The sequence below is a fragment of the Gasterosteus aculeatus genome, chromosome 9, assembly GCF_964276395.1.
Source record: "Gasterosteus aculeatus chromosome 9, fGasAcu3.hap1.1, whole genome shotgun sequence".
NCBI classification, from domain to species: domain Eukaryota; kingdom Metazoa; phylum Chordata; class Actinopteri; order Perciformes; family Gasterosteidae; genus Gasterosteus; species Gasterosteus aculeatus.
Window position 1 is genome coordinate 4,741,972 of NC_135696.1, and position 62,323 is coordinate 4,804,294.

Here is a 62,323-nt window from a genome sequence, read left to right on the forward strand (position 1 = left end):
AACATCCCATTGAAACAAACCACAAACAATCCTTTAACAGTGATAGTTGTTTTAACTTTCTATTAGAAAAACATGAAACACATACAGCAATACAAAGTCCATGAAAACACACTGAATGAAGGAAAGAGAATCACTAAGAAGTTACCTTTGAATTGATCTCAAGCTGATGTTTATCACCTCGTCTGCTTCTCACAGGAGAATCCAAACACACCACAGAGTGAGTCACAGTCAGACTGACGAGGCAGAGAGCTCAGTTGAAACATGCAACAGCTAAAGGGGGGTTGGTCTTAAACTCTCTCTCTCTCTACCCCACACACTTACTTACTCAGGGGGGGATGGAGCTGTGGCACCTTGTCACATTTCAAAAGTTCATGTCAGTGATACATAGTTTGGTGCAGATGGGGGATGGAAAGACTTGTTTTCCTGATTGCACCACTGAGACTTCAGTCTTTTGTGTACAATGATAACATGATAACAGGAAAAGAAAAGTTGTTCACTTTTGTACCCGGGACCCCTCCTTAAATGCTGGCTATAATATACAGTGTGTTAACAACAAGGAGACTGCAGTTGTAGATTCATCACCGTGTGAAAAGGAAACATTTGCACGGCTGCAGAAATGTGTACCAAAAAACTGCACCATAGATCCAATCTTAAGTTACGAGGAAGTGCCGTGGATTTGCTTTTGTTTGTTCATACTAACTGAACACCACCTTCCAAATAAGTGCAAGAAGCAATTGGAAGAACAAGTTTTGAAAAGATGCGTCTCAGTAACAATTCATCGGGCCAACTGAAATGTAGCTTTTGTTTTTTTTCTCGGGTGCGTGTTTTCGATTCATCGCTCTCACGGTTATCTGTTCTGCCACCCCCTACTTATCCCGCCAGGGAAGTGAAGCAAATCCGATTCACATGGTTTATTTAGCAATGATGGTGCATCCTAATTCCCACAGACTGTCAGTGTGTTTTCGGCGTGCTTCAACACGCTTCAGCGGCTCACCTGCTAAACTTGAGAAACACACAAACGCTCAGCAGGCCGTGGCTTTGCGTTCCCTGTAACACCTAATTACTTTCCTAATTTGCAGTGCGTTTACTTTTGTAACTCTTAATCCGACCGACACACTACAGCCGCTGATTATTCCAGCCGGTTTGGTGTGTGATTACCTGGTTTATATGACTACCTTTGTGTACTGTACTTCCGATGTGGGAACAACCCACAAGCTCAGTTCTTTCTTTCATTCTTTTAAAACCTCTTATATTATTATTATTCACTCAGACTCCCTCTTTATGTTCTTCACTCAAATTTCATTTCAGAGTCTAACACGGTGAAGTGCCTCCTTTTGGGACCCGTTAACATCGGTCAAGGGCAACACTTGGATTGGATTGGACTGGATTTTCACATTTTTAAATTAAAATTCAATGTAAGGATAAACTGGTTTGGAAAAGTGATGTTACCTCAAACAGCTTTTAAAAAATGTGATGAGTCCGAGCCTGCTGGCTGAAATAAAAGCATGAACCAATACGTTGTGTGTAGGAGGGGAAGCCTATCAGGAGATCATTAAAGAGTAATATCCTGTCGGGCTGGAAGCAGAAGCCTCACATCAAAGCCCTTAGAGAGAAACAGGCTCTAACAGACGGGCAGGAACAGGAAGGAAAAGCTGTCCTCTTTCATGTCTTCTTCTTGATCTTTCGTGTGTTACTCAGTCGCTTTCCCTGTTTATGTTTTGTCTCTCTCTCATCACACTTTACCAGATTGTCTTTTTCATTCCTCACTGAAATGTTCCACGTTTCTGACTGGTTTCATGCTCAGCTTTCTGTGCAGCAACACTGGAAACACGCTCCACCTGGGTTTCCCCCTCTGGTATTCTTGATGTTTGTTTTTGACCACACACGCCGCAGTGATGGTGGACCGCTTTCAGCTGAGCCAGCTCCTCTTTGGGGGTGGATGCAATGTTGACCTTGATGGACCAGTCAGATGACCAACGGGACCCGTTTGTGGACAACAGAGACGGGGGGGGGGTGGGGGACGGGGGGGTGCTTTTGGTCAACTAACGCCGCCCGGCGGATTTGACCCTACCGGTGGATGTTATGATGACGTTTCTAAGCTGGTGGCGCTGGCGGCTATAAGTGTTTGCTGTAGTGTTAATATTTTTACGGCCTTCGTGGTTTTCCCCCTGCGTGGAGGGACCTGGTTTCTCCAGAGCGTATGAGTCTGAAACTCGGGACCACCTACAGTTTGAGAGTTGGAAACATAACTCATGTGGCATCATTTTTTTATTTACGTTTTGAAGCAAAATTTGGCCTGCCTGAACTGCACCTCATCCCAGCACAACAAAGCATTAAAATACCTCAGACGTCAGCTTCAACTTTTGCCTGTAAGACTTTTAGGGGGGATTGAGAAATCAAGATACTAGTCTGGCATGTTGGGCTTAAAAACAAACAAACCAAAATGCGCTTTGCCTGCCAAGTCCTCTCTGGTCCTCTTCCTCCTTCCCTAAACACTTCAGGCCGAGGTCTCTCGCAGGCTATCGCACTGACGTCCCCCCTGCTATCTATCACCACTCAGTCCTCGGTCCTAACCACATACTCGGGAGTAGCCAGACCAGCTCTGTGACGATAAGAAAAACATTCCTGACTGCTTGCAATTGCATTTCGTTTTCCCCCCCTTTCTATCCAACACATGCACACAGCCGCAGAAGACAGTCCGTCTCCTTTTCCTCTTCATACTCCGTTCCCTACATTTCCACATATCCACAATGAAGCGTGATCGCTCGAAGTGCATGGCCTAACACCGTCTGGATTATCGAGGCGACGTGCTGCATTTTGTGTGGACTCAAGGAAGATACGGATATGTGCTCTTTGGATGTGTTTGCAGGTTACAGTGGCTTCAGAAGGAGGGATGAGTTTAGGAGTGAGTTCAGAGGAAAAGTTTAGGGAGAGGAGGGGGGGTTGTGGAAAAGGGGGTACAGGCGTTCTGGTCTTCTTCTGACGACAGCTGGGCAGTCAGTGGCGAGTCGCAGAGAAGGAGCAATGACTCCTCACAATTGAACTCCTTTCTTGCAGGAAATGCCCCCCTATTGCTCCAATTACATTGATAACAGCCGATAACACCTCAGACAAGCCCTCTAAAAAATTTCACCGTAAATTAACGGTATTTTACAGGCAGCAAGGATGCCAGGAATTTACTGTTATTTTACGGTATGATACCGTAAATGGTTTTTACACTATGTTACTGTAAAATGATTACTGTGTGTTAACGTAAACTTATTTCGAAACCAATTTTACTGTGAATTAACTGCAATTTACTGGCAGTCAACGCTAGTAACTTACTGTTTTATTTACAGTGCCCTACCGTAATATACGGTATGTTGTCGTATATTAGATTACAGTTTGTTACCATACGATTACTGTTTTTGTGTTATAAATACCAGAATGTTACCATTTATTTATAACCGTATACTTTTGCATTTAATTCCCCACAAATTAAAGAAAGACAACCAAACTCATTTCGGTCATAGTGGTTGGAGTTTATTAGATGCCTTTAAGACAAAAATGTTCAGCATTTGTAACCAAGAACAAAACATAAAATATGCCGCATGTATACAATAATAAAAAGATGAATCATAAAATTATTAGGAACAAGGTAAACTAACTGCAACAATACGCTATGGAACACTTTCAATTGACCGCAGCAAACGGCTGGCGTCCTTAATCCAGTGCCTCTGTAAAACAAACCAAAATAAAATATTTAGAAACACTGTCATTGGTTAAAGATTAAAAATACAAAGATGAGGAAGACAACAATATGTTAGGAAAGAGAATGAAAGAGAATTTCAATCATGCTAGGCAAATAACACTTGCCAACGTTACTTGGAGAGACGAGGCAATGAGAAACTCTTCCGATGTTGAACTGCACTGACAGGTGTTCTGGATGAACTGAGATTTTGCGTCTAATGTCACGTTCAGGAGCAGTTGGTCACGATTAACACTCAAATCACTTTTAGGCAATGAACACTTATAATAATACAAATATTTATAATCTTTACATTCTGGCTAGTGAAATGTTAGCGAAGGCGGCGCATGGGATAGGGAGGGTGTGCTGTGCAGCATAAGGTCGGTGGGTCGAATCCTGGCTGCTCCCTGTGCCAAGTCAAAGTCTCCCTGAGCAAGACACCTAACCCCCAAATACTCCACATAAATTATGTCAAACCATGCGCGTTTTGGATAAAAGTGACAACCGCATGTATAGTAATGTCCTGTAAGTCAAAGTCATCATTGTATCTCCTGAAATACTATCTCATTATGATGACTTACAGGACCTGTTTTTCAGTGGCTGACATGGGCTTCCATACAATAACCTACAACAGATGTAGATGGTTTGTGATTCACTGCACTTGTATGTGTATTTCCACCACTTCATAAAATGTAACATGCAGTTGAATTACGGTAGGCTATTATTGTAAATTGACAGGTTTAACTGTTTATTCATGCCATTGGCCGTTAATTTACAAGCAAGGGATAGAAATGTAACTGTATGTTACAGTTATTGTGACATACTGTAAGATACTGTTAGAAATGCACCGTAAATTTACAGCAATTTGTTACAGTGAGGGGACACCAATGATTCTGCACTTACGTGTGTCCGTTTTCATGCAATGGTTTCCATCCTCCACTGAAGGGGTGATCCGGTCATCAAGAACTACATTGGCTCCCTCTGCCTCAGTGCAAAAAGCGCTTTGGTGGGCCAGTGTGTCTGCAGTCTGGATGTATTCACTCCAGCACTGGCAGGCGGAAAGCTTAAATGAGATCCAGATTGTTTTTGATTTAGATGCGTGATACCGACACCCCTCTCAGCTCCGCTGGGCTGTAACCTACCCAGTCGACCCTCAGGATGATGTGTAGATTGCAGAATGAACACACAGCTCCCGTTGAGGTACCTGGGGCGTTTCTGTATGCGTCTGTCAATTAGAGACTTTGCATATCTATCAGTATTTACACACGCTGCATTCACGAAGGATAATAACCAACCTTCACATAACTGATCCACGTGGGCCAAATGCTTATCTTCATCAATGCATGCTACCTTCCGCCTGAATACTCACGATGGGATGAACCCAAAAATGACTTTTTCTTTTTACCCACAATAAATGGGAATTTTTTTGGTGTTACATTTTTCCTGTTATGTTTTAAACTCAAAAGCTACAAGAATGTTCATCTCTCATGAATGTTCTTTCCTCACAGTACAGCACATCCACAAAACTGCTTATTCATCTAAATTGAGTTAAAAAACAATCATTTTTAAATGTGTGCACATTTGTTGGCCCCCTAAAGGGAACCAAAACATAAGCTGATGCAGGTTTACTTTGATAAACATGAATAAATAAATCTTAATCTTAAACAGTTAATATATTATATGCTAGAATATCCTCTTCTGCAAAGACTCTCATGCAAATTTTTCCAAAGACCCACAAATTCTACCCTCACCGACCTCTCTAGAGACATGATGGTAATCGGAGGAGATGGGTGGACAAAGACATTACAACCGCACGGCAGCCATACGAATCCCTGCGGGAATCTCACTCAGAGATTCTGTTGCATGAACGATTCCTGCTCTGTTTCTTTGTGGCCTCTTGAAATTCCATCTCGCTTTCTGGTCTTGAAGGGTAGAAGGAAAAGCAGGAGAGGCACAAAACAGTAAGAATGTAAATTAATGCCAGATCTTCAAGTTTTGGCCCCTTTCCGGGTCCCGGGATAATTTGTAAAAACATACAGCCAAGACGCTGATATGGTGAGAGTGAAGAGAAGGGCACGAGACAAGCTTGGGCCTTTGTTCTTTTCTCCCTTCTCATTCTTTTCTTTTTTATCATTCCCTCTCATTTTCTACTCACTTTCTTTCAGAACTTTAACTTTAACCGTGCCGGGTTTCCATTTGAAGGTGTTTTATGAAGAGAAAGGCACAATGGGCAAAGTACCAGCTCAGTAAACCAGACGGTAAGGTTAGCGTGACTGGAAGTGATTTGAAGTCTGGTTTCCCCTCTTCTCTTTTATTCTTAAAGAGCACACAACTCAAGAAATCGCTGACCTCAGCTGAACAATTAGCCTCTCAAATCTCACTTCAAACCAACCAAACCATCACTGGTGGCGTCAATGGGCCAAACAATGTGGGCCGGTCTGCTCAAAAGAGCCATGTTTTGATTTGGGACAGAATAGCCAATGTTAAGACACGCTAAGTGAATCTTCTCCTGGCTCTTGCTCCAGTAGTGCACGGGCACTAGCAAGAAGCTAAACGTGCGTTCCAGATCCAAGCGGTGAAGTTAACTGTTATCCGTGAATCGGTTGGGCCGCTCTTCCATTCAAGCTGGTTTATCGGAGCAGGAGCACATATTCAAAACCTGTAAAATCTCTCACATCTCAGACGGTTGCCGTGCCAACCGATGTTTGAGATGAAATGTTCAGATAAAAAGTGATGGTAAGATTCTGATTTTGAATCACTGCACAGTACTTTTTCCACAAAGGCCGGCATTCTATTGTGTGTAAATCTTCACGTATAGTCTGTGACAGCCTACTTTGTTATGAACAACACCCGGGATCTCTCTGCAAGCCCATTAGTGGAAGTCAGCGCTGTGATGTCATTCAAGCTCTGCAACCAATTATGTGCGGTTCAGAAAAATTACAATGCAGAAACTTAATGTCTTCCTCGGTTTTTGTAACTCCACATCCATGTGTCAGTCATTCGTCTCTTTAAGTCTCCTCCACCGCCACCACCTCCCTTTCCCCTTTGCCAAAAACCACATTTCCAAGCTGCTTGTTCCATTGCAAGCAATTAGATATCAGGTCACAAGCCCGCCACCAACTGGGTCATGTTTCAGTGTGCAAGTTAAGTTTTAGCAAATGGATATCAGGAGTGCATCAGCAGATCGTGCACAGACACAACCCAGCTGGCCTCTTCAGCTGACTTGGTAAAAGGTGAAAGGTACGCAAAGGGAATTTCAATGTAGTTTGAAAGCTGTTCTAAATGTGGACAGCAGGGTTTCCCGGTTTGAACTTGAGTGATTGCAGGAGCAGAATAATCACGTCGGCCTTTACACAGGCATGTGCAAACCCCCTGGGCAACGGGGGAAATTCTTCCAAAGCCATGTTTGATTTCTCATTTTTTAGACAACCCTTCTGTTTGCCCCCATGGTTTAGGAGAGACAGAAATGGCTCCAACTTACAGCCAGAGGGGACAGAAGAAATATCCATCAAATATCAAACTTCTGTTGAAAATACGTTGGATTCTCTTTTTTTTTACTCGTTTCCCAAACCCTGATTGAACAGTTTTCATTGCACCTCACAACGGCTTAAGAGATCAAGTCATTATGACCAGACACATTCAAACTGTACACAGTTGTTCGTTTGTCTGCAATGCGCAGCCAGTTGTCAAGTGAACTCAAGAGCAGAAGGTTTTTAAATCAAGCAGCAGTCCTGGGACTCACTTGTTCAAACAAAATATCCTCACTGTTCTAAATGACTTGCCAGCCCCGACACTTCCTTGGCAGGTCCATCGTCGGCTTTGCTAAAAACGATATAAGCCAGGATGATTTACAGCCTAACTCGTATACAATGATGCAGAAATATTTCCCATTTTCGTACAAACATTTGAACAAAAGTAAATACAGGTCCTCTGTGTGTACAATTGTCGAACTCAATGTAAAACAGGTTTTATCTCATTTTCAAACTGGTTGGGAGCATATTTGAGAGAATTGTTGGGAATGTTGGTTGGCATCCCTCACTTGTCAGGGTTGGGTAGGAAGGCAGGACTCAAACGCAGAGTTTTAACGAAAAACGACTTTAATAGTCAAAAGGGCAATAAAGACAAGTCCAACGGGCAAAAACACACGCAGGAACCGGGGGGAAAAAAGGCAGACAGGACCATCCAGACCATAGACAATGACGCGACAAGTGACACACGGCTTAAATACACTAGGGAGGTGCAGGTGATTGGACACAGGTGGAAACTATCAGACGATCACAGGGGATGACAGGACAAGGCAGGAAGTGAAGTTACCCGGGGACTCAAGGGCCGAATCCCAGACGGCCCTAGACTAGCAGAGAGCAGACATGGGGCGGGAGGGAGGGAATCCGGAGACGTTGGTCGGACCCCCCGGGAAACTCTGGCGGGCGGCCCGGCGTGCGGCCAGACGACCGGGGACACAAAACACCTCCGGAGTAGTAGGCGGCGGCGGCTCGGGGACACGGAACACCTCCGGAGTAGTCGGCGGCGGCTCTGGGACACGGAACACCTCCAAAGTAGTCGTCGGCGGGTCGGGGACACGGAACACCTCCGGAGTAGTCGGTGGCGGCTCGGGGACATGTTTTCCCAGGGACTATTAGGACTTGTTGTTTACGGAAGCGTAATTATACGAGCGACTGGGCATCGTACTGGTCCACAACGGGTCCCCATGGACTCGCTAATGGCCCCTCTATAACTATCTGTATTTGGTAAAAGAGCAGCTAGCGTCTTTGCTAGCTGCTATGAAGCGTTTTACTGTCTGTGGACATTGTGCTGTAACGTTAGCATGGAGAGGACCGCTAGAGGCAGAGGTATTCTAACATGTGTTGCATAGGCGAGAAAAGGAGGATGGATTTCACAAGCTTCCTGATGTGCCTCTGACATTCCCACTGGGACTTGTCATCTGGGACCTTTCCTGCCCCTCCTTTTCTCTCTCCCACCTCCACTCTTAAAAGGTGGGATGCCAGAAGCAATTTAGTGATTTAGTGAGGAATGCAGACAGAATTTTTAAATAAAGTCCCTTTGAAGGACAGAGGAAGAGACAGATGGACAGAGCTTGAAAAAGACAGCCACAATTGATACTCAAACATTATTTATCTCCTACCTCACACATTAACTGTGACAAACATGGCAGAGAGGTAAGAGTAACTCTCAGTGAAAAGTCAGGAATATGCCGGAGCCTGCAGAGAAATAGCACGCTTGTTTGGACTAGAGCCTGATAGATCCCACATGACCCCCAAGCTGTCATGTAGGGTTTTTTATTCTTCTATAACATAAACCTTCCTTCCTCTCTGATTGGCTTTTCTTATAGCTTCAACTCCCCGTATAGAGCTCAAGGGCGAAATGCATGCTATTGCACATCTGTGTTTATGCTTGGACAGAAAAAAATACGATCCCTCTGCATTACTGAGAAACGCAGAAACAAGAACACAAAGGTGATTTATCTGTTGTGCATCAGCACCTTTTGACGTGTGTGTGTTTCATTACCTCACCTCAGTGATTTTGCTGTTCTCCCATAAATCAACTGAGTCTGATGTGTATTTACATGTTCAGCAGCCAAGTTTAGGTGTGTGGATGTGAGTGGGAATGGTTGTTTGTCTCAGTGTAGCCCTGCGACTCGCTGGCGATCAATCCAGAGTGCACCCCGTCTCTGGCCCAAAGTAAGCTGGGATATGCTCTAGCCCCCCCGCAACCCTATGTTATAAGCGGTTTGAAGATGGGTGGGTGGGTGGAACCTTTGCTTATTCTCAGATTATTTCTGTTTAGGCCTTTTTAAGGAGCCAGGTACTGTATATAGAGGTGATGCAGAAATCTCATTTAATTTGTTATACTACAACTTATGTCTCTTTTTTATGAGTGCAATATTTTGAGCCTATTAGAGAGATTGTTAGAAAGAGTGCAATTACTGTCAGCAGGTGTGTGGCCCCGGCTGTAACTGCAGCTATGTACATATTTTTGCATTTAAGCCAGATCTGACGCCACAGGGTACAAACTTATTTGTTTCAAGCGTACTTTCTTGTCTTTCTCTACAACCTATAAAATCCAAAAATTTAAAATACAAATTGTTTTGCCTTCTTTTGACAATATCTTTTGTAGATTTATATGGGCAAAGTTGCCATCAGAAGTGATAGCAACTTGTTCATGTGTCTTCAGAATATATGCATGCAGTCAGTAGGAAGGAGTGCAATGAAAGGAAAAGGACAGTGATAGTCACTAGCAATCAATTTAAATGAGAAAAGGGTAAAAAATAAATATTTAATCATTTGTTCTTTTCCATGATTAGTATTTCTCCGTTTGTGCTGATTGGTAATATTTGGATGTGTCCGGAGGAAACAGATTACAGATGGTGAGTAGATCTCCCCCTAGGCTATTGCCCAGGACAGCTGACAACTTGATGTCCATTTATGGACAAATGTTTTCATGCATTTCAGAACAAAACGAGCTACCTGCAGTGCAGTCGCCAAACGCTATCATCCTATTGGTCTCTCTTGGTTCCAATGGCGTAATAAGAAGAGAATAATTGGTGGGATTACACATTAAAAACACATTCATTTACAGGCAAGTGGTTCTCACAATCCACTATTGGCCAAGGTACACTGTCACGCCAGCAAGACACGGAAGAGTGATAAGTGACCAAAGCCAATTACATCTCCAGGTCATGTTTTTGTTTTCCCCCTTAGGGACTTCTTAGTTTATTTTGCTTCTGGTTTGAGGATTTCCAAATTGCAGATATGCTTTTATGATGGTTCTTGACTCGTTTAGAAAGATAATACACTTCATTAGGATTGACCGTAAAAGTTTCTGCAGGAAATGGGAGGGTTACAGGGTTTTTGGTGATACCTTTGGCCCAGATCACAGGATGTGTATTTGCATATGTTTTTCATTAACACTAGCCCAGGCCAGAGAAGTAGAGCCGTACAGAAAAACTATATTTTCTTTAAAGTTCAGCAGCAGTATCCATCACCTCTGACCTAAGGCTCTTAATGTTGATTCCTGAGAACTTGTTTTCATTCTTTGCATTCACCTCATTCCCTCGCCAGCGCCCCTACCAACCCCTGTGAAACCCCTCGTCCACGTCTCAGGTCTTTTTTTAGAGAGGTGGCCTCTCGTTTTCCTCTGTGACTCTCAGCTCGGGCTTTTGAGGGCTGGATTAACATCATTTCACGCAATTAAACGAGAATGCGTGAAGAGTTAGCACGTTGCTGCTCTCTTGCCAAAATGTGTAATTGATCTAATAGCAGCTGCTCAAGCAGGATCCCATAACAAGTCACATGTTCCATTAGGAGCTGTTCTCACAAACCAGCGGTTGAGTGACTGGCTCCAGATGTTCTCAGCGGCAGTGAAAAAGGCCTCACAGGACACAACAAGACAGATGAGTAGATGTGTTTTCTGTCACAGGAGAGGGATGAGAATCGTTCCCGGTGATTTTAAATACCAGCTCGAGGCCAATTGTGCTGAATTTAATCAGACGGCCTTCCTGGGCCGATTCCTCAAAGGCGTCCTATGGGCAGGTCAAATGATAACAGAGGAATGGATGTTATGATATTTCGGATCGGGGAAACTGGGGACACAGCGATTGAGTCACGTTTTGTGGTGGAATGTAAACAGTTGGGTTGATTAAGAGGGGGGTTCTTCTTTCAATGGGATTTTGCTGCTCAAGCGCCACTGGTAGTTGTTGGTACGGTGTGTGCTTGTTTCACAGCCACCTCCTATGGGGATTTCACCAAGTGTCAGAGTTTCCATTGCTCGGGCAGAGAAATTGGCCTCTGATTAGCAGCATACTTTACTAAATTACTGTTGGAGATTGTACTAAACCAGACAGCTGTGTTCACAAGGGAAAGTTTGTATCGTCAGCTCCTTTTCCGGCTGTTCATGTCGAATTAAGAACTCAAATGTTTCCCTCAAGACTCAGGATTTCTTTTTTACCATTGTTGAGCTTTATAGAAACAGGCTCGGTGGATCTCAGTACACGATTGATGATTGTTCATGCGTTTCTTTCATTTAGTTCGGATAAGTGGATTGTAAGGCATCCGAATATCTTTACATTGGCCCTCAAATCAGTCAGCAGCGTTTATTTTATCCATTTCATGCCAGGTATGTAGTTTGTGTGTCTGTATCTTTTAATACACTTCGTATCATGGGGTAAATAAGGGTGTGCTGGTCAGAGTTGTTGATGGGCGTCCAACATGTCCAACCTTCATGCAGGAGTTTGTTTTTGAATCCGGCCAAAGACCTGGTGGATGTTTGCCTTCCCGCTAACAGCAACTCTGATCTTCCCGTAACTAGACGTGTTTTAAGTGGTCACTGTTGTCATTACCTCTGTCAAGTAGGTCATGTTTTTTGGGCTTGGTTTGTCTGTTTGTGAGAAGAGTGGTGATAAACTGGCCCGTGTTTACATGTCGCTTGGTGTAAAGGGCCGAAAGAAGAACACATTACACTTTAGAATGGACGTTGGACGTTGTTTTTGACAAAGAGACATGAACGTCCCCTCCAGCCCCCGCCAGTAAAATGCTACCTGTATGTTTTGGGTGCACATACCCCCTAAATGCTAGAGTCTTCCACATACACAGAGATACAGCCGATATTTAAAAGAAGTACTGGGGAGCGGACGGCTCTTTAACAGAGTGCAATTTGCCGCCATCATGTGATGGAGGCCATGTGTATTTTATGAGCCCATACTCTCATCTGTACTTCATTAACGCTGGTTGTTTCGTCTTGTGGTGATGGTTCATGTGGCTCTGATCTCGGGAGCTAACTGCTCCTTAAGCAGTCATCTCAACTAGAAATGCTGCATTTTAGGCAGATCTTGGATCTGAAGAGGACGTCTGCCACATCACAGCATAAGTAGAAGGTAATTGAAAGAATTGGAGTCTTGCGAGTTTTGTCTTAACAATCCTTATGTGACCCAAATGCATTCGCTCACTCTAAAAAACGTCCAATCTGATAAAGAGCTGAATGCAGTGTGTTTTATGTAAATGATGAATGAAACAAAGCAGATCATCTTCTTTCTCATAACAGCGTCTCTCAAAGCGTCACGCCACCTTTCATCTGCTCAGACAGACATGCGGTGCTTCCTCAGGCACATATCTAGATAGCAAACATATCTGGAGAAGACAGCATGTTAGCAGCAAAAAACACCAACAGAAGGGGCTTAAGCTGCCCACAGAGACGGTATATAAACGTAGCTCCAGCAGTGTTTCAACAGCAACTGATTACAATCCTCATTACCGACTTTAACTCCCTCAAAGGGTTTCACTCCCTGAAGTTCATTTTCAAGACATTGTATGTGGGGAGTCATGACCTTTCACTGTGGCCGACATTAAATCAGGAAACGCCGCTGTGATGGTGTCACTGATAGTAGGTTTACACTAACAGCATTCTGAGTAAGCCAAAACTCTTTTGTGCCACTTTAATGATATGGAATTAATATCAAGGATAACATGCTGGTCGACAGATGAGCCTCGACACACTCTTTACGTGATGTCACATCTTTGGCTAATGAACCCTATGGGGACACATTAGAGAGAGAGAGAGAGAGAGAGAGAGAGAGAGAGAGAGAGAGAGAGAGAGAGAGAGACATTCCCTACATTCTTCCCGCTGAGTTAATTAATTCATTGTTGTGAGGCTATATGGTTGGTTAATCTCCTCACAACTATCAAGTCTTATTGTTGGCAAACAGATCTTTGCCTAAAAACATTTTTATGAATTAAATCAAATCACAGCTTCTTGTTAACAACACAGACCCCTGGGATTAAAGTTTGAGTCTAAAGGATTGCATTTGTCGAGTAATGGTAAATGGCCTGTACTTGTATAGCACACCCATTCATACACTGATGACAGGAGAACCATACACAGTGACACCTGCCATCAGTAACTACCATTCACACACTGTAGTCGCAGCTACAGGAGCAATGTTGGGTTCAGTGTCTTGCCCAAGGACACAACGACATGCGGGTTAGCCAGGCCTGGGATCGAACCGACAACCCTCTGATTGGAGGACGACCGTGCTCCCCACTCACCCACGCCCAGTCAAGTCAAAACGTTGGTGGGAAAAGTAGCAGCGAATTGGTGAAACATTTGACTTGAAAAGTTATTTTACATTCTCGTCGGCGTTCAGCAGCATCACGCAGGAATTAAGTTACAGAACTTCTAATTCCCTGTTTTTAGTTTCCCGGCTCATCCGTCTTGGAGGATTATTTGCCGGTAGCTGCACGGAGCCACGGTTTGTTGCTGGGATGATTGGCATTTGTGTGCTTGCCAGGAGATGCATTTAGCTAACTCACAGCGCTGAAACCGCAAATATGCTTCAGCTGATCACTAGATTTGTCCACAACTATGTTGTATTGTTTAACTTGGATTAACTATGACAAATATTTAGCTATATTAAAGCGTGCTGACACAGCAGAATACATTGGTTTACCCTCCTCTGCCTCAACAAACTGTCCTACAAAGGAGACATGGTTGGACAGTTATATGAGACACGAGTCAATAGCAGAATCGGGAGCTTGAACTAACCTGAACGTGAAGTTATCGTAACATTAGCAAGTAATCCAACTGTCAGCACATTACAGTAACTGGAGCCATTGAGCCGTAGCTAGTGTGACGGACTTGTGCAAGCACGACATAGTAAAGTGTAAACAACTTAATACGGGTGCTGAAAAACATTGCTAGTGAAACTTTGGAACAAAAACACTGGTCTCCCGATTGAATATCCTGTGTTTGTTTGACCCACAAAGACTCACACTTATTTCTACGTGTCCATGTCATCAAACTCCCACAGCATCTTTTCAGTATTTAATGATGGCGCAGGTGGTTTTGAATCGTTAAAGAGCATCATTTGTTGCTCTCTGTTGCCGAACAGGCTGGAAGTTCACCAAACCTGCGAGGCGAGGCGTCTCATAGATCTCTGATGTTTTAGCACCACGTCTTATTATATGCAGTAAAATGCATGTATTATTCACAGAGCGAAGTCCGTGGGATTCTGTCCCCATCTTGTCCCGCTGACAATTTGTGAATCAATAGCTCAGATATTTGTTGAACTCCCACCAACGTGGATAAACAAGCTGTGTTGTTCGGTCCTCCTCCTTGACAACCGGAGCCATTACCAGCACCGCAGAAACCCAAAGCGCCCTCTTTATTAAATGTTGCCTTCGTCCAAGGACTTAGTCACGAGCCCCTCTATTCCATCCCACCCCCTCTATTCCATCCTTTCCTCCTTTTCTTTCCCAATCTCATTCTTTGTGGGTTTTAGAGTTGGCTAAGTGCCGGCCGTCACACGGACTGAGTCACACTCCCTTCTTTCTCCTCCTTGGAGCTCCTCTTCGCCCTCCTCCCCCGTTCCTCCCTTCGCCCTCCCTTGATTTGCACGGGGGCGTTCATGCTTCAAAAAAGGGAGGAGGGGGGCTCGCTTAAAGCACAAGTGAGAAACAATTTCGGAAGACTAGTTTGAGAGAAAATATACAGGAAGCCGAGATGCGTGGACTCCAACCAGGCGGCACCTCAGAGCGAGCGCGGGCCAGAGGAGAGTGGGGTTTGTGGGTGCGGCCTGCCAGGCTTTCTAACCGCTGACAGGGTGATTTACCTCACACGGGCAGAACCCGCTGAACCCAACACACACGCAAAAACATTCACACAGACGCTCACCCGGAACAATAATACACACGCATTGATTATTTAAATCCGCCAAACTAGATTTCAGGCGACGCTGCTCTAATGGGGCAGAAAATTCCTCCCCGCTTCCTGGTGTCTGCGTGTTTGACTTCGACATGAGATGGATCAGCAGATATAGAAACCGTTAAATGACGTTGGAGGGGACACAGACACATTTTACAAACATTGGGTGAGTGAGGGAGGATAGATTGACCCGTGTGGATGTTGATGAAGGAGCCTTTGTTGATAAAAGTGATGGATGAAGTGCTGAGGCCCGCGGAGTCGTAGATGGTATCTGTTTTAAACGGGACCAAAGAAGGGTCCTGAAGGGAGAGATGGGCAGAGCCTCACACTCCATTCATCAAGGGAGGAAGAGAAGAAAGCGCAAAGCAGAAAGAGATAGCAGTGTTTGAACGCAAGCTGATTACGGCGAGTGCTGCTCCTTACGTGGGGCTTTCCACAGCTCAGCAGCATGAAACACATGGTGGAAATGGGAGTTGGGAGCAGGACAAGAGCAATATTGGCACAAGGGGAGTCATAGTCATGAGGAAGTGCAGTCTGCGTAACTCCTTATCCTCCCGCTCTGCGGTTTTCCTGTGAATCATTTCTGTTTTAGAAAAGACTCGGGAAGAGTTTACAGAAGAATTTGGACTGTATTTACTCAGGGATCTGTTGTTTAAACCGGCCGATGCTCCTCCTTGCATGAGGGGTACTGTGGTCGTCTTGCACATCTTCATGCTGTACACATTTGGACCTCTCAGGTAGAGGCAACTCAAACCAAAGGGGAACGAACTATTTATTTTCTGTCAGGAAACTTAAATCAGCAAAATGCAGACTTGTGTTTCTTCATTCTGTGCTCTACGTATTTGATTTGCAGCCTCCGTGTGCTGCTGACGTTTGACATCTGCAACACAGGAGGGAGAGTTTACGTTGGAAAAGTGCAAACAATCAGGAAACATGATGACATGCTGATCAAACGGCTCTCCCTCAAACACTCATTTCAAGATGTGCTGAGCAGTGGAATTCACAACAAATGTGAACTTGACCCATATCGACTGAATGTAACTGTGATCAAATAGGTCAAAATGAAAAATATAAACAAAGAATAACGTTTTTGATTAAATAGCAAGGCTAATTGGAAATTTTCTTTCTTTCTTCTTATTATTAATATTATTATCAAGCTGTTTTTTGAAAAATAATAAGTGAACAGTTTCTTTTTTAAGTCAATATAACTAAGGAAATATAACTGAAAGGTTTTCTAATTTACACAGCTGTGAATATTAGGTAATTATGCAATTATACAGAGTTTTGTGTCAAACCTTTATACAAGGCCAGTAGTGGAAAGTGATATGAAAGTCATGGACGTGAAAGTGATATGCATGGTCATGGACGTGGAAGATTTCTTAATGAGAATTGAATTAGACTTCTTCATCACTGTTGGCATACTAGCTTTCATAAATCGTTGCATTTGCCTGGACAAAAAATATACGTCCAGAGTGCATCATTTTGCATCATTGCCTTTAAATGAAACTCCCACTGATGACGGAGGTGAGAAAGACATATCGGGTTAGGGTTAAATGATCAGAGTGGAAAAATTAGATCGTACAAGATAAATAGAGGAATAATTGAATAAAAAAAAGCTTATCTTCACAACATATATGATAACCTTTACTGCATTAGAGGGCTTCCTAAAGCTGGTGCTAACTGCACCGAAACCCTAGTAAGGCTACGCTGGGGGAGGAAATGCTTTAAGGAAAGTGGAAAATTAATGTGTAATGGATTCTTTCCGTGTAGGGAATTTCCACACGCCGGTGGGTTGCTATTAGACTTGTCTAAATTGCATATCTTCCACTTCAGTGGAATGTGTGGCTAACCCCTCCACCTTCATCCATGCAGCCCTGACTATGAGAAACCATCTTTTGCAGCAACTTTAATTAAAAACCAGATGAATGGATTTTGGTCGGATGAGTTTGCTGCCATAGATTTGGCATACGCTGTTGGGCTAAGCTTCCAGTAAACATCATGGTATCATCTCCATTCTTTCCATTGGTTCAATATGTTCATAACATTAAAGTTACCGAGTTATCTTTTCATTTCTAAATTTGTCTTTTTTCATTGTGATATTTAGCTTTCTAGACTCTCAGCATAAGGGATCTATAAATACCTTTACATGACACGACGGACTTGAGTTAGACTGTCTATTTACGGGTGTGCGTACTCGCCATTTTATTTGTGACTGTTTGCGGTGATGTGACCAGGTGCTGCCTTATAGCCTTGTGAGCTGAGGTAATGCATCAGGATAATTAAAGGACTCCATTGATGTGTTTGTGTGTGTGTGTGTGTGTGTGTGTGTGTGTGTGTGTGCTCAGAGGCTCATTTCTCCGTCTGTCTGTGTCTGACTTCTCGCTCAGATGTGTGCAGCGTTGGTGTGAGCGATCATGTCTTGGAATGCAGATGACTGAAGTTGTATTGTTGTTGCATGTTGCAGTGACAGACACACACACACAGCAGTGTTTGGCATACCTGCTCACACTACACATTAGCTCCTGAAGCGTCTGCTTCTGTTTGTGCGCATAGAAACACAGCAGGTGAAACACAGAAATCCCCATTGAACTCCATGTAGCAGCGCGTTGCTATAACGACCATCATAGCGAACTCACTTATGTATGAATGAAACTTTGTGACAACATCAGAAACACAGTGAAGAAGTTACCTCTTCATCCACACACACACCCACACAAGTGGAAGAAACATTTGACACTTTTCAAACTGATTTTGAACGTCCACAGTACTTTTTAACGAAAAGAGGGAGACTTCTCTGCGTACACATCATAGTTTTGACAGCAAGTGTGTCTGCGTGCCTTTGTGTGTCTGTGACCATGTCATCAGGAAACACCAGAGCGATAACTCACACAGCAGTGACGGGAGCTGCGTGATGCCCAGAGCAGATACACAATCCAAACTACGAGGCCACCCAGCCAACAGCTGCCCCCTTTTACCAGGAAGAACCGCAGCAGACCGTTCAACTGCCAAGTCTTTATCGTGGCCCCCCTGTCCTGGTTTAAACATGCGTTTGTGTTGTGTGTGTGTGTGTGTGTGTGTGTGAACATGCAAGGGAGAGGATACAACATAATCCCCGGGTGGAGAATCTGAGGAGGAATCTGTTTAAAGTTTTTCATCATACTGTTTTTTTTTTAAATAATAGCCCCCTAGTGTTCATTTACTTCAAAAATGATCATTTCAAGTTGATTAAAGCTGTTCTTTGGATTATAGTTCATGCAATATACAATTCCATGACTTTCTCTTTGAAACTAAAGGAAGGTTTTGACCCACATTGGCCTTTTCTCTTATTTTCTTCACATCCTAAATCTGTCCAGTCACAACCCTCCAGACTGCTCCACAGAGCGATAAGATTATACAAATAAAAGAATGGAGGCTTTGTTTAGGTTTTCTTTATCCTGATTCACATCTCTCTTATAGGTCAGAGAGAATAATCTTCTTACACGTCTTCAGCCACAGCAGAGTTCTCAGTGCAAACACCAACATCAGAGCACAGACAAAGATTAAATCTGGAGCGCGACAGACAGAATCCTGCAGCTTGCTCAAGCTCTGTCGGCATCACATTTCATTTGAAGATTAAAACAAATTCACCGAGGAGTTTTCATCTCCGGAAGATTCTCCAGGTCGTGCAAAACAGAGTTCTGTTCACATGAAGTGCTTTTAGACCAACGTGAAACTTCCAGAATGAAATCAAGTTTAATTCTTTCATTTCATTTTCATTTGACTTTATTTTGAAGGGTTTGCATTAAAACAACTAGTCTCCTCAGTAATAAGTAAGTAAAAACTCCTTTTAGATTTAACCTTTACGGTTGATGTTTGATTATATGTGGCACTAATCACGTGTGTGCGGTGGCAAGAGACACGTTCAAGTCTGGCCTGCAGCACCAGGTCCTCAGCAGTCCCTGTGTGCTGTCCAACGATGAAGCCCCCGGTGACACACACTATGCACAAGCATGCAAAGAACAACATAGCACAAGATCTACATACAAAAGCACACCCATTTACAATATATCACTAAAAATAATGTCAGGGACGCGTGGGAATGCAGGACTCAAACGCAGAGTTTGCAGGAAACAAAAAGGACTTTAATAGTCAAAAACTCCAACAAAGTAACACGCCAACGGGAAAAAACACACGCACAAGTACCGGGGGGAAAAAGGCAGGCAGGAACGAGGAACATCCCGACTGTAGACAGGGACAAGGAACATCCAGGACAACAAACAATGACGCGACAAGTGACAGGAGACACACACAGCTTAAATACACTAGGGAGGTGCAGGTGATTGGACACAGGTGGAAACAATCAGACAATCACAAACGATGACAGGACAAGGCAGGAAGTGAAGTTACCCAGGGAGACAATAAGCAGAAAACTGCAAAATAAGACAGGAAATAAAACCACACCGTGACAAATAAACATAAAGGAACAGCTTTTTCAGAAGCTCTTTAATCAGAATAAACAGATATAATCATGAATGAAGCCATTGGTGTATTTGCATGTTTGTGTATTTGGATTCGCATTTTACATTTCGTATGTTCCTGTCCAATGAGGAGTTAACAAAACACTACGGACATACAGATTAAAGTTATGAAAGTTATGCTCGAATTAAAACAATATATGAGTCAGATGCAGAGGGGCTTTTTGTCTTGTTATACATTACATTACAGGTCATTTAGCAAATATACACATATACACTTTACACTATAAAGCCATGGCTTTTATCACATTTTGCCGGGGGAGCAATTAGGGGTTAGGTGTCTTGCTCAGGGACACTTCGACATGGGGCAGCCTGGAATCGAACCACCAACCTTGTGCTTCCCAGCACACCTTCTCTAACCCCTGCGCCACGACGACCCCATATATACTCTTATATACTGTGATATACTTTTGGGCCAATTCAATACTGAAATAGCGCTGATAAGGATGTTTTACTGACTCTTGTAGACACAATAGACAAAGAAGTTGTGCGTTGTTTTGGTCACGATAAGCCGGATGAGGGATGGGGGTTCTTTTGAGTGACGTGAGCAGAAAGGGAGAACGTGCACACTTAAGATGAGGAACAGAAGGAAAGCAGCGATACAGGCGGGGAAGACGTTTCTGAAACTCTTCTTTGGGAGAAGAGGAGAAGATAAGAATTTGCCATTATAATTAGACAACCGGAACGAGTTCACCATGATACCAAGAATGTAGTTTTGCCGCTTTCCCATCATTGTCTTAAAAACAGGAAAGCAAAGCACTTCTTTAAAAGGAAGCCAAGTAGAAAACGTTTTTTTCCCGTATTAATGCCTCCAGTGAACAGGTTTACTTCTTGTTTTGTTATCATTCCTTTCAGAGCCCGAGGTAGAAAATATAGCTTTAGTAAGAAGAGGAAGATGTTATTAAAGAAACTAAATTCAAAGTTCAAAGCATATTCAGCGCACAGTGTCTACGTGAACATGCACAAACAAGCATGAAAAAGCACGCGCAATCAGCCGGACTATGTCAACAAAGCAAGAAGGAGCTCAGATAAACAAACACACACAGGGCCACTTTCTGTTTGTGGACAATACTCCACGATCGCTTTAAATAGAGCGTAGCTCTATTCGAATGCTCAGAGCCTGGCATGGAGGAAGCTTTAAAGAATGTGGCCTGTGTTTAAAGCTCAACGAAACAATAGATAGAGAACTGAATAGAGATGCTCTCTCAGCCAAATACTGTGAGTGAGTGAGTGTGCATCAGAACTATGTGGTGTAACGTTTGTGTAGACCTCAGTCTGTGCCCCCCATTTTATTATCAAATGAAAATGACCTCTAAATGTATCTACAGACTAATCATTCATGTTAAAATATACTGTTGAAATAAAGACAATTTATAGCCGCAATGAAAGGTTGTGCTTGGATCACGTGGAGTGAAACAGAGTCCAGTTTGTCACGGACGCCTCTTAGGACCCCAGAGAGACGTCTTGGACCAAATGTTTCACAGAGACCAGGTCTGGATCACGGGCGGTCAATTACAGTTGCTGTTACAGACAAAATCAAATTACACACACACACACACACAGTTGCAGGCAGGAAGTCAATCATTTTCATTTGGTCTAAAGTGCATGTAGGCTCATAAATATGCATTCACAGAGGCAGGCGCACACAAACACACACACACACACACGCATGTACACACACACACGCACACAAGTCACAATAAAAAATTAATCTTTGCCTGCTGTCAACAAACGGAGGGAGAGGAACTAGTCGCTCTCCTCAATCATCCTGCTGCCATGACAACAGGAAAAAAGACCCCCAGTGTTCCGAGTCCCTGGAATGCAGTCGTTTCCGCAGAAACCACTAAGTGATTTACAGGTTGGTTTGTTGTAACACATTGACAAGCTTTGATAGAGACTGAGTGCAATGCAGTGTCCCTGATGATATTCTGTATTTACCACAACGTCGGCCACGCCAGCGCGTGGTATCGTTTCATCTTGTGAGTCTGTGTGTGTGTGTGTGTTACCGGGGCAAAATGGGGTGCTGGAGACGACTACTCGAACAGGAGCTAAAGAAGCAGTTTTGGTAACTTTGCCCGGTGTCTTTTTGTGGACAGTCTTTCTTTAGCATGGCGTCCTCAGTAGCACAGAACGAGGCCACGGATGAAGAATTTAAGCCGAAGAGAATTGAGAGATCAAGTTGAGCGTTGTTGGTTTAAGTCTTTTGGAAATAATTTACATTAAGAGGAGTACACAAATACGTAATCTCGCACAAGCTCCACTACATCACGTCTCCACCATTGTATAAAGTGCTGTGATATCATTCATTTCGTAGCTGGTCTGGAGCACTGAGTTTAAATCTGACATGAAAAAGGTTCATGTCAGATTAATATACATTATATAACAGTTTACAAAAAATGCACATTTAACACTCACTAATACCTACATCTTAGAAACTGAAACAAAAATATGTACATTTTTTTCTTTTTATGGGAACTAAAATCTAGAATAACACTATCCTTGCCTAAAATCCCTAAAATGTGTCCTTATCAGAGAGTAATTTTGTGTATGTACAATATGTGTGTGTGTGTGTGGGTTTAACTCCAATCCACAGCCCACAAACCTCTAAAAGTTTATAAAAAGCCTAATTGGTATGGACCTATAACTTCCGTGGTGTGTTAGTATTTGTTGACATGACACTCTGTAACCTCCCGAGTCGTTGACCTCTCCCCACAGCCTATCCCTCCCCGGGGTCAGAGGTAATCAGTCATCGGCCAACGACGTCTGTCACAGCCCAGACGGCAGTCGCTCAAACCGCAGACTGAAACCGCCACACCACAGCCAGACCTCCTGCTAAAACAAACACGCCATTGCTCGCCACTGCTCGTTTTTTTGTGCCGTGTGTGAAAAAGGTAATTAATTACAACAACAAAAAAAAAAACTGGGAGAATTGGGAGTAATAATTCAGTTGCCACATGTTAATGTGTGCCACACAACAGAGAAAGTATCCCAGACGCATAAGCATCATGCGACTGTAATGATGCAGCTCTCAGGCCGCTGTGATGACTCACTTTGATGGGAGTTTCCCTTTCGTCTGGCTTAGACACAAACATTCCCACGCAGATGAGGAGTGAAAGGAAATAGAAAGAAAGAAAAGAAAAAAAAAGAAAGAAAAAAAGATTTATTTATTTTTGTCAGAAGCTTGTGCGCGAGGAGGGAGTCTCAACGGGATTTGCCAAATGCAGCTGAAATACACATACGCAACACACACACAATAGTTTCACATTCAAATTCTTTATGAAAATGATGATGCTACGATTCAGATTGAATGGAACTCAGTTACCGTTGTTTTGAAATTATGTCGATACATCGACTTTAAGGTCAAACTCAGCGGGACGGCAGCTGTAAATTGCCAAGCAGTGTTCTAACTCAAGATGTTGTTTTAACATTTCTAGAAAACGCTCATGGTCTCATTAAGCTGTGCACCAAGGCAAAAGGAACATTGGTGCTGTAAATGCTTGCTGGCATCGTTCAAAGCAGCTTCATTGCCAACGTTGGTCCATGAAACATTTAAGCTCTTTACTCCCTAAATGGAGTAGAAGGTTCAATTTCTGTCTTTGTTGTGAGCAGTATCACGTAGAAACTAGTTTCTTTCAAACATACTTCCTGAGTGTAACTGCTCCCTGAACGGGGATTAAAAGATCGCAGGAAATGTTAAACTTTTTATTTTATCATTCTCCATCAGTAGGTAATTTTGTTTCAAAGATACCAATAGTGATTAGCACAAAAAACTAAGCAGCAGTGCATTCTTATAAGTTGAGAAAACAAATAGCAGAGTTTGTAGTAGCTACCGGCCAGCGTCATTAAGCAACCAATCGACAGACATGAGATAAGTTTTCTATATATATGTGTGCATTAATTATGATATCTTTGTGAGGACTAGTTCCACTTTTGCACTAGAAAATGTGTCAAATCAAATCTGAAACCTTTTTGAACTGCGTTTAAGGGGTTAAGACTGATCCATCCTCACAGGTACACATGCATATGTTTGTGTAAGTGTTGTTGTGTGGAATGCTGAGGAGAGACTGATGCACTACTTTTTTCCATTTTTGTGACCTGGCTCCAGAGATCCTCCAGCTGCAAATGTTAAGAAGGCTCTTAACTGAGAGAGATTACCTCGAAGTAGCTTACTGGCCGCCGTGATGAGAGCTGTTTGAATTCTCGATAAGAAAAATGCTTCCTTTTTTAGCTCCTTCTGGAAAGGAAACACTGGACCTTTCTTTACAAAAGGAAAGATAATGCCTCCCCCAACAAAAATGACACAGTTTTCCTTTTTGTAGCCCTTATTATGTAATTTCAACATGGCGCATCCACGTCTGTGAAAGTGTAGTCTGGTTGTCTAAATATCATGGTTGCGTTTTTCTAACTACTCATTCATCCTCCTTCACATCTTTCCTTGACCCCATGACATTTTCCGTACAGGTCATGGAAAAGTGGTTTGCAATACACATCAGGAGGTCATTTTTTGACCTTTTGACCCCAGTTGTGGTCTTTTTCCACTCCTGCTCCCTGTCAGTTCCCCTGCAGAGCGTTCCTGGAGGTTTTTTGTGGTCTGAAGGAGGGATGACCCTCAAACTGCCGCTCTGTATTCTGTACGGCAGCCACAAGGAAATGTTGATTTCTCAATCTTCTTAATCTTTTTTTCTTAATCTATCTCTTGCAGGTCTTTTGCCTTCTTCAGGGCCGCCGCGACCTTCCAAGTCTTCCTCTACACCTGGTCTTCAGGGGAAGCCTGGTACATTTCTAGCATCTCCTGAGCCTCCTTTTCTGAGGCCGTCCTCCATCTTGCTGAGACTGTGCGTCTTTCTGTGCTCCCGTCTGCATGACATGCAGGTCCTTGGTTATGGAGGTCTGGTGCTCCCGGCTGGGGGTTCAGCTGGTCCATTTCTCTGGTATGTTCAGCCTCAGCTTGCTCCAGCTTCGGCTTTAGGTCACTGTGGTGGCGGGCGTGGTTTGGCTCGGCTGCAGGGGGGGACTGAGAAGGGAGTGGTTCAGGGAACGGTGCCGGGAGAGGCAATTGGCCTCAGCTGATGTGTGTGTGTGTGTGTGTGTGTGTGTGTGTGTGTGTGTGTGTGTGTGAAAATATAAATAAAAACCATTTACAATGGACCCGACTGCCTCGTGCCCGTCATTCCAAGACCCCCCCAGAGGACCAACCTGTTACAGTGGCGACCAACTTGGCTGGGGGGAGGAAATGACGGCTGACGGACACCGGCAGGGGATGCCGACCCAGCCGCTTGTGGCGCTCGGCCAGATGATCGGGGAGCTGGCGGCCATCCAGAAGGAGCAGGCAGAGGCGAACCGGCAATTCCTGGGGGCGCTCCAAGCCCAGGTGGAGAGACAGGCCCGGGCGCTGGAACAGCTGGCGGCGCAGCCCGCGGTCGCGCCGCTGACGCAGGGGCCCGCTGCGTTCGCCTGGCTCACGCTGCAGCGAATGACTGGGGACGACGACGTCCAGTCCTTCTTGGAGACCTTTGAGTCTCACCTCCTCCTGACCGGGGAGGCGCAGACCGCGGCCATGGGGCATGGGACAGACTGGGGCTGAAGACCACCGCCGGCGATTCCGCGAAGCCAGGCTGGGGCCCGGGGACCGCCCGTTCGCGTTCGGCCAGCGGCTGAGAGATGCCGCCACGAGGTGGCTGCAGCCAGACGGCGCTGGAGGGGTCCAAGGGGTGTTGACGCGAGTGGTGCTGGAGCAGTTCGGGGAGGGGCTCCCGGCCAGGACAGCGGCGTGGGTCCGGTGCCACCGTCCGACGACCCTGGAGGCAGCCATCACCTTGGCGGAGGACCATCTGGCGGTGCATCCCAACGGGCAGAGTGACTGGGAGAATTCGCCAGCGTTGGCCGGACCAGGAGCTGCGCCGCGACCCAGGCCGGCTCCGCGGCTGGTGCCTTTTTCCCCTGCCCACGACCCACCGACCTCGGGGAACTCGAGCACCCTTCCCGACCCACAGAGAGGTTCTCAAGCGCCGGGGCAGGAGTGTTGGAGATGCGGGCGGCTCGGTCACTTCCGGAGAGAGTGCCCGCTGAGGGAGGTGGGACAGGTGATCCGAGTTGCCGGCGTTCCGGCACCCTCCCCCGGTCCGGGAGCAACGTACCGCGTTCCGGTAAGAATCCAGGGGGGTACACGCCAGGCGATGGTGGATTCGGGCTGCACGCAGTCTATGATTCATCAGAGCCTGGTTCGTCCGGGGGCATTGGTGGAGGCAGACCGGGTGAGAATAAGGTGTGTGCATGGGGATGTTCACGAGTATCCTGTGGTATCGGTGGAAATTAGATATGCGGGGAAAAAGCATAGAATGAAGGTTGCGGTTTGCTCCCACCTGACGCACCGCGTCATTTTAGGTACAGATTGGCCGGGGTTTGGTAAGTTAATGGGCGGGGTTACGGGGGTGCGTTCACGACCGACAGGGTTATGCGAGATGTGTGCTGTGCTCAGCGGTGACGCGGGGTCGTCCGACGCTGCAGACGGGGAGGGGGAGCCTGCGGAGCCTCCTGTAGAGACTCCGCCGGCTCCAGAGTTTCGCTCCATGGAAGATTTTCCACTCGAACAGTCTTGTGACGATACCCTACGCTCAGCCTACGACCAAGTGATATGTATTGATGGTCACCTGGTGCGCCCTGACGCAGCGCAGTCATTTCCGCACTTTTCATTGATTAGGGACAGACTGTATAGAGTGAGTCGTGACACTCAGACGGGGCAGGAAAACGCACAGTTGCTGGTGCCGAAAAGCCGCCGGGAAATTATCTTCCAGGCGGCTCACTATAACCCGATGGCTGGTCACATGGGATACGAGAAAACGCTAGACCGGATAATGACCCGATTTTATTGGCCAGGCATCCGGGGGGACGTGCGCCGCCAGTGCGCGTCCTGCCTGGAGTGTCAGTTAGTGAACGCTCCAGCCATTCCGAGGGCGCCGTTGTGTCCTCTGCCGTTGGTGGAGGTCCCGTTCGAGCAGATCGGCATGGACCTCATCGGGCCGTTTCACCGGAGCGCACGCAGATATCGCTTTGTGTTAGTTCTCGTGGATTACGCAACGCGGTATCCGGAGGCAGTGCCGTTGCGCAATATCTCTGCAAAGAGCGTCGCGCAGGCTCTGTTTCAGGTCATCTCCCGAGTTGGAATCCCTAAGGAGATTCTGACTGACCAGGGCACCTCGTTCATGTCGCGCACACTGAGAGAACTTTACGGGTTACTGAGCACTAAGTCCATTCGTACGAGCGTGTACCACCCGCAGACAGATGGGCTGGTGGAACGCATGAATAAGACTCTGAAGTCCATGATCCGTAAATTTATTAGCGACGATGAACGTAATTGGGACCACTGGCTTGACCCTCTGTTGTTTGCAGTGCGGGAGGTCCCCCAGGCCTCCACGGGATTTTCTCCCTTTGAACTTTTGTTTGGCAGGACGCCGCGGGGGGTGCTGGACCTGATTAAAGAAAACTGGGAGGAAGGTCCGAGCCCCTGCAAGAATGAGATCCAGTACGTCCTGGACCTGCGAGCAAAACTCCACATGCTGGGCCAGATGTCACGAGAGAATTTGCTGCAGGCCCAGGAGCGACAACAACGGCTGTACGACAGAGGGGCCAGGCTGCGACGATTCACACCGGGAGAAAAGGTACTTGTATTGCTTCCTACTTCCAACTCTAAAGTCCTAGCCAAGTGGCAAGGGCCCTTCGAGGTCACACGGCAGGTGGGGGACGTCGACTACGAGGTGGTGCGGTCTGACAGGGGCGGGGGTACACAGATATACCACCTGAACCTCCTGAAAGCCTGGAGGGGGGTGGAGTCCGTCTCTCTGGTCTCTGCGGTATCGGAAGGGGAGGAGCTGGGGCCGGAGGTTCCAAAAGCAGGTAATGCTATCGCGGCCTGCCCGCGCCAAGACCAAAAAAGAGGTGAGGCGGTTCTTGGGGCTGGCAGGATATTACAGGCGGTTCATCCCCGGCTTCGCGGACCTCACCAGCCCCTTGACCGACCTGACCCGGAAAGGTGCGTCAGATCCAGTCCAGTGGTCGGAGCAGTGCCAGCAGGTGTTTGAGAAGGTAAAACAGGCTCTCTGTGGGGAACCACTCCTTCATACTCCTAACTTCTCTCTCCCCTTTATTCTGCAGACCGACGCGTCGAACAGGGGCTGGGGGCCGTTTTGTCCCAGGAGGTGGGGGGGGTGGACCGCCCCGTGGTGTACATCTGTAGGAAGCTGTCCGAGAGGGAGGCCAGGTACAGCACAGTAGAGAAGGAGTGCCTGGCCATCCGGTGGGCGGTCGACTCCCTACGCTACTACCTCCTGGGACGCTCATTCACCCTCTGTTCGGACCACGCCCCGCTCCAATGGCTCCACCGCATGAAAGATGCTAACGCCCGGATCACTCGGTGGTATCTGGCTCTTCAGCCTTTTAATTTCAAGGTGGTCCATAGGCCGGGGGCGCAGATGGTCGTGGCGGACTTTCTCTCCCGCCCTCTCGAGGGCGAGGGGGGGGAGTAGGTTCGGCCGGATGGCTCCCCGGCCTAAGTCGGGCGGTGGGGGTATGTGGTGGCGGGCGTGGTTTGGCTCGGCTGCAGGGGGGGACTGAGAAGGGAGTGGTTCAGGGAACGGTGCCGGGGGAGGCAATTGGCCTCAGCTGATGTTAATCAGCAATCAGTATTCTGCTGTTAAGTAGGAGAGATCCAGCGACAGCGAGGGAGCGAGGCGAGGAGGCTGGAGCCGGTGGCGTTGTGTGTGTGTGTGGAAATATCAATAAAAACCATTTACAATGGACCCGACTGCCTCGTGCCCGTCATTCCAAGACCCCCCCAGAGGACCAACCTGTTACAGTCACATATGTCCTTCTCAGCTGCTGTCCTATATCGTCTTGGAGTTGATCAAAGAAATGACTGATGTACTTACAGTAAAGCCAGAAAGAAAAATCAATTACGCAGACGGTGAGTAACCAGACATTTGCAATCAAAGTCACATATAGCGACACACTTTCAAAACGTTTGCAACTCATATGTTTGGACTTTGTTCAAATAAATGAAATGCTTTAGACGTTTGGCCCCATAAACCTTTCCAACACCTGGAAAAAGGTTGATAAAAAATGTTATTTCTTTGTTAATACTTTCCAACTCCGAGTTTAGTTTATTAAATTTATTTACATCAGGGACCATCTCCAAAAACACATCCATCTCAAAAGAAGTGAAAGTTTTTGCAGATATTCTGTGTTGCCTAAATAGTTCATACATGAGTCATACAAAGTATATAAAAACAGGTCATCAGGAGCGTGAACATCATCCAGCCTGAGACATGGTTTAATGGATTAATTCTGTTGTTATAATTATCCAACGTTGGAAAGGTTTAATAACTAAAAACAACAATGGGAGCGCCGGTGGGATTGAAGAAGCACCCAAAGGACTGCTGGGAAAGGTTGTGTTTTTCCATGTTGTGTGTGTCCTTGGATACATAAATTGTATACATACAGTACACACGGCGTTCTCTGGGGAGATTCACACAGATCTCCATATCACTGCTGAATTGTCCACACATGTTGGCCTTTGGGTAAGTGCCCTATTTTAACTGGTGTGTTTGGTGCGTGCGTGTGTGTGTGTGAGTGTGAGTTGCTTTCAAGATGTGTGAGTGTCTATGGGAGGTTGTGTGAGTTACTGTACCGCCTCGTCTCTTCAGGGAGTGAGGGGAGTGCAATCTGCAGGAACAGCTAGGGGCCACTTTATATCCAAGTGAAGCGTTAAACAACCTCCACCCACCACACCCCTGAACACACACACACAAAAACACACACACACCTACACACACCTGCCTGATCGCAGGACTCGAGGGTCCAGTGATATACTAAGTGCTCTGAATTTCACAGACTTTGTAGACACTTAGGTAAACTGTCCCTGGACACTAATCCTGCTCAGGTGTGTGCGTGTGCGTTTGTGTGTGTGTTTGTTCTGTCTGTGTGAGAGAGAAAGAGATATGGGGGAGAGTACATACATGAAAGTGTTTCATTATGTGGATTTTAAGTATATAAAATGCAATAATCGATTTGCCAGTCAGTTGACTCACAGGACTCCCTATAAAATAGAAAACTAGACATGAGAGTGGCCCATTTACTTTTTATGGCCATGGAAAGAACCTCAGCAGCCCCATCCAGATGGGGGTGATGCATCTTAAGACTCACTTTAAGAGTGGCTTTCTGCCAAAGCTCATTATGGGACCCTGAAGAACAGATAAGGAAAGAAACAAAACTGTGTGCTATTATATTATAGTGCACTAAAGCTTATAAATCTCATCTTTGATTTCAACACAGCGCTCCTCTGTGGCAGTTTTACTTCTCTGTCAGGAACTTTTTGTTTAACAGCTTACCGTAGTTTTTTTTTAGGATAACTTGAAACCAAGTGGATGTCAAGAACAGGGAGGGAATGACAAAAGAGAGAAAACCGAGTGTGTGAGCGCTTCACCCACCGTCATAACATCACTGCTCTTTCTTCACACACCAGTGATATCAGACGTATAAATCAGCGTCCCGCTGCCAGCCTGCATGCGACTTCTTATCTAACTTTGTCTTTTATACTGCGCACACCGACATGGCAGAACACGGATTTTCTTACATGGGAAATTAGCGCGCATGGAGCTTAACAGTGACTAGGACTTTGGGGATATATAACATTTTGTATTATGTGCTGAATGGGCAGACCCGCTTCCTTTGCTTTCTGCCTTATAGCCTGGTTGGAGGTGCAAGTGGAATATAATACAGCAGCAACACATGTAGCATGCTGTGAAGTAACACAAATAAATCCACAATACCTCAATGTGAAAGCATGGGCCTATCTGTGGCCAATCAGATGTCGCCCTCATTTTCAACCAGTCACATTTGTTGAACTAGGCCGCCATCGTTGCCCAATTTGCAGTGGTGACTCGACGGGTCAGAGGTCAGCGAACAATGGCGTCTGGTAGTGACGGCGTTCCCGCTTACTGAAACATAACTAAAACATAATTAATGTACCTCCCCCTTTGTTATAAGACATGACATGTTCTTGAACCATGAATTATTAGTCTTGATAGGTTATGTTAGCGAAGATGATTCTGAAAATTGTTTGAAACTTATTTAGTTTCATCTTTAGCTCCATAAGCTTAGTTAGCTAACGTCCGCTAGTGTTGGCTACAGCTTCTGCATCTAATTTCTCTCTTAATATCTTTGTACTAAGTTACAATTATTGAAAACTGTGTGACAGAGTCTGTTGCCTCAAGCCCGAGGTAGCAGCACTTGTCTTATCCTCTCTACAAATGTATTGCATCTCTAAATTATTAATTTAACTAAATTCTAAATTATTGTATAGTGACTAAGTTAACATTAACTTATCATCCTAGGTTGTTTGTATACCTTGTTTGTAAGCAGTTAGCTAACACTTTAAAAATACATTAAAATGCCGCAAGATACATTTATGATTTATGATTTAACATATTTGACGTAGCAATAATTCAACTCAAACTAAACTCATCATACACGCCACAAAACTTTAAACTTGAAGCGGGAGAGCCTTTACTACCAGACACACAAACAAATACAGAAAAATCCACAAATATATTTGTAATTTATTCATGTGTGGAATGTATTTATTCCGTGTGCATTCATGAGTCAAACGTATTTGTAAATCCTTCTGTGTTCATTTAAATATATTTGTGAATGGCTCGGTGTGCATTTGTGAGTTTCTGTGTGCATTTGCAATTATTGAGACTGACTTGACCTCGTATAAGCGTGGCGTCTTTAGTTACGTGTGTGTGTGAGGCTGCAGCGCCCTCTGCTGTCGGACCAGGGCACCACAGCAGTCGTCTCCTTGCGAGCGCTCTCTTCTCATTGGCCACCTGCAGTCACGTGGTCTAAACAGAATCATGGCGGCCGCAGCGGCTGTCCGCTCGGGCGTGGGGCTGACTTTGAGGCTTTCGAGGGCTTTGCCGGACTGCAGCTCTTGTCCCTTTCACCGGCCGAACGGCTGCGTGAGCGGCGCGGGCAGCTTACAGAGGCGGGGCTCCTTCGAGAGCTTTCGGACCATAAATCGACACTTGCAGACAAGTAAAGGTGAGTGATGCAGTTCGCTAACACTTTTAGCCCCAATCGCAGGGCTGTTTGTTGGCAACACGTCGGAAAAAGTTCTCGTGTGGAATTAAAGTGTCTACGCTTCTGTTGATGCCAGTGGAGTTTGCCCAGCAGGTGGTCGAGGGATAATCAGCTGTCGGGTTGGAAAGTCCGCTCAACAACTCTTGTGTAACTTCATCATTCCCAGATGGTTTCAGACGCCACGAGTGAAACATCCGGTAGCGACCGGAAGTGCCGAAGTCACTTCTGTCACCAGAAACACTCTTTGTTTTATTTACAGGTCTTTGCCACAGTGAGGAGGGAGGCTCCAATGCAGAAGACCAAGACGATGTGTAGGTTAACTAGTGACATTTAGTATTAATATTAATGTTATTGTTATTAATTAATACAGTGTTCTCAACTGGCATTGATCAATGCACACGTTATATTCAAAAATATTGGAACTCCAAACGTCAAGTCAGTGGAGGCCACATTTAATCTACAGGGAAATAATAACCCCTGGGGTTAAAATTGTTGCTGAGTCATGCTGAAGTTGCAATTTTTATTATTTGTTTTTGGACTGACACTGAACCAGTAGTACTCTAAACAGAATGCACACGCTGCATTTGAGACACATTTCCCCCTGAAGTTATTATTTTGAATTTTTGACAGTAAATTTGTTGTTGCAGCCCTAAAATGCAGCAAAACTAAATATGACAAAATACTAAATACAGACATTTTGTTACAATATTTTCCCAAGACATATTTTGGTAACAAATGTTCCTGATTCCTGGTAAAGGCCTGAACTGATCCAACACAGACTGATACTCCATACTTTAATACGATTACATTGTGAATCATTTTATCGAAGCTTCTCAACACATCATGAAAACATGATTCTAAAAGAATCATTAAAAGCCACCTGAACCTTTTTTTACATTTTTGTCTTCCTATAACTGCACCACAAGCAGCCGTATAGAGAAGAAAGCTGCTTCCACATCCTCTGTGCACATGTGAGATGTACGTGCCAACATACTGGCTAAATAGGTTTTTTAACCTGCTGCTGCTTTAGGGTGAACGTGGTGTATATAGACCGGTCGGGCCAGAGGATCCCGGTTAAGGCCAAAGTGGGAGACAATGTCATGTATCTGGCTCAGAGGCATGGAATTGAACTGGAAGGTGAGCACTTGCAGTTTACGTCATCTATTAAATATTTAATTGAAGCCCAACTTAAAGATGCTCATCGCTCATTATTTGTGTGTCTCTCTCATGTAGGAGCCTGCGAGGCATCGCTGGCCTGCTCAACGTGTCACGTCTACGTGACTTCTTCCCATTTTGACAAACTGGCAGAGCCTGATGAGAGGTAGGCCCACTGCATGGGACCTTTTCCTTAAGCACAGACAAACATTCGCGAGACGGTGAGAGGGAGACCGCTGTAAATGTTGACTGATATCTCTGCGTTGTAGGGAGGACGACATGCTGGATATGGCGCCCCTGCTTCAGGAGAACTCCCGGCTAGGATGCCAGATCATTCTCACCCCGGAGCTCGAGGGCATGGAGCTCACCTTGCCCACTGTCACCAGGAACTTCTACGTGGACGGTCACGTGCCCAAACCGCACTGAGAAGAGCAGGAGTGGAGAGTGGGGGGGGGCGCACAGGCTCGGCGCCTTGCTTGGTACCGCGAAGAGATGCTCGGCTACTCCCAGGCATCATTTCCCCACTGACAACTTCCACAGTTAACCAGTCACAGGACAGGCCTGCAGAGGACATCGGGCAGAGTCGGACACTATTTGAGCCTCACTGAAGGTGAAATGAATGGTTACCACCCAAAACATGAAACTGTGGTGGTTTGCAGACCATGTATTTATTCATGTGGAGTGTTCTCAAGCCAGCGACAAGACGACATTCAAACTCAAACTGTTCTTTGTGTCCCAGAGCAAGTTTCACCTTCGTGCCGCTCAACGGAACATTCCTCGTTACAGCTCGTAGAAGCACAAGTATTACAAGACGAGGTTCTTGGTCATTTCTGAAACTCTTGATTAATTTGTTAGATAGTGTGCATATACTTGCATTTTTGCCTACTAGTTTAAGTTAGCTGGCTGATCAATATGTACCTACTCACTAAAGTTACCCCCAAGTCATTGACCTGAAACACGTTTTCTTCTGCATGATACGGAGGCCAGACACGGAAGCAACTCTTCATGATGAAGTGCATTTCAGAAACAAGCGTTGCTTGAAGTTGAGCAGGCAAGGCTAACTAAGTCAATCAGAATTTAGACTGGTGAAACTTACATTTAATTCACTATGAACACTGCAAAACATATTTAGGTGAACTGGGTTTCAGGTGGCAGAAGGAAGGAGGAGGATTTATTTTAAAGCACTTGCTCTCAGTTTGAGGCGAGCTTTGATTTGGTTCTGTGAGCTTCTACGCTCAATGTTACCTTGGAATGACTCATACCACTTCTACCCTGCACTTGTTGAGGTCTACTGTACACGCTCTTACGCAAAAATGCAAGTAAACTGTATAGATATGAGAAATATTTCAAAGTTGTGCAATAAAATGCTTTTAGAAGTCATTTTGAACCCTGGCCTCATTCCTCAAAAACCTCAAACACTACAAGGACTAAAAGGGGGAATAAAGGCATAAATAATCGAATTGCACAGTTAGCAGGCGGCTACTGTTTGTAAAATGTTCCCCAGTAAATATCTGAACAAACATTTGTGTCCGGCTGCAGCAGCTAGCACGCGAAACTGGAGGTGCGCGCGCTGAAGGCTTTTATCCCCCAGTAGGTGTAATCTAGTAAACCCCAAACACCTGCGTGACGTTAACTCCTCCTGGTCCAAAACACGACCCGGGTCACAGCAGCCAGCTCGGGCCACTTGCCTGTAAACCGGCACACTTCCATTAATCGGTCGAGGCTGGATTGGGAGATCTGAGGTGAGCGCGTCTCGGGCCGGTGGAGCCGGTGGTTAGAGGCCGTGGCAGGTCGAGCACGGTGATCGGTGAGCTTGGTGGAGGAGTGTGGACGTACACCACAATCATAGTGAATGGATCGGAACATGCAACCCGAGTTCAGTGCAGACTGCGTGCTGCCTGTAGAGTGTATACCTCGAGTCGGATCGTGGGATAGAAATGCAGCCTAATAAGTCCACACTGGCAGAACATCAGCACTGTGTTGTGAAGGCCTAAGTGAACTAACAGCCGTCTTGCCGATTTAAGACTAAGTCTAATGACTCACACTTTAAGGGATTCTCCGTATTACAGCATATCGATCTGACTCGCTTTTGCGCTCGCGACACTCAAACTCCACAAAAACCGCGAAAACCTTCGACATCATGGACGGAAAATTTTACAATTGTGTCCTCGGACGCGTTTAAGCCACACGGAAAGACCCGGTGAGTCAATTAAGTTGCAATGTGTTAAAAGATACATCTGCCTGGATTCAAGGGGCTTCATGACTTATTTATGTTATCATTTTTGAGGAAGAAAATAATAATACTTTACCGGCGTTAGCTAATTCTCAGAAGGCCACGTCAGTCTAACGGTCTAACGCAAATAGTGAGGTCCTAATTAAACATTTTAATGGGTTTTATTTCTATAGCTTCGTGTTTTCTGGGAGCAGTTTGATTGAAGAGTCGATTTTCCGTCAGAAGAGGCGCAACTACAACAAAGTGAGGTGAAAAATGTCTAAAACCATTTTGTGTAGCGATTTTTATATTTGACAAAATACATCGATTCATTATTTTGTAGTTTGCCTGGTCGGTAACTACCGACCGTAAAAGTTGTTCATTCTTGTGACGCAGACAATCCCTCAACATGAGCACAGGACCAAGGAGACAAGCTGCCCTCGTCCCAGGAAACCAGAGCCCAGCGGGACTCGACGCCTCCACCCCGGCGCTCCTCTACCTTTTCCAAGAGGTTTCCAAGCTGGCGTCCCCCATCCACAACGGTTTCCTGGACACAAACCCACCCTCCGCATGGCTGCACGATCCTCCTGGACCAGGTCCTCTTCTAGTCAAAAAAGAGGGTGATGATGCGCGCCTGTTCTCTGCCTCCAGTGGTTCCTGCCAGTGTAGTGTGTCGCCTTATAAGCAGGTGAAAGAGGAGAGTGGCGGCGGCAGCGAGGTCATAGCGTTGGCTGAGCCACATCCTAAATGCAACAGCCCTTGGAAAGTGCTGAGTATGATCAATCTGCAGTGTGAGAGGATCCTCCACCCAGGAGATGTGGAGTCAGAACAAAGTCTGGTCTTAACCACAAAATCATTCCATGCGACAGACAAAGCATCGACTCCTACAGCAGATGCAGCGGATCAGGGAGTCGGCGGCGGCTGCGTAATTCGACACGAATGCGCTGTGAGACCATCTCTTCTCAGGCAGGACGTCCCAGCCTGCGTCGGTCTCGTGGAGGATGAGGACGACTGCAGCAGAGCCCCAAGTTATCAACCGCAGTGCCGCGACGTGGGCTTCCGTGTTCAGTCGCAGACGGGCGAAAATGTTGCAACGCTCACTGTTGACAGACAATTTGAGTGGAACCAGGTGTGTAAGAGGGGGCGTGTCTCTTCTGAACAAGACATTTTGCAGGCCCCCTTCTGTGAAAACGTTTTGTTCCAAACACCCATCCGCTATGCGTTCCTTAATGCCCAGCTGACTTTTAACTCAAAGGAAGCCCTGGATCACAATGCAAACCTCGCCCTGACTGCAGAGCCTCTGTGTGAGAGCCAGCTGCTCCCCCCGGAGCCTGTCAGGCCCCCTTCGGCATCGGCATCGCTTTTATTTGGCCTCACAGAGAAGTGTCAGTCCCTCGCAAAACGAGATGGCAAAACCACATCATCTAAACCAGAAGGTACACACACTGCGGGAGAGGAAAAATGGCCTCCAGTTGCACAGCTGAAGGGCCCCAGTTACAATGGGGAAGCAAACCGCTCACCTTCTGCGCCGTCGACGACGGAGCCGAGGCCGCTACAGAAGGAGGAAGTCAAGTCTCCATCCATCAAGACTCTCAGAAAACAACCTCATCCCAGGCGCAGTGCTGATATCCAGGACCCAGACTTCCAGGGAGTGACGTTCCGGATGGACACGGAGCTGGACGACAGCAGGGGACAGTGTCGGCTCCTCATAACGTCAAAATACAGGTAGTGACAGATTCATTACACGTTTGCGTGGGCATCTAGTAAATGTGCACTTGGGTGACGGCCAACGGTACTATAGTTCACGTGCATTATCGCTGGCGTCTGCTGCAGCAAGGAGCTCCACAAGAGCGCGAGGAAACCCAGGCCCAGGACCCGGATGTCCCAGAAATCCATCAAAACGAGCAGCTCGGATGAGGAAAGTTACCTGACGCCGAGCGTTTCCAGTGAGTACCGCTCGAGTACCTGGCGGCTCTGTGGAGCTCATGTCACGCTCGTATTTCTACAGCTCCCGTAATGTAAAATGATCATCTCTTCCATACAAGATTAGTCAATTTCCTTCACTGTACAGTGTCAAAGAAAATTCCAGGTTTGGCTCAAAGGGTTTTAAAAGCTGAATACATAGAACCTTTTTATCCTCAGCTCCTCAACACCGATAATAAACTATTTTTTTATTATGCACGGAAAGCAACTTAACTTCATATTTATTATGAAATAAGTCATCCCATAATGATCGTGCTTTCAGACATATGTTAGGGTGCAGTTAGCGCATAATGCTGCCATGCTGTGTGTGTTTTTTAAATGAATGCATCAATATAACTTCACTCAATAGTTGACATAAAGCAGGTAGTATGTATTTATATGAAATGCCGCTTTGCTCCACTAGAGAGCGCCACCACCTCAAAACATGTGACTTGACAGCATCAGTCAGTCAGGGGGGGAAACCTTTTATTTGGGGAAACTATTGTGTAAATGTCCTGAAACCACAAGTATAAACTCAAGCTCCCTCAAACCGGGAAGGATTTAGACTTTGAGCTATGCAGCTATTTCTTTGTGTTGCTGTATTTAATTTCACACCATCTCTCCCTCGTCCTCCCCCATTTGAAACGACACACCCTCAACATTGGAAGTTTGCATGTGCTTTGAACTAGTTTGTATCTCCAGTATCCAGAGACCGGCGTCTCCTCTGACTCCTCCACCCAGAAACGCAGCCTCCTTCCCTTGTGTTTGCATCACTGCCCTTATTCTGATAGAAAGTAAAGCTGGTTTTTAAGTTCATACACTTGACACTGGCTATAAAACTAACATATGTTTCCTCTCGTTTTTGAAAGAGGGTAAAGCGTGTGAATCGTGCTGCACCAGGAAGACCCCCATGTGGAGGGACGCAGAGGACGGGACCCCACTCTGCAACGCCTGTGGAATCAGGTAGCTCATTCCAACCCCGAAGGCTGATGAATGCTATAAAAACATGCTTGAAACACACACGCACATCTATTCGATCACTACAGGAGCATAACGCCACGTTTCAATTTAACGGACTTTAGTACTAATGTTTTAGCAGACAAAAAGTTTTTGATTTTGTATATTGATGTTCAAGTTATTTAGTACGGAGAAATGGTATCATCCAACATGTAATAAGCTAGAACATATAAATAAATAGACTGCATTCAACGTATATAATGTATAATTGTATCCGAATATTTTTCAGTTAATTCTGTCCATCAACAATAACCGGAAACAAAAATTCAAACGATAAGAAATTATTTAATAAAATTGGCAACCAAAGAGACATGGAGAGCCCAAAATCTGAAATAGATTCCCAGCATAACACATATTGTCACTACTGGGTTTCATTTGCATGAAGTTGAACTTAAATAAGTTTCTTCTTTTGTATTGTTAGAAGTTTACTAGAGTAAATTTGAACTTCTCAATACATATCAAAGAAACCTGCAGCTCACATGAAACACGTGCAGCATCTTTAATAACAGAAAGAAACGGCGTTTGCTTCTGTGTGAAGCGGAATGAGCCTGAGTTGCACTGATCCCAGATGGACCACGTTACACGTGGTATAAATGTCAGCGATGACTAACAAAAGGGGGCCGACGCTGCTGTGTTTTTCCTGTCCCGTCTCTTCAAGGTACAAGAAGTACAGAGTGCGCTGCGTCAAATGCTGGCACATCCCCCGAAAAGAGGGCAACTCCAACTCGCGCTGCCTCAAGTGTGGAAGCCTTTTGAGGCAGACGTCAGCTCAGCGGAAACACGCCGCCTAGAGAAACGCACTCGCGGCGAAGGATTTTCCGTGCGTGTGTTCACTGCAGTGAGAATAATTTAAATAGATGTGTGTGTGTGTGTGTGTGCGCGTGTTGCATGGATTGTGATGTGCATTAAATGCTGTATAAAACATTGATGGGTTTCTGGGTTATTTGTAGGCACATGAGACGCTCTTGATGTGAAGCCCCTGTGGAAGGTGCAATGATGATGATGAAATGGGGGGATAGTTCCAGAGATCACGTCAAACCAGAGGAACAAGGAGGAATTGTTCATTAGTGGGACTTCCCACCGTCTCATAGGCCCATTTGCTCGGTGGTGGGTGGCCACACGTGAGCTGATACACTGCAGCTATTATTCCAAATCCCACAACCCCGAAGGAAATGAGCGCAAGCCAAGAGCAGAAAAAACATTAAACATTTTTCAAACCCCCCCCTCACTTAAACATCATCCTTAATGAATGATCCAACCAGTAAGCACAATACAATAAAACACAGATTTATTTTTAAAATGGCATAGACCTTAAATCCATTATGCACATGGTCTGTTTTCAGTCAGAGTAATAAAGGAGTGGAAAAATGATTTTATCCCCCCCGCTCCGGCTCCTGCTACATCAAAACACTTGATACCCTGAACAATTGTGTTTGTTTGCTTCATAATATTCTCATATTATTATGTTTGTCGAGACAAATTACCCTGCACATAGTGTGGATTTATAGCTACTGAACAATAAAAACAAAACTCACATTTGGCTATTACTATTAATGGGGGTGAATCAATACATCAGTAATATTCATTATAAGATCTGATTCAAACCTTCAGTGTCCAAAGCGCCGCGTGTCCGAGAGCATCTGCTGTTGTTTTGATGAAAGAGGAGGAGGAGAAAGTTTGACTGGGAGGCTGAGCGGGTCTGGAGATGTCCGGTGTGAGGAGGGGGGGAGAAGGGGGGGAGAAGGGGATCTGCACATCAGCGCATGTTGGGGCCGCCGTGCCACCGGACACATTTAGGACCATGACCTTGCAAGGCAAAGTCGTGCGGGAGACGGACGGAGGAGAGGAAGTGGACAAGGGAACTCTTCCAGCGACAGAGTCCAAACGAAGCGCTCCGTCATTCGGGGGAGTGCGGCAGGAGGGAGACTCTGCGGTCCGGCTCCAGGAGGCTCCGGACGGGGTGACCTTCCCGGTGAAGCCCCCGTACTCTTACATCGCTCTCATCACCATGGCAATCCTTCAGAGCCCGAGGAAGAGACTCACCCTCAGCGAGATATGCGATTTCATCAGCGAGCGCTTCGCCTATTATCGGGAGAAGTTCCCCGCGTGGCAGAACTCCATCCGGCACAACTTATCCCTGAACGACTGCTTCGTCAAAACGCCCCGGGAGCCCGGGAACCCCGGGAAGGGGAATTACTGGACCCTGGATCCCATGTCGGCAGGCATGTTCGAAAACGGGAGTTTTCTCCGTCGGCGGAAACGCTTCAAGAGACAGCACCTGTTTTGGGGCGCGCGCAAGGAGCTCAGGGCGAAGGAGCGCGGCGCGCTGCCGGCGTTTCCTCTCCTCGGAGCGCACAGGGTGAGCTACTTTCCCTCCCACGGCCACGGCTTCTTCCACGATCTGGGATTAAGGGCTAGATTCAGCCCACAGACTGGTCCCGTACCAGCACTCTCCTCGCTCCTCTCCAAGAGCTTCCCCTCGTGTCTGCGCCTGGAGCCCTGCGGCCCGGGACGCTACGCCGCTGTCCCGAGTCCGTGTCCAAGTGGCACCGAGTGGTTCCCAACGAGGCCGTTCCTCAGCTGTCCGGTCCCTCCACTGGGGCCCTAAAAGGTTCTTCTAATTTATTGATGCGATGGCCGGCAGTCGATGAATCTTCTTGCGTTCATTTTGAGAATAAACCGCAATGTGTCCAAATACAGCTTTGAACGAGGTGATGGAAACGCCTGCAGACCTCCAATATATTTTGGAATGACCGGTACTGTGCAGGTTTTAATATATGTTTAGGCCTACTATATGTAATAAAACGTGATTGAATTTGCAGATTTGGTAAGAAGGAAACATAAAGCCTGCTAATGCTATGCGTTTCTTCATTGATATTTTGATCGACTGTACAAATAATTATTTTCTACCTAAAATAACAGAATCAGATCATTTTTGGGCAACGGATTCCATTTGATGAATAGAATAACGGAGCTATTATAATAAAATGTAACCCTTTGTTGTTGTTATGTTCATCTCCCCGACAGAACTTTACGGACCTCCAAACAAATGGATTTTTTCGCTGGTTTATTAAAGGTTCACATTAAACAAAAGAAAAGATATGCACATTTAATCCCTCCCTTGATTTCTGATTTCCTCCACATCACTTGAAACAAGTGCTGCTTTAAAAAAATCCTCATCAAAAACAACAACGAGTAAACTGCTTTTGTTTGTTTGTTTTCATGTTGAAACGTGAGCGGTGAAGTGCGCTCGATTTCAGGGAAGATTCTGGTTGTTCAGCAAAAACACCTCAGCTAAAAAATACATCATTATACTGAAAATATTAATTTATAATGGACCTCTTTTTAAGATATGGGTTATATTATCAACATTTTAATAGCTTTGAGAAGAGTGAATATTTTCAGTATACTTGTTATCATTTGTGAATGAGAGAGAGACTCTGATCTGATGACTACAACATGTAAATTTACATTTTTGAAAATATTTGATCTGTGTTTGTCAGAGATCATATCAAAAGAGTGTAAGCATGTTAATAATAGTTGATAATCTGCTTCCCGGTCTCCAAACCTCCTTAACTGTAAAAAAAAAAAAAACATTCCCAGGAAAAACTTCAGATGTGTTAGATTATATTCTATTTTTTAAACAAAACATCAAGGATTTCTGCACATGAAGATGTGCATGGGGATACATTGAGTCAGTATTCCTTTTATTTTATTATAATAATGTGGAGGATTATTTTTCCAGATTATTCCTTTATTCCAGAGGACTCAGTAAATGAGTGGAGGAAATCTCCCCCTGATGATGCTGCTGGTGTGAGTGGGATGTGGCTCATCTGTAAACATCTGCCTTCCACATATACCCCTTCAGGGAGCAGTTGGCCTTCCCTGGCAATCTCACTCATATTTGGGTTTTATTCGATGCAGCTCACATGCACTCACAGTCCCGTTCCCTCCATTGGAAAGGCAGGAACGGGACTGCAGAGCCCCGTGTGTGTGTGTGTGTGTGCGCGCGTGCGTGCGTGCGTGCGTGCGTAAGGGGAATAGCATGACCACACGCTCACATTGGCATTACTCAAATGCCGATATTTGGTTTAATACAATACGTTCACGACTGTACGTTAGTAGACCAGAGGGGCTTTGAAATAGGAGGCAGACACAAGAGACTATAGTGTAAATTACAGAAGATGACTTATTTACAAAAGCTCCCTGCTACACATGCAATCAAACATATTTACAAACAACGAATTCATTCAATTTAACTTGAATAAACTGAAGGCAACGTAAGGAAACTTAATGAGGTGCACACATGTACACTGATGTTCCTCCCTCCTCCTGTGACAGTCCATGTTCTCTCCCTTTTGTAGAGCTGTCAATCAGACAGGTATAAGTCCTGCATGCATGTTTGATTGCAGAGCGCTATGTGCAAAGCACCGTTTCACATTTCCTAAATAAGACTTTTGTGGAGGCGATGGCATTAACTGAACCAAATGTATTTAAAACTTCAGAAGAGAAGAGAACAGATTACACTGGTGTGAGAGGATTCCTTCTTCATTAGCCTCAGATTACAGACTGGGAAACCTTCCAACCCGTCAGGTCCTCACAGATCAGAGTAAAGGACTTGAACTTCTAGACATGAATCCTTTTCTTCCAAAAAGTGTTTGGTCTTTCTTTTGTCTTTATTTAAGTACTTGCTTTGGTTCTTTCACTACAATGTTTCATTGGCTTATGTCATTATGTCTCTTGGATAGAGTAACTATCACAAGCAACCAACTATAAGGAGTGTGTCGATGGAGAGGTGGAGGAGAGTCCTTGGTCCTGCAGCCTGTACATATCACAAATACCCCCCTCTGTGCGCCCCCCACCCCCCTCTAAACCGCTCCACCCTGCTGCTCTGTACCGCATCCACCGCGGCCCCAAGTGCTCATAAAACCAAGCTGACAGGTGCTAGAGACCTGAGCCAGGGAAACAAGCGTTGGAGGGATCATTAATGAGCTCCTTTGGAACTTTGGAATCACACAAATCACTCTTTCAAAAAAAGACAATAACTGCTGTTGTTACACCCAAATTTAATGTTTTTTTGTTCTTGTGGGAGAAACGTGGGAGACCTGAACCGGCAGAAACAAACAGCTGCAGAGTGTTTTGTGTTTGATAAAAAAGAAACGCACTTCAACTCTCAGACACCCGCTGGCCAGATTGGGAGAATTTTGAAGGAGTGGCATGACTCGGAGTTTCTTTTCCTGATGTTGTGTTGTGTTGACAAGCCTCCGAGCATGCGGGTTCAAAAGGACCACCCTGGTTGACTCTCATAAAAGCTCTCTGCCCTTGACCCTTTCCTCTCTTTGCATGTGAGATGGTGAACTTCTGTCTTCTGGGTTGGCTGCTTTGTTATCTTTTGCGTCATGCTCGTTTTGGTGAAGTTGGGGAATAATAATCAATACATTGTATAATATATTATTTATCCATACTGTATATTCCACTCCATTCATCAACCCTCATTACATGTGCACAATATCTTGGTTAATGATGTGGTCCATGAAGAGTATTCAGACCTCCTCACTTCTTTGGGTTGTTGAAGATATAAATAAATAATAAGTGATCTTCCTCCTATCAATCTACAGTAAAGACGCCCAAAAGACAAAGCAAATTGTTGTTGCTTTGTCTTTTAAAAACATGTTTTAATCACATTGACATAATTTTATCCAGACCCTTAACTTAAGTAAGTTACAGCACATTTATACCACCAAGTTCGTGGCCCACTCCCTCCACGCCCTCCTCCCAACACTGCTCCGTTTGGCCGGGCAGCCAGCTGCAGGGAAAGTCCTTCTTTCATTGAAGAACAATGCAGCATACTTTTTAATGTCCTTCAGCAGAACAATGCCTCTCCACATTCCTGTCTCTGAGCCCTGCCAGCAGTTCTCTCAACCTCGTATTTTAGTTTTGGTTCTGAGCATCACCAGCTGTGAGTCCTTACATGGATGGAGTGCCGTTCTAGAGCGGACCCGATCGATTCAACTCACCCCAGGTGGACGCCAATCAAGGTGTGGAAACGTCTCAAAGATGTCAGGAGAAGCTGGAGGCATCTGGGCTGATGATGTATGGAATTACCACGGATAACATTTTTTGAGTGTGAAAATACAGCTGGATTCATCTGGTATTTCAAACGAATAGGCCTTGTTTGTAAAACTCAGACACGTAAATAGTGTTTTTTATCAGGGATCTATTTGACATTTACATGTGAAAAGCCTTTATTGGGCCTAGTTTCACCACTTGTGAAAGTCCTAGCTGCATAACTAGCGTGTAGGCCCTGATTGCATAATTCTCCATGCGCACCTAACCCTTACATTAGCACATCTACCATCTAGATAAGTTCAGAGTTTCAGACCACTCCGTTGTCAAATATTCCATGCCAAACTTTCCAAATTACGACCTCCAACTATTCCGGGTGCACAGCGCACAAACATTGGCAAGCGATCGCGACAGTATGAAACATCAAATATATGACACATCGTTCAACACACAGGCCACATATTCCCATATTGCTCATGCTATTTATCTTGACTCAACTAAATGTCCACACAAAGTCAATGTCAGAACATAGGAACTACAATATGGAACCAATCTGCAGAACATCCCCCAGTTATTGACAACGTGTAACAGAAATAAGTGAATGTGCAGGTCAGAGTCCTCGAGTTCAGTGCTGACCCCGAACGGCCACAAGTAGAGCAGGAAAGCAAACAATACCAGGACTTACAGTAAAAACAATAAGAATACACAAGAAAGGAGATACACATGAGCACCGGACTCATAGCCCCTCTACAAAAGATTAAAAAGTCCCAGTTGAAAGGCATGAAAGCTGAATACGTCCCGCCATGTGGTTGCCAGATTTGTTGCAGATTTCCCATCCAAGCGCAAGTTTTGCTGCTTTTTGGGCGAGGGGAGGTGAATGGGCGGGTCATTACAACATGAGCGAGCCTGTTTCATTTCAGACAGCTAGTGACGGGCGGCTCGTGTGTGTGTGTGTGTGTGTGTGCCAAAGCTCCATCCACAGTGATCATGTACATGCTTTACATCTGATGCTCAACTGTTACCGGAGCGGAGAAGAAAGAAGCCGTCTGTCAGACTGTGCGCTTTAATGAAATCCTCAGTGTTTGTTAATGTTTGCCGCAGTCATGATTTATGAGGTGGAATGAAAAGAAGATGACAGATGAAAGAAATGAATTGCTCTAGTGAGGGATCAAAGTTTCAATCAAAACATGAGTCTGCTTTTTTTTAATTCTGAGTTGTTTGCCAAACGAAACACATAATAAAACTACAAGGACTGCTCTCAAATTATATTTGACTTAGAAATAAGACATTTGAGTTGCGTTCTTCAAAGCTGATGGTTGCCCACACGGGGAGAAATTATGTCATATTTGTCCCTGAGATGGAAGTGCGGAAAAAAGCAGACTTTCGTTAGATGTCTGTTTAACAAAACTGATTTGCTTTTACTTTTTTAAACCATGAGTGGTGGCATGTTACACAAGTAATTGTGGTACACATGTTAACCCTCTTTATGGGAGTTTTTTTCCTTTTTGGGGTATCCATCCCTCGGTCATGATAATTAAATAAAATTGGGCTATAATTTTCATGTATTTTCATCAGAACAACTGACTACCTATGGGATCTGTTTCATTCTGAAAAGTCAGCTTTTAAAAAACCAACATGGAGCAGTTGAACATTTTGATTCCAAACAAAATGGGCCATTATTTTTGGTCCCAAAATCTACGATTATGCTCAAAGGCGTAATCATAATCATAATCTACGATTACGCTCAAAGGCGTTCATGCTCAATGAACTCATACATTCCTCTTTGAATCGCCAGAGGGCGTACAAAGACCATGAGGTGGGAAAACAAGCCGACAATGTCAGTAAAAAGCAATAAATCAACCTCCAAAGAGACGGTTATCAACTGTTATCCACCAGCTAACAATGTGGGACATTTAGTTGCTCAGAGGCCGTTCATTTCCTCAGGAGAGGGTGGAGACCAAAGACAGAGCTAAAAGAGAGCGAATATGGACTTAAGAATCATCAGGTGACCATTAACACAACTCCAGTTTGTTTGCAAGTTCCCCATATGAAATCCTCAGTGTTTGTTAATGTTTGCCGCAGTCACCAAGGGACAAAAAATTACGCTGAATGTTTGTCATGTAGATGAAACACATGTTGATTTTTTTATTCTTAAATTGTTTAGACATTTTCTTGCCACGCATTGTGCACTACGATAAATATGTATAGACACGTGTACACACTTTTCATACCTCTAAGCTCATATATGTGCACAATCCAAGTAATTACTCCAAATAGTTTGGAAGAAATCCAGCTGTTTTATTCTCAGCATTTATTGCTCTATAATGGGTGAGAAAGATATGTTTCACAGAAGAACAACAACTATTACAACGCCAGGGGGGATAAAAAACACAAAGCACCCAATGAACAGAGAATCAATGAAAAGACGTTTTAATAGTTCCACGGATCACCAAACGCTTGAGCGCATGTGGATTGAGGCCTCTGTTATCCGTAAGCGCTGCCTACGCTTGCTGGTTTAACCAAGTATCTCATCATGAGAATGATTTTTGGGGCCAGCTGAGCCGGTGGGGACACGAAGGCTGAGGGAGGTGTTAAAGATGCAATGCAAACAAAATGGTGCACTTTATATGGTGTTCTATGGCCGGGACTCATAAATTCAGATGTTTTCTGTCACTAGGAGGGCAGTTTTAATGTCGTGCTGTGTAACAAGCCACATCTTTGTTCTCTTAAAATTTATTAATTTGGCCTCAGCTTTCATCCAGAGTTTATAGGCCCTTGAAATCCCAGAGAAAGGGTTTGTTGCACAAGCCTCACCCACTGTTAGCTATGTTTAAATAACACCTCTGAACCACAAAGACACACACACACACACACACACACACACACACACACACACACACACACACACAAAGAAACAGTGAGTTCATCGGAACCAAAGAAAAAAATATATAGATGTTCAACCAAAGCTGAACATAAAAATAAATGTGAACATTTTGTGTGCTGACTAAATCACTAAATCTGACTGCATAAATTCAGAGCTGGAGGTAGAAAAATGTGACAGATTTATGTTTCAAAAGGACTCGTGTATGTTGTAATCAAAGGTTTAATTTGAGTCACCTCGAACCAATTTGGTAGTTTCACCATGTGGTTAAATGTGATGAAAAGTAACAATGATATTACTGTGTGTAGCACAGTGGCCTGTTCTGGAGCTTTCAATGACATTTCAAATAAAAGTTTGCCCAGAGCTCGAATTTCAATGTTTTCTTATTTGAGAAAAAGTAAAATATTAACAATGTTACGATTCGATAACAATGAACAATTCAAATTGCTCATAATCTGTTGTTTTGAGTTCGTCTTGTGGTGTTCTTTATGTAAATAGACAAACTTGAATGTATACTGACTGGTTGCCGGGTAAAGAATACATTTGTTTGATTAAGATTCAATGTTTTATTCAAACACGTGAAGTGAAATGTAAGGTGATGTACTATTGGGGATGTGTTAAAAAGGATAGTCAGCATGAAATAGAACAATTTAAATAAATCCAAAGATTAAAATAATGTAAAGAACTAAGAAGGCCAATTAGGGTGTTCAGGTTTGTAGCATGAGTTCAAGAGCTCTGCTTTTTCATGTTCAACACTGAGGTCTATTTCAGATGAGTCTGTAGTTCCTGTGCAAGTTCAACCTGCCTGTAATTCAACCCCCTTCTAAACACACACACACACACAGTAACTGGACATGTTTTGACAGGTGGTCATCATCGGTTTATACTGTATAATAGCAGCCTGCCGACGTTCCTCCGGGAACGGAAGAAGAGATGGAAAGGGAACCGATGTGTTTGTGTTACGTGTAACCAAATGACAGACAACCACAGAAAACACAGACACACACACACACACACACACACACACACACACACACACACATTTAGTGCAGAGAGCGCTTGAGGAGGACGGAGAGGGAAGCTGTGATTTCAGTCACAATGCATCCAGTTGTCAACGACCCTCGTGACTAAAAGCCTTTTCATTCCCTGCTCTGTATTTCATACAGCACATCTGGTGGACAGATGTCTATCTCTCCTCCATCTCTTATTTTCTTTCCCTCTTTACTTGGTTTCCCCTTCAGGCGGGCCTGGTGTTAATCCCTCTCTCCTCCACCTGGTGCAGACCACCCACACACTGAGCGCTGTGGCGGCAGCCCACCAGCAGAGAGCCAGTGTGTGCGTGTGTGTGTGTGTGTGTGTGTTACACATCGTCATGCCCACAATGGAACAACTGTACTTACATTTACACATGAGCAACAATAACATGTGGACCATGTTTGGAGCCAAATGTTTGCTTCTGATAGCACATAAAGCTCTCATTTTATAAATGAAACAAATATCACTGCTATCATTTGTTTTTTTTTACATTTCATAAACAGCACAAGATGAAATATATGGGCTAAGCAACGTCTCATTCTCTCTTTTCATAGATGGAAAGCACTTGCTTGTTTGTCTAAAGTGTGCTTTGTCTTGTTGATTTGTTTTAAATTGTATTTTTGCAACTATTGTACTGTAATTAAACTGTACACCTGGTGAAACATTTACACAGTGGCTTCCGCTGTTCTGTTGTTTTTTTGTAATGTAAAATATTTTTTACTTTTAATACAGATGGCATAATGACAGGGGTCATGGGGAACTATGACGATGAACACGTCCCTTTAAACCGTCGAGTTAAGCGTCTTAGACTTTTAGTCAAAGTTTAGTAATACTTTAGTCTCTGTGGCCATCTAGTGGTCAACCAAGTACACAACGTTATCTCCTCCCACGCTGTGAATAAACAAATACAGACTTATATGAGAAGTTAGTTTACTAGAAGTCTGAGCTTAACTGATGACGTTGAATGCAACTGTAATTAAGGTTATAATGTTTATACGGTTCGGTTGTTATTGAAACTGTTTTAGAGAGAAGTTGATTGACTGTAGGGTGTTGTACTCTGTACTCTTATTTCGCCTACATTCATTGACATAAATGTGGTGGACGAAATAATAAAAACCTTGTCCTTACTGGGCGAGGAAGAAAAACAGGTCTGCAGGTGGTTTAAAAATGGATTCTCTAGTCTTCCAGAGTGGAACGTGAGGAAAAATAAAAGAACAAAAATGAATCGTCTCTCGAAATGAGAGAGTAGTGTAGCATATCAAAGTAGATTTGATAATTATATATATGTATATATATATACTCATACACATGCAGCATAAAACAGAAGAGGTGGTTTCAACATTATATTATCTACAGCATGTGTAGCAGCCTCCCTCCGTTGTCAGAAAAACAGCAGCACATGAGCAACAAAGCCTCTCGGATAAGAAAGCATGCAGCGTTTTATCCAAAACAAATAATCAAGTCAGGAGCAAGTGAGCCCCAAACAGGAACTCATGTATGTGGGATTGGCGGGTAAAAGTGAGGGAGAACGTGGAAAAGTGATGGTGTGTTTCCTATTATTGTAGGATGGGGGTCGACGGCCGAGTCCCTCCGCCACGCTGCCGGCACACCGGTGGAATCCAGACAGCGGCTGTGCTGATGATGAGAAATATGAGAGAGGAAGACACAATACGCTGTTGTTCCATGTGGTGTCATCGTGACCCGAGGGCCAGACACACACACACACACACACACACACACATTGTACCCTCACACCAAACTCTAAGTCAAGTCTGAACCCTCAAACAACCCTTTGAAGAAGTGAGGACTTTCCAAAACTCTGAAGATCTGTAGCTTGTCCCCACAAAGATAGATGGACAGATACGAACGTGTGCGCACACACACACACACACACACACACACACACACACACACACACACACACACAGGCTATTGTCAGTGTTCATCTCATATGGAAATATTTGTAGTTGTGTTGCCAAAAGTGGAAGTGGATGCGAGTGGTCTGTAGTGCACTCGTGAAGTTGCACGTATTCCGGCGCAGGTGATGGCGCCGCAGGGTCAAAGGTCATGCTGAGGCTTTGAGGTCGGGTGAGTCAGACCAGCCCTCCCAGCGAGGACAAGAGAGTCCGAGAGACGGACTCTTGACAGCGTCGTCCTCTCTGCTGCCTGTCTACTCTGGTGGAGCCCACGTGGAATGTGTTATCCTAAGTAACAGTCAGAGTGCAGAGAAATGAACATGAATACAAAAGACAAAGATTTCTGCACAAAATCTGAATATAATAGGTATGATAATCATACTCCTGTCAGTTTATAGCTGTGACAGTACTGATAGTTCTTCTAAATGACCATTAGATAAGTTAACATCTCTGGGTCCATCTCAGCCTTCTCCTTCTATGCGTAAAAGAGTTAAATATTTAACTCACTATCTTCAGTACATTTAGAATATTTTCTTTACTCTCTTTCTTTACATAGTTCTAAATATGTATTTTGGTAAACACGGCAACGTGCTGTTTACACTGCAGAAGAGCGGTGCAATCAAACACCACCACAGGATTTCTATGTTGTACAATCGGAATGAAGCACCTCATGAAAACACGTTGCTTTCCTGGCCCGTGTTCAGCTGTTGACGTGGAATGTACAGTGTGGCTGCAATCAAGGAAATTATTGATAAAAGCCATTGGGCTCTGATTGGCCCACAGTTGCCTCCCGCCTAGCTAAGTGAGTCTATTCTGAGACAAAGAAGGAGCACTTTCTCCTCCTCTGTCTCACCCTCCTTCCTTTCTTTTTCCTCTCGTCCTTTAGTTTTCATCACCTTCCTGTCCTTTCCTCATCCTACGATTCACCCCCGTCCTTCAAATCAGCGGGGTCTTTGATTTCTTTTTCTCATGGAGGATGAGGAGTATTGGTACCCTCGCACCTGCGGCTGTGGCAGATACATCCTGTTTGGAGAAGGCCTTACCCCTTCCACTGTCCCCCCTCCCGCCTCCCCCTCGCTTCATTCTGCTCTGCCAAACCAGGAAGTGTGCACAGGAAACAGCTGTCCCTCGCGTCCGGCCGATCAACCCAGTCCAGGTGCATCCTGGGAACGGAGCAATGTGTGACCGTCGACATGTGGCCGTCATGGTACGATGTGTCGTTACAGAAATCAGGATCACCACCAACTTTATACAGCGACAAGATCAAATGAAAGCTCCTTGCTGAGATGTTTGTGCCTCAGCGCCACGGATCAGTGATGTGAGATCTTTTCATCTGATTGAGACGGGATACACGGGATCATTTCTTTGCTTAAAATGTTTTTCACCGGTTCTATCCTCTACTTATATCATAAACTGATTAAACAAATGTTAAAATATCTATTTGGTCAACTATGTGACGTGATAATAGGCCTGCAGTCATGCTCATGATCTCTTTCGTGTACGTGTGTGCGGTCAGATCCTGGGCTGGTTAGTGGACACGTCCTTATGCTTTGTCCCCCATCGCCCACACGTCATTTTGTGTAGTACGATGGCCGGTCACCTGCAAAATCTGGACAAATAATAGAGTTGACGTCTGTCGCAGCAGAGGAGGAGAGAGAGTGTCTGTCCCGGCCAGCGCTCACAGCATTGTTTGTCACTTTCTCCATGAAATGCGCTGCGAATATTGCCTCAAACAATTATGTTCCAGTAATCCTATCGGCCGGCACACAATGGTGTTTACACGACGTGGAGGAAATGTGGCCATGGAGCCCACTTCAGGGAGTGTGTGCTTTTGTGGGAACGTGAGTGTGTGTTCATATGCCTTTCATGATGTTCACACTGTCTTTTGTGAACGTGAGGAATCTGGTATCTGGTCTATGGGCAGCGGCTAGAGGAGGCTAATGTTGGCTCATTTTAGACGTATATTGTGTAAAGAGAATATCTTTGTCAGTGTCCTGTTTTTCATGTCTCTCATAAAGAAACAAAAGGGGTGGAACGGACGAGGTCAGTGGGGCCGTAAAGTATTGTTAGCTAGTTACCTGGCGTACAGATGGTACACCTCAACAAAACTAAATTAAACTGATGCAAAAAAAAAGAAATTACCTAATGAATGAAAGCTGCTTCTTACCGGAATCCAACAAACATGATATCTCAATAACAGGACACAATATGATAGTAACAGAATGTAATTTACTGCAGAACTATTTCATGTATCCCAGAACAACAATAACAATAACATCACAAACAATTGACACTAATGTCTGCTGTGAAAAAGGTTTATACGGAGAACCTCAACAGTTACCATCAAACAACCGTAGTGGTAACTTTGATGCCATTGGCCTGAAATCAAGATGGCAGAATGTAATCAAGATGGCAGAATAAACCCTATCAGTGTTGAGCTACGTGGGTGAGTGCAACCTTTTCACTCTATCCAGCATTAGTTGCATTATCTTGCAATAAGAGACACTGGTTTCACAAAGCAAGGTCTAAAGGTTCATTTAAAAAGTGTCTTTGCGTCAACCACTTCTGTCTGCAAATCATGCACTTTTTCTGCAATTGTTACAAAAGAGAAAGGAGAGATTAACATTGGTGGTGCAACACAATTAATAAGCTATAATAGTTTCCTAGAGTCATTTTGCACACTGAAACGCCGCAACGTTTTGTCTTTGCAGAAGGGACACAGTCACATCAGTTAGTGCTGCATATTCATTTTGGTTTCTGGACTACAACTTGACAGCTGGTTCTTCATTTAGTCTTCAATAGATCACACGCTTTTCATTTTCCACTCCTCACCCACACATGCTTACTGGCCCAGCAAGCAGATCTATGTGTACACATACACACACACACACACACACACACACAAACACACACACACACACACACACACACACACACACACGTATACCCATGCAGAGAGAGAACTTTACATTTACTTATTTTTACTGAAGTCTCTTGGGTATTCTAACAAATAGCCTGACCCTGGTTTCCAAGCACGCACACACACACAGACCCACACACACACACATACACACACAGACACACACACACACACAAACTCGGGCCAACGGCTCCCCCATCGATACTGCTTTTATTGAGCTGGGTATTTTGAGGCAGCCGTGAGGAGGGCGTGACAGCGAGGCTCTGAGATTAAAACAATCCTCTCTTGATTCCTTCCTCACTAAAGGGAGAAGCGGAAGCTGTCTGTTATCGTTTGTTTCTATTATTATTCCCTGTTTACAGTCTGGGTGTTCACACTGAGGGGTAAATGAGAGGGTCAACGATTTGTCATTTCTCTTCTGAGGGAGCGGCCCTTTCTAGCTGAAGAGGAGAAGAGGGGAAAAGGCACGAAAAGGAACTATTTTCATATACACATGTTTTGTCCATTGTGTTATTTTCTAGAAGTTTATCGTCAAATATTTGGACGTCTAGACCTTGAAAATATATTTAATATCCTTTATTAGATCTCATAGCGGCACAGATAGCCACAACGAATTATGAACAATCACTGTAAATAGTAAGTTATGTTATTAATTACCTGTTAAAGAAGCAAAAGGGTGCCGACAATACAGCGATGTGGCGGCACTGAATTACACTGCGTGTGAGAGACGCATACAAAGCACGGGCCAAAGTTAGTCCCAAATGATTCCTCTCTGTCCCTCGTGTGGCTTATGTCGCAGGCAAATTCATGCAGCATCTGCAGGCGCCGCGGTGCCACTGCAACGTTGTTCCGGCTTGCAGCGTGCGATCGACTGGAACCACAGCTGCCAGACGCAGAAGGGTGTGACGGGCCGCCAGGCTGCACCGTCTGCCCTCCGAGTGGGCCGCTGTTATTCCAGCGTATACGGCCCCCAGTGCAGTTATTGTTTATAATGATGATGATGAAAAAGTCAACAATGGTGACGTGGAAGGTGATGGCAGATTTGTCGAGCGGAGGCTCAGCGGTGCTTTCTCTCTTTCCCAGGACCTCGAAGGTCACGTAACTGTAATGCCTTTACAGTTACGTGACCTACGTGTAAGACGGAAATGAGGGAATGTACAAAGAAGTGTTGACCCCATATATATATAAATAAAATCACCAAAAATCACTGAAAAATGATCATATAATTTGTACATCTCCTTAAATCAACTAATTGATTAATAGACATGCTGAGATAACAACCACGATAAGACAACGCCCTTTAAAGAGAAGCTCTATTCAGGAGCAGTTGCTTCTCCTCCTTCGTGTTTGATCAAAAGAAGAAGGAGGGCACCAATCAATTTGAGTGAAATACACAATAGAAGCATTATGCGTTAAAATACATGTCATAAAATGGATTAGAGCAATTAATCCATATGTGAATATTTATATTAGTAGCAGACATAGATATCAGGTCATTGCCCTACGGCCTTGTCTGTGGTCATTGTCGGTGCATGAACATCCACTGCATGTGCACTTGAAGACGCATGTGTGGTCTATTTATCGTATTCTAGCTTAAATGCAAAGGTGGATATTTCCTTGGAAACATTCCAGGCTCCTTCACAGTCTGGGACTGACCAGTCTAGTGTGGTGTGTGCGCGTACATGCATGTAGGCGTGAACCAGCTGGTATGTGTGAGGGTTATGAGCAGTGTGTGTGTCTGTGTCGGTATTGGTGGTGGAGGGGGCAGCGGGGGGGGGGGGGGGGGGGGGGAGGTTCCTTATCTGCAGGCCACAGGCAGCATTTGGGGCTCTTATCAGCAGCCACCATATTCTACTAGCACATCCTCTTGTCCAGCAGGGAGCGGAAAACTCTCCTTGCAACACGGCTTCCCCCCCCGCCGAACCTCCCCCCCTCCCTCCCATCTCGCACTCTCCAGTTGCAGAGCTCTACGCTTGGCCACCAGCGAAAGCATTGTGTCTCCTTGGCGAGGAGGGTGAGAGAAGGAAGAGGTAGACAGAAGAGTAGAGAGAGAGGGGGGAGAGAGAGGGGGGGGGGGAGGTGGGTTGAAGGGGGGGTGGAGAATGTCATATGGGCAGAAGGGGAGGCAGAGAACATCACCTCTCTTTGAGTGCGTATTCCTTTTTACGGAGCAAAACATGAATAAGTGCGTTTGGACAGTCGAATCAAACTTAATCGTGAATATTTGGATATTATCTTTTCATTGATCAGTGTTTGAAGCGGCGTCAGACCGTTGGGAGGTCGGACACTGACAGGCTGAGCTAAAGAAGAAGAAGAAGAAGAAGAAGAGGAAGAAAGAGGAGGACGAGGAGGAGGGCCTTAAACACTGAGGAGATACAACGTGTGCGTCCTCGGGTCGGTTGACAGGCAGAAGAGTCACACTGGACGTCATAATGTAAGTATCCGTGTTCTTGCTGTTTGTGTGTGTTGTTTTGTGTCAGTATATGTATTCGTGTTTTTTAAACAATTCTATTATTATTTATAGCATATAATAGGGTACAGGGTATAGGGTATAGGGTACACGTGTGTAGCATATAATTACATTTTCTGTTACACAAGCCAAATAAGGTGTGTACTTACTTAATACTTAATAGTAAAAATGTTAAAATCTGGTCATTCAAATGTTGTATTTTTTCGTAAATAGAGGAAGATGGTAATGTGACATTAAAGGTCGTGTCAGATTGTTTATCTTTGGACATTCCTCTGTTGAAAGCAGAATATATATACCTTTCTGACTATTCTAGGGAGGATAAAGACATACTGTACAAATATAATCTAGCCTCATGAAATTACAAATGCTATCAAGATTATTTTAATAATTAAATTGCATGAAGGTTTCTCAAATTCTAAGATTCTATATTTAAGGATTTGATAAAAACAAATAGACAGCTCGATGTGCTGAAACAAACACAGCAACTTGGGCAAAATATCTCGGCTGTAATGTTATTAATTAAAATATGCTATAAACAAACTATGAGAGCGATGCTTTTGTTTATTGCCTACCACAGCAAAAGTAATATTCTTACTTATGTGCCGCTAATTAGGTTTTCCCTTATAATATTTTACAATGAATCTGTTGTAGAAAGGTGGTTTTCCATTAACATATTTAAATGACTACAAAATGAAATGCTACAAAATGAAACGATAAAGAACTAACTTTTGGAGCATCATTGTGAAATAGGGAACTGTCGAAAATAAAGTCATGACCACTAGAAAAAGACAAAACAGGAACACTTGCGATTGCAAAACCTGAGATCATAAGAGTGTTACGCCTGTCGCCGCGGTGACAACAAACGTCTTCCTCTGTGAAGAAGTGGAGTTTAACAGTGAATTCACTCGGTAACCAGCATGAACCAGCTTCCACGCAGGAACCCACGAACAACAACTACAAATATTCCTGACATTTTAGCACAAGCTGTAGTGGCACTTATCTGCATATGATGACCTTTTTGCACATTTCCATTTATCCTGAGCGTGCTTTTCTTTTGTTCAGCAGACCCTTTGATATCAGTCCAATCTCCGGGGGTCAGGGACGTTTTAAATGCTGAAAAGGATTTGGACTCACATCCTCTAAGTCCACACAGACGGACGGACTCACTGAGCAGAGACACTAGAGACTGCACATTCGCAACCAGGAATCTCAGGATGCTCTGTGAGAAAAATCCACTTCGAATCTGCCCGCAACAACCAGCCCGACTCCGCGCTGCACCCGCAGGCGACGTCGCAGCAGAAGTCCTGCAATAAAAGCTGCAGTGACATTTCGGAAAAAGGTGCCAAGAGTTCTGCAGGACGAGCTGCAGGCGCTGCACATGAGCACCTCACTCGCACACAAATAAGAGACACATCGACTCAGTCGCTGGGCCGCGGGCACCAACAGAGCTTCCCCAACATGATGGAGAAACTGAACCCCACCGGCCCACCTGTCTCACCCTGCGACCTGCCTCACCCCTCCTCCCCGTCGTGTGACTCCGTAGAGCAGCACAGTCCCCTCCACAACAAGACTTTGTCATTTAAGGACGCCATCAGCGGCCCACGTCCCGCAAACAAAAAGGGGCACAAGGGACACATGGACGTCTCCTCTCCTGGCACGCTTAAGCCCGTACTCATGGAGACAAGGGAGGACAAGGAGGAGGGGGAGAAGCGAGCTGGAGCAAAGAGCACCACAGCCCCTGATGCCTCTGCCAACGGGTCCCCGACTCTTTCCTCTCCGCCTCCGCTCCTCCCAGCACCAGCCAAGGCCTCCGTCGCCTCCGTCGCCTCCGTCGCCTCCTTCCCTCCGTGCTCACTATCATCTCCTCTTCCTCCGCACATTCCCGTCATCAGCCTCGGTCACAGCAAACCCCCTCTGCGCCTCCCCAATACCCCTTTGACCGCCCTCCACCCGATACCCAACCTCCGGCATGGGCCCCGCGGCGACCTTCGCGGCGGTCAGCGGCCCTATTTGCCTGTGGCCAACCTCGGAGCATCCGGGGGCTCCTCAACTCCCTCCCCAGCACACCTTCTGCACCAGCAGTACCTGTCACCGCACCCCTTCTTCACCAGGTGAGATTTAGGGATTCATCCGTGAGCAACCACTTCGCTTTACAACTTCTTCAGACCTTCGGAAGTGAAAGCATGCCTTGGCAAGACAACACTGATATTTACATGTTGTGATCAGATGTGTACAAAATCATCTTGTCCAATTACACACTTCTGGAGGTTGCATTTGACGCTGTAAGGACTATAGTGTAAATTACAAAGCATCAAACAGTATATTAAGACACACAGATGCCACATGCTCCTCCACATCCTTTTACCAGGCAATGCAAACAGGTGTGATACAGAAATCTGCTTTCCTGAGAAACTAGGGATGATGATATCGCCTCATGGGTAACAATTTCCCGTTTCATATGAAACCTCAACTGCTTGGATTTCACGACTTCCCATGGCGATTAATTGTGGCTTAGCTGCGCAGTTATGCAAAAACTGACAGCAGGATGTGTGCTGTTCTGATGGGACCTGACATTTCTCACACTAAACTTACTCATCTGGACAATCAGTAGCTGAAGGCACGTAAAATGTTAGGTTTCTATCCTTTACATCCAAGCCTCTGCCTTCTGCCTCTGGAATGAGATTCCCACCTCTATTCTCTCTCTGGTCACTTTGCAGCAGGAAGCAGTGATCGATTTCATCCCCCTGAAGTAGAATCAGCCAATAAGCAGACTTAATGAGACAAGGCTAAAACTCTGCATGCACACTCTATCAACCCCACCCACAGTTAATGGCCTCCACCATCTTCTTCTCCATCCACTCCCTAAGAAAAGGACAAGATGCTGTAGATAGTTAACATTTGAATCTGTAGATATCTATCTATATATATATATATATAAACAAACAAACAATCTATAGATATATAAATATAGATATATAAATATATATAGATATATAAATCAAGCTGAGCTATAATTAAGCTATAAAAATGCCACATTTGCCTTGTTTTTCTCTGTAGTTCTTACCTGAATCCCTCAGGAGGAAACTATGGCGTCATCAGCAGCAGCCGCATCAAGAGAAGACCCTCGTCCCACTTTGAGGTGGATATCACCGACTGTGAGTTTCTGTGTGACCAAATACAGAATAAGGCATAAATATCAATTTGTGAACGTTTGAAATGATATTGAAGCAATGATGCACGTCGTGGAGACGCTTCATATCTAATGTATTTAAAACATAAGGCTGCAGATGTTGTGTGTTTGCCTTATTGCCAAGAAGCCTCCTGAAAGAACTGACAACAAAGTGTCAGCACATCTCAATACTTTCCTACTTCCTTAATCTGCATTGCACTCACTGAAGACCGGCCATTGTACAGTTACCTCAAACGCTTTTTAGAAAGTGAAAAGTGCGTTTGTTTGGTTGAAACTGTGGATTAATACACATCTTGTGCTCAAGTGAGTACTCAAGTCCTAGTGAGTCCTAGACTACTGGAGCTCTAGTGAGTACTACAGCACCAAAGTGAGTACTAGAGATGCACATAATGAACTAAGATGTAGAACAGCTTGGCTCCTTGGTATGTTTTCAGTATGAGATATCACGCTTTGGCCACACGGGACAATAACAACGTTTATATTAACTTGCTTTACGGCCCTGCACACTTAGACTGTGATTATGTGCGTCTCACAGGCCCTCCCCAGAAAATCGCTCGCCGCGTCTTCACCAACAGCCGCGAGCGCTGGCGACAGCAAAACGTGAACGGGGCTTTCTCTGAGCTGAGGAAGCTCATTCCCACGCATCCACCCGAGAAGAAGCTCAGCAAGAACGAGATCCTCCGCCTGGCTGTCAAGTACATCAACTTCCTGGTGACGCTGCTCAATGACCAGACACAGGCCCGGAGCAGGGACCCCGAGGAGGACCAGGTCACCGCGGCTGGGTTGGACGGCAACAAACAGAACCGTGGTTTTCAGTGCAGCGCCCCTCCTCCGGCCCGCGCCGCCCCCCTGCCCTCGGCCCGTCCCTCGGCCCGTCCCTCGGCCCGTCCCGCGGCGGTGCACAGAGACAGGGACTCGACCGACTCGGTCATTGCTCTGTCCAACTCCTCGGAGACATCCAGTTGCTACGGCGATACGGACAGCGAGGAGAGCTTCGTGGCTAAAACCTCCTTGGTGACGCATGGCATCCTGGGAAAGGTCAAGGGGCGGATACGGATGGTGGCAACCACAAATGATGAGCGGTGACACCATCGTGATGTCTTGTTCAAATGTATCTGTGCTGTGCAGCAAGTTGAGGGACACAAAGGATCACATTTTTATTTCATGTTCGAATAAGGTCACAATGTTCATTCGTCGAACTTTACGATGTGGATGAGTAGTGATGAATTATGTTAAACAGGAACAGAAGAAATAGAGGTTCTTCGATTTTTCTCTGTAGACCAAAGGAAAATATTTATACGCACGATTGTTAAAACCATTTTGCCATTATGGTCCAAATGCAGCCTCATACCTGTAAATAATCTGCATTGCTCCAGTACGATTACGGGAACTACCAAGAAATACTCAGCAAAGTTTCCCGCTTTTAACGCCGTTGTTTGAGCGGCGAGGCAGATGGTACCACCCTCACGTTGTGACACACTTGTACCAGACAGAAATAAAGAAGCCTTTTAGTTTGCTGTTCCTTATTTGACATCCGCTTATTGCGCTGCACAGACTTCTCGTTGTCAGCAGAATTTCTCAACATCGTCCAAATGTTTAGGGAACGTATGTTTATCATCAAAGTGTCTAAGTCCTTTTTGTGAGATGATCTCTATAACCATCAGGCGTCAGACGTATGAATACAATGCTTATTTTACCCAACTTGTGTCACGTGTCTACATTTGAATAAATTGACACATTGTCTACATGTCACGCACTGAATATTCAAAGACAATAGAGTTCAATTCTGTGTTTAAAAACTAATGAGTGAAGTGTTTTCCTTTAGGTGAATAGAACGGTTTGTTGACACTAATCTGACATGGCAAAAAAATATTATTTAACTGTTTCGGAGCCTTGCAGGGCAGCTGGTTTAGGGTGTACTGTACATGTTTTAAACGGTGGAAGAAGCAATATTAATAATACATATTATTAAGAGTAGCACTATCACATTGTTGAGTCCTGCATTCAAAACATTAGTGAAGTAAAGGGGTCACTGTCAGGTACAGACAAGTACTATAGGTAAAAGTGCTCATTGTGCAAAACCCTCCATTTCACAAAATACTGTAGAGTATTGCAATATTACAAAATGGATTGCATCTGATGTGATGCTGATCTGATTATGTGACGAATTATCAGTTATATAAATATACAACTGCCTTCCACAGATTAGTTTCTCAAGAATCATGAATAAACCAGAAACACAATAAATAACACAAATGACACATGACACAGTAAAACATGTAGGTGAAGCAGATAATATCAACTCCACATCGGCAAAAGTCATAAACACACACACAGCAAAGGAGAGCATAGTTTTACACACGTAATCAACGTCACGTTGCTAGGCAACGGAGTGCTTGTCGAAGCGGGGAGTCCAGTCAGCGTGTTGTTGTTGTCCACAAGTCGACTCCTGGTGAAGCTTCCCTGCTCGTGCACTCAAAGCACAACGTAACCTGTCCGCACACTTGACCACCCAAATAGGAACTTAATTATTTATTAATGGTCTGAAGAGCTTTCATTGGGAGGCTCCATAAAACAAGGATAAATGAATGTGCAATATATGACAATAGTTCTGAAAATAACCATCAATAGTCATTGGAAAAGAAAACAAAGAGGTTGCATATAGCACAGAGTGTGTGTGTGTTTTTCCTCTAATAGTTATAGTCAGTAGTTTTAGTAAATAATGCTTGATTTTAACAATACATTCTTCTTAGCTGAGGAATATTTTGTATTACTATTTGTTGAAAAAACAGTAAATTGAAATATAAAACAATATTTGCCTCTGAAATGTTGGTAATGGAGTAGAAGCTGCGTCTAAAGTAGAAAATCTAAATAGTAAATAAAACCCCTCTTAATTGTACTGGTGTGAACTTGAGTGCACTGGTCTACTCCACCACTACAATTGTTTTTTGCCGCGTTTGTGCAACATGGGTGTGGCAAAAAGATTTATGTAACAGTAACCATGGCAAGTGTGAGGTTGTCTGAGGAAGGCCGGGTGGGGGTGGGGTGTGGTCAGAGATAGGGGGCTCAGCTTGGTGGTGGTGGGGGATGCGGTGTTGGTGGTGTAGGACTTGCATAAGTGAGAAAGTGAGGGGATGGTTGCAGCTGTGCAGTAAAGCTTGTGTCTCTATCGAGAGGCCAGGAAATGCCTACAGTTAGTGCTGTCTCATTGACGGCCAACGAGTTTCCTGGTGGAGTGGTGTGTTGGTTTGTGTGTGTGCGTGTGTGTTTGTGTGGTGCCAACCATTGCAAAAGAGAAAGGAAGAAAAAAAGAATGAAGCCACCAGAATGCTCTGGGAGCCTCTGCACCACCGGTCTTGGGACCACACGACAGGAAGAGCAGCTTTCACAACGCTGCCATACGGCTGCCTC

General features: G+C 44.8%; 5 protein-coding genes and 2 long non-coding RNA genes across 9 annotated transcripts in view; 4 read left to right on the top strand and 3 right to left on the bottom strand.

Annotated features, from left to right (window-relative positions):
* Window positions 1–332, bottom strand: part of s1pr5b (sphingosine-1-phosphate receptor 5b) — a 3,947-nt gene extending 3,615 nt beyond the window's left edge. Inside the window, exon 1 of the mRNA XM_040187596.2 lies at window positions 146–332. The gene's annotated coding sequence lies outside the window, so the exon portion shown is untranslated. The remainder of the gene's footprint in view (window positions 1–145) is intronic.
* A 3,174-nt stretch (window positions 333–3,506) lies between these two features.
* Window positions 3,507–4,775, bottom strand: LOC144383198 (uncharacterized). Its single transcript, XR_013450591.1, has 2 exons — window positions 4,631–4,775; window positions 3,507–3,716 (listed from the first exon to the last, which is right to left on the bottom strand). It is a non-coding gene; the product is annotated as an uncharacterized LOC144383198 (long non-coding RNA).
* Window positions 4,776–30,604: 25,829 nt separating this feature from the next.
* On the top strand, window positions 30,605–34,623 carry fdx2 (ferredoxin 2). Its single transcript, XM_040187386.2, has 5 exons — window positions 30,605–32,049; window positions 32,348–32,399; window positions 33,119–33,225; window positions 33,322–33,409; window positions 33,513–34,623. Exons 1-5 carry the CDS (start codon window positions 31,863–31,865, stop codon window positions 33,667–33,669), a joined length of 591 nt encoding a protein of 196 aa, XP_040043320.1. The 5' UTR covers window positions 30,605–31,862; the 3' UTR covers window positions 33,670–34,623.
* Window positions 34,624–35,626: 1,003 nt separating this feature from the next.
* Window positions 35,627–39,362, top strand: zglp1 (zinc finger GATA like protein 1). The gene is made up of 5 exons (XM_040187381.2): window positions 35,627–35,724; window positions 35,852–37,180; window positions 37,289–37,401; window positions 38,287–38,380; window positions 39,093–39,362. The coding sequence occupies exons 2-5, from the start codon at window positions 35,865–35,867 to the stop codon at window positions 39,223–39,225; spliced, it is 1,656 nt and encodes a 551-aa protein (XP_040043315.2). The 5' UTR covers window positions 35,627–35,724; window positions 35,852–35,864; the 3' UTR covers window positions 39,226–39,362.
* Window positions 39,363–39,707: 345 nt separating this feature from the next.
* On the top strand, window positions 39,708–41,532 carry LOC120824550 (forkhead box protein D2-like). The gene has a single exon (XM_040185406.2). It carries the CDS (start codon window positions 40,140–40,142, stop codon window positions 41,040–41,042), a length of 903 nt encoding a protein of 300 aa, XP_040041340.2. The 5' UTR covers window positions 39,708–40,139; the 3' UTR covers window positions 41,043–41,532.
* An 8,212-nt stretch (window positions 41,533–49,744) lies between these two features.
* Window positions 49,745–54,023, bottom strand: LOC120824552 (uncharacterized). The gene is made up of 2 exons (XR_005713000.2): window positions 53,910–54,023; window positions 49,745–50,620 (listed from the first exon to the last, which is right to left on the bottom strand). It is a non-coding gene; the product is annotated as an uncharacterized LOC120824552 (long non-coding RNA).
* A 1,184-nt stretch (window positions 54,024–55,207) lies between these two features.
* On the top strand, window positions 55,208–60,673 carry lyl1 (LYL1 basic helix-loop-helix family member). Of its 3 annotated transcripts, none has more exons than XM_040186420.2 (5): window positions 55,208–55,401; window positions 55,503–55,686; window positions 56,788–57,833; window positions 58,780–58,877; window positions 59,448–60,673. In XM_040186420.2, exons 3-5 carry the CDS (start codon window positions 57,181–57,183, stop codon window positions 59,996–59,998), a joined length of 1,302 nt encoding a protein of 433 aa, XP_040042354.2. In that variant the 5' UTR covers window positions 55,208–55,401; window positions 55,503–55,686; window positions 56,788–57,180; the 3' UTR covers window positions 59,999–60,673. The 3 variants fall into 3 exon arrangements, with proteins under 3 accessions (XP_040042354.2, XP_077936355.1, XP_040042353.2); XM_078080229.1 differs by having other exon boundaries at window positions 55,245–55,401; window positions 56,785–57,833; XM_040186419.2 differs by having other exon boundaries at window positions 55,378–55,686; window positions 56,785–57,833.
* Window positions 60,674–62,323: the final 1,650 nt, after the last annotated feature.

Coding starts and splice junctions, on each gene's coding strand:
- LOC120824550 (XM_040185406.2), top strand. CDS start 40,140: ATGTCCGGTGTGAGGAGGGGGGGAGAAGGGGGGGAGAAGGGGATCTGC.
- lyl1 (XM_040186420.2), top strand. CDS start 57,181: ATGATGGAGAAACTGAACCCCACCGGCCCACCTGTCTCACCCTGCGAC. Junction 57,834..58,779: donor CCGCACCCCTTCTTCACCAG/GTGAGATTTAGG, acceptor TTTTCTCTGTAG/TTCTTACCTGAATCCCTCAG. Junction 58,878..59,447: donor TGAGGTGGATATCACCGACT/GTGAGTTTCTGT, acceptor TGCGTCTCACAG/GCCCTCCCCAGAAAATCGCT.
- zglp1 (XM_040187381.2), top strand. CDS start 35,865: ATGAGCACAGGACCAAGGAGACAAGCTGCCCTCGTCCCAGGAAACCAG. Junction 37,181..37,288: donor CTCATAACGTCAAAATACAG/GTAGTGACAGAT, acceptor CGTCTGCTGCAG/CAAGGAGCTCCACAAGAGCG. Junction 38,381..39,092: donor TGCAACGCCTGTGGAATCAG/GTAGCTCATTCC, acceptor CGTCTCTTCAAG/GTACAAGAAGTACAGAGTGC.
- fdx2 (XM_040187386.2), top strand. CDS start 31,863: ATGGCGGCCGCAGCGGCTGTCCGCTCGGGCGTGGGGCTGACTTTGAGG. Junction 32,400..33,118: donor GCAGAAGACCAAGACGATGT/GTAGGTTAACTA, acceptor CTGCTGCTTTAG/GGTGAACGTGGTGTATATAG. Junction 33,226..33,321: donor GCATGGAATTGAACTGGAAG/GTGAGCACTTGC, acceptor TCTCTCATGTAG/GAGCCTGCGAGGCATCGCTG.